Below are 72,089 nucleotides of genomic sequence, written 5' to 3' on the forward strand. Positions count from 1 at the left end.
CTACGATCTAATCGTGGAAGAGAATATTTGAGTTACGAGTTTGGCCTTCAGTTAAAACAATGTGAAATAGTTTCACTACTCATGCCACCTGGAACACCACACTGTAATGGTGTGTCCGAACGTCGTAACCGTACTTTATTAGATATGGTGCGATCCATGATGTTTCTTACCGATTTACCACTATCGTTTTTGGGGTCATGCATTGAAGATAACTGCATTCATGTTAAAAAGGGGCACCATCTAAGTCCGTTGAGAGGACACAATATGAACTGTGGTTTGGCAAGAAACCAAAGTTGTCGTTTCTTAAAGTTTGGGGTTGCGATGCTTATGTGAAAAAGTTTCATCCTGATAAGCTCAAACCCAAATCAGAGAAATGTGTCTTCATAGGATACCCAAAGGAGAAAGTTGGGTACACCTTCTATCACAGATCCGAAGGCAAGACATTCGTTGCTAAGAATGGATCCTTTCTAGAGAAGGAGTTTCTCTTGAAAGAAGTGAGTAGGAGGAAAGTAGAACTTGATAAGGTAATTGTACCTTCTCCCTTATTGGAAAGTAGTTCATCACAGAAATCTGTTCCTGTGACTAATACACCAATTAGTGAGGAAGCTAATGATGATGATCATATAACTTCAGATCAAGTTATTAACGAATCTCGTAGGTAAACCAGAGTGAGATCCGCACCAGAGTGGTACGGTAATCCTGTTCTGAAAGTCATGTTACTAGACCATGATGAACTTGTGAACTATGAGGAAGCGATGATGAGCCCAGATTCCGCGAAATGGTTTGAGGCCATGAAATCTGAGATAGGATCCATGTATGAGAACAAAGTATGGACTTTGGTTGACTTGCCCGATGATCGGGAAGCCATAGAAAATAAATGGATTTTCAAGAGGAAGACGGACGCTGGTAGTAGTGTTACTATCTACAAAGCTTGATGAGGACATCAATACCATTGTTACACCCACAGCCCCTACTGTTACATATACTGGACCAATTACTAGAGCTCGCGCACGCCAATTAAATTACCAGGTACTTTCGTTTCTTGGTAATGATTGTAATGTTCATGAGATTATGATGCTACCTAAATTGGATACATTTGTTTTGCTTACAAATGAAGGGCCTAGCTTGGAGAAGGATGAAAATTGGAGCAAGAACACGCATGGAGTTGATGGCATGCGCAAGGGGATCAAGAACGGAGTTACAAGTGATGATTTCAGGACTTTGAAGCCGCCATAAGGAGTGCATGAAGCCTTGGACGAAATATACAAGATACCACTTCATAATATTCGTCCATAGGCTATTCTAGGTGCTGCGTCACCTTATTAATGGGCCAGGCCCATGTAATTTCGAAATACTTAAGTATAGGCTATTTTTAGAGTCCGTATGTGTGGGGAAACAAGAGTTAGGGTTGGTTTCGGACCCCACCCTCAAGGGCCACGAAATTCCCCCCTCGTCCTCCATATATACAGCCCTTAGGGCGTCGTTTAGACTTTGGGATTTGTTTAGTTAAAAGTTAGCCATTGCAACTTCGTGTACTTCGTTTGTGTCCAACGACCAGACCAAGACCGCTTACGGATCCCCACCATTATCAATACTTCATATATATTCGCGATATTCAGATTGCTTTATCATATTCTTGCTCGTTCTTCGATTGCTTGCAGGAATAGACCTTCGTGGTCAGGTTGATCGTGCTCCAGCGTGGTCAATAACCCCTCGGAGTTGGTTTAGCGATTGCTAAGGCGCAACGCCGTGCACGTTTGTAGTCGGATCGTCAAAGTCGTCTCCACCAAATCGATAGTTATCATCTCATCGAAAGATCGGGACAGCCACCTCCTCTATCAAGTGGTATCAGATTTCCAGGTTGCTCGGTGAGATTTTTAAAGTTTTTCGTAGATTAGATCGAGTCTGTTCTTCATACCTACAGTCCACGAAAAAAAGCCACACAAAAAAAATTAGGGTTAGTTCATCATATCCGAACCAATCTGAGCCTTTGCATAATCTTTTTAGGGTTTTTGCTTTGTTGAATTTGCGGTTGCATCGTCGTGTCAAGTTGCTGGTCTTAGAGTCTAGTCTTTTAGAGTTTCGAGTTCTGGTCATAAGTTGTCACGCCGCCGCCGCACCATCATCATCGCCCATCTACCACTTTTGCTTATCCGCCACCGCTCTGAATCCATATCCATATACCACTACCAATCCGTATCCATATACCACCACCAATCTCTATCCATATACCACCACCGCTACCATATACCACCACCGCTGCCATATACCACAACCATATATCCACCACCAATCCGAGTTCTTCTCATATTAGGTTTGTTTTTGAGATCAATCTAAATTCCGAGTCGTGTTTCCTTGCCTGCGTAGGAAAAAAAAAGAGTCTGGAGACCCCCGGGCAGTTTTTAGGCCAAAATTTTCATGGGCAAATTTTTTTCCCTATCCTATTTTTAGGCTTTTCTGACTCTTTTGAGCCACGTGCCATCATAGTGATTTTTTGTCGCACTTTTTCGTCGTCGCTGCCCTGATTTCCGAAAAAAAAGTGAAAAAAAAATTTCGTGCCCATCCTATCAGTTTGACGAGGGAAGAGTTTTGAGACACTCGCCATTATAGTGATTTTTCGCACAAAAAAAAAGAGGAGCGCAAAAAAAAAGGAGCGCAAAAAAAAGAGCGAAAAAAAAAAGTTCCAGAGTGTGCTTTTCCCTTATTTACGTGCAGCGCCGTGATTTTGTTAGTGTTCTAGGCTCGCGTCTCTAGCACGGTCTAGCCTAGGACCAGCACAGTACCGTCGTTGAGCGTTTATTCTACTTTGCATCTCTGAATTGATTATTGCTGACCCTTTTTGCTACCATACTATAAGCCTTCCCAGCTCCACATACATCTACGTCGTGGTTTGACTCTCCCTGGCAATCGCTCTATCCAAGCTTTTGAGAGTTTTGACTACAACGGTTGCCGATCACCGCCTGCTGCTGGGTAAGAACGGTAAGAATTTGAGATTTGCTTGACGGATTTGTGACACCCGCCACCACCACCACTTGTTAGTAGTCTATAGGATCATATTCTTGTGTGTTTCTATTGCTGCTAACCATGCCAGGATCACAAGCCGACGAGACTGACTGGGAGAACTTGACGAACAAGGAGCTTCATGATACGTTTCAGCAAATGATGAATGGACAGGTGCAAGATGTGATAAACAGCTTTGAAGAGGCCATGGAGAAGATAGATGGCATGGAGAAGACGTTTGAAACAAAGCTCGATAACAAGTTTGCTGAATTGCTTTCGCGTTTTCCACCACCACCACCGGCTGCTCCTGCCGCACCTATGCAACAACAGCAACAACACCGACTACCTCCACGTCGGGAAACAGCCCTCCGCCGAGCAAGCCGTGTCCCTCTTCAGTCGGGCCAAACTGCTGGTGCTGCTGTTGATACTTCTGTGGCTCCTACTGCTGATGTGGAGGAGGATGCTTATGTGGGAGATTATGAGGATGAGGTTGATCCAAATCAGAACTACGTGCCACCAATAACACAGCAACCACCAGGTCGTCCACATGCAAATAATGGCAATGGTAGGGCTCACCCTCAGGTACGAGATCATGACCATCTCCCTAAACTAAAATTGAATATTCCACCATTTGAGGGTAGATATGTTCCTGATATATATCTTACTTGGGAGTTAGAAACTGAACAACGATTTACATGTTTACAATATCCCGAGGAGAGACGTGTTCCTGCTGCTGTTTGTGCTTTCACTAGTTTTGCATGTGTTTGGTGGTCTGAACATTGTAGATTATATCCTATTCCGGCTACTTGGGCTGCTTTGAAAACTGATATGCGTACTCGTTGGGTTCCACCATATTATCAACGTGAATTACTTCAAAAATTGCAGCATTTAAGACAGGGAAAAAATTCTGTAGAAGAATATTATCAGGAATTACAAACTGGCATGATTAGATGTGGTATTGTTGAGGAGAATGAAGCTATGCTTGCACGTTTTATGGGTGGATTAAATAGAGAGATTCAGACGATTCTAGAGTATAAGGAGTATACTAATATCACTCGTTTATTCCATCTTGCTTGTAAAGCTGAACGTGAAGTGCAGGATCGACAGGCATTGGCGCGGACTAACTTTTCTGCAGGTCGACCTTCATCATGGACACCACGTGCATCATCTACTTCCACACGTTCTGCTACACCGGCGCCTCCGTCGGCTACCACCTCCAACCGTGATACAATAAAGCAGGCACAATCACCACTATCTGCCAAGAGCACACCTTCTGGTCCTGCAAAGAGCTCTTCTTCATCCATGGCATCAATAGGGCAAACACATGATATTATTTGTCGACGTTGCAAGGGTGGAGGTCATTATGCGAGAGAATGCCCATCTAAGCGTGTGATGATTGTTACTGAGGATGGTGGGTATGAGTCCGCTAGTGACTATGATGAGGAGACTTTGGCTCTTATTACACGTGACGAACACGGTGGAGACGATTCTGATCATGAGACGCAATACATGGCTCCTGAAGATGCTGACAGGTATGAAAGTTTAGTTGCTCAACGTGTTTTGAGTGTGCAGGTTACACAAGCTGAGCAAAATCAGAGGCATAATTTGTTCCATACAAAGGGAGCTATGAAGGAACGTTCTGTTCGCGTGATCATAGATGGAGGGAGCTGCAATAACTTGGCTAGCATGGAGATGGTGGAGAAGCTATCTCTCACCACAAGACCACATCCACATCCTTACTACATCCAATGGTTCAACAACAGCGGCAAGGTTAAGGTAACACGTACTGTTCGTGTGCATTTTAGTATCTCTACATATGCTAATTATGTTGATTGTGATGTGGTACCTATGCAAGCATGTTCCTTATTACTTGGTAGACCATGGCAATTTGATAAAAATTCTGTACACCATGGTAGAAACAATCAGTATACTCTTGTTCATAACGATAAAAATATTACTTTGCTTCCTATGACTCCTGATTCCATTTTGAAAGATGATATTAATAGAGCTAATAAAGCAAAACAGGAGACAAATAAGAGTGAAAATCAGATTGTGGCAAAAGAATTTGAGCACCAAATGAAGCCTAATAATAAACCATCTACTGTTGTTTCTGAAATTAAATTGAAAAGTGCATGTTTACTTGCCACCAAATCTGATATTGATGAGCTAGATTTCAGCAAATCTGTTTGCTATGCTTTTGTGTGCAAAGAGGCATTACTTTCATTCGAGGACGTGCCTTCCTCTTTGCCCCCTGCTGTCACTAACATTTTGCAGGAGTTCGCTGACGTCTTTCCACAAGACGTGCCACCGGGATTACCACCTATTCGAGGGATTGAGCATCAAATTGACTTAATTCCCAGTGCTTCGCTACCCAACCGTGCACCATACCGTACCAATCCAGAGGAGACGAAGGAGATTATGCGTCAAGTACAAGAACTGCTCGACAAAGGTTATATACGCGAATCCCTTAGTCCTTGTGCTGTTCCTATCATTTTAGTGCCGAAAAAGGATGGTACATCACGTATGTGCGTTGATTGTAGAGGCATTAATAATATTACTATTCGTTATCGTCATCCTATTCCTAGGCTAGATGATATGCTTGATGAATTGAGTGGCTCTACAATATTCTCCAAAGTTGATTTGCATAGTGGATACCATCAAATTCGTATGAAATGGGGTGATGAATGGAAAACAGCATTTAAAACTAAGTTTGGATTATATGAGTGGTTAGTCATGCCTTTTGGGTTAACTAATGCACCTAGTACTTTCATGAGGTTAATGAACGAAGTTTTACGTGCTTTCATTGGACGATTTGTGGTAGTTTACTTTGATGACATATTGATTTATAGCAAATCTTTGGAGGAACATTTGGAACATTTACGTCCTGTTTTTATTGCTCTACGTGATGCACGTTTGTTTGGAAACCTTGGAAAGTGCACCTTTTGCACCGACCGAGTATCTTTTCTTGGCTATGTTGTTACCCCACAGGGAATTGAAGTTGATAAAGCCAAGATTGAAGCTATTGAGAGTTGGCCGCAGCCCAAAACGGTCACACAAGTGAGGAGTTTCCTTGGCCTCGCTGGTTTCTATAGGTATTTTGTGAGAGATTTCAGCACCATTGCTGCACCTCTCAACGAGCTTACAAACAAGGATGTGCCTTTTGTTTGGGGTACCGCACAGGAAGAAGCCTTCACGGTTTTGAAAGATAAGTTGACACATGCTCCTTTACTCCAACTTCCTAATTTCAATAAGACTTTTGAGCTTGAATGTGATGCTAGTGGAATTGGATTAGGAGGTGTGTTATTACAAGATGGAAAACCTGTTGCATACTTTTCTGAAAAATTGAGTGGGCCTAGTCTGAACTATTCTACTTATGATAAAGAATTATATGCTCTTGTTCGGACCTTAGAAACATGGCAACATTATTTATGGCCCAAGGAATTTGTTATACATTCTGATCATGAATCTTTGAAACACATTAGAAGTCAAGCAAAACTGAACCGTAGACATGCTAAATGGGTTGAATTCATCGAGACTTTCCCTTATGTCATTAAACACAAGAAGGGTAAAGAAAATGTTATTGCTGATGCCTTGTCTCGTCGTTATACTATGCTTTCACAACTTGACTTTAAATTATTTGGTTTGGAGACCATCAAAGATCAATATGTTCATGATGCTGAATTTAAAGATGTATTGCAGAATTGTAAGGAAGGGAGAACTTGGAACAAGTTCGTTCTTAACGATGGATTTGTGTTTCGTGCTAACAAGCTATGCATTCCAGCTAGCTCCGTTCGTCTTTTGTTGTTGCAGGAGGCGCATGGAGGAGGATTAATGGGACACTTTGGCGTCAAGAAGACGGAGGATATACTTGCTACACATTTCTTTTGGCCAAAGATGAGACGGGATGTTGAGCGTTTTGTTGCTCGCTGCACTACATGTCAAAGAGCTAAGTCACGACTCAATCCTCATGGTTTATATATGCCTTTGCCAGTACCTAGTGTTCCTTGGGAGGATATATCTATGGACTTTGTTTTAGGTTTACCTCGAACAAAGAAGGGGAGGGATAGCATATTTGTTATCGTGGATAGGTTCTCGAAAATGGCACACTTTATACCATGTCATAAAAGCGATGATGCTGTTAATGTTGCTGATTTGTTCTTTCGTGAAATTATTCGCTTACATGGTGTGCCAAATACTATTGTTTCAGATCGTGATACTAAATTTCTTAGCCACTTTTGGAGATGTTTATGGGCTAAGTTGGGGACTAAGCTGCTTTTTAGTACTACTTGTCACCCCCAAACTGATGGACAAACTGAAGTAGTCAATAGAACATTGTCTACTATGCTTAGGGCTGTTTTGAAGAATAACAAGAAAATGTGGGAAGAATGCTTGCCTCATATTGAATTTTCTTATAATCGCTCATTGCATTCTACTAGTAAGATGTGCCCTTTTGAAATTGTGTATGGTTTCCTACCTCGTGCACCTATTGATTTGTTGCCTCTTCCATCTTCAGAGAAGGTTAATTTTGATGCTAAAGAACGTTCTGAATTGATTTTAAAAATGCATGAGTTAAATAAGGAAAACATTGAGCGTATGAATGCTAAATATAAACTTGCTGGAGATAAGGGTAGAAAACATGTTGTGTTTGCGCCTGGAGATCTTGTTTGGTTACATTTGCGTAAAGATAGATTTCCTAATCTGCGCAAATCAAAGCTAATGCCACGTGCTGATGGTCCTTTTAAGGTGTTAGAGAAAATAAATGATAATGCATATAAACTTGAGCTACCTGTAGATTTTGGGGTTAGTCCCACTTTTAACATTGCAGATTTGAAGCCTTATTTGGGTGAGGAAGATGCGCTTCCATCGAGGACGACTTCATTTCAAGAAGGGGAGGATGATGAGGACATCAATACCATTGTTACACCCACAGCCCCTACTGTTACATATACTAGACCAATTACTAGAGTTCGCGCACGCCAATTAAATTACCAGGTACTTTCGTTTCTTGGTAATGATTCTAATGTTCATGAGATTATGATGCTGCCTAAATTGGATACATTTGTTTTGCTTACAAATGAAGGGCCTAGCTTGGAGAAGGATGAACATTGGAGCAAGAACACGCATGGAGTTGATGGCATGCGCAAGGGGATCAAGAACGGAGTTACAAGTGATGATTTCAGGACTTTGAAGCCGCCATAAGGAGTGCATGAAGCCTTGGACGAAATATACAAGATGCCACTTCATAATATTCGTCCATAGGCTATTCTAGGTGCTGCGTCACCTTATTAATGGGCCAGGCCCATGTAATTTCGAAATACTTAAGTATAGGCTATTTTTAGAGTCCGTATGTGTGGGGAAACAAGAGTTAGGGTTGGTTTCGGACCCCACCCTCAAGGGCCACGAAATTCCCCCCTCTTCCTCCATATATACAGCCCTTAGGGTGTCGTTTAGACTTTGGGATTTGTTTAGTTAAAAGTTAGCCATTGCAACTTCGTGTACTTCGTTTGTGTCCAACGACCAGACCAAGATCGTTTACGGATCCCCACCATTATCAATACTTCATATATATTCGCGATATTCAGATTGCTTTATCATATTCTTGCTCGTTCTTCGATTGCATGTAGGAATAGACCTTCGTGGTCAGGTCGATCGTGCTCCAGCGTGGTCAATAACCCCTCGGAGTTGGTTTAGCGATTGCTAAGGCGCAACGTCGTGCACGTTTGTAGTCGGATCGTCAAAGTCATCTCCACCAAATCGATAGTTATCATCTCATCGAAAGATCGGGACAGCCACCTCCTCTATCAAAGCTAGACTTGTCGAAAAAGGTTTTTGACAAAGTTCAAAGGTATTGACTACGATGAGATTTTCTCAATCGTATCAATGCTTAAAGTCTGTCCGAATCATGTTAGCAATTGCCACATTTTATGAAATCTGGCAAATGGATAACAAAACTGCAATCCTTAATGGATTTCTTAAAGAAGAGTTGTATATGATGCAACCAGAAGGTTTTGTCAATCCTAAAGGTGTTAACAAAATGTGCAAGCTCCAGCGATCCATCTATGGACTGGTGCAAGCATCTCGGAGTTGGAATATATGCTTTGATAAGTTGATCAAAGCATATAATTTTATACAGACTTGTGGTGAAGCCTGTATTTACAAGAAAGTGAGTGGGAGCACTACAACATTTCTGAAAAGTATATGTGAATGACATATTGTTGATCGGAAATAATGTAGAATTATTCTGCAAAGCATAAAGGAGTGTTTCAAAGGAGTTTTTCAAAGAAAGACCTCGGTGAAGCTGCTTACATATTGAGCATCAAGATCTATAGAGATAGATCAAGACGCTTGATAAGTTTTTTCAATGAGTACATACCTTGACAAGATTTTGAAGTAGTTCAAAATGGAACAGTCAAAGGAAAAGTTCTTGCCTGTGTTACAAGGTGTGAAATTGAGTAAGACTCAAAACCCGACCACAGCAGAAAATAGAAAGAGAATGAAAGTCATTCCCTATGCCTCAACCATAGGTTCTATAAAGTATGCCATGCTGTGTACCAGATCTATTGTATACCCTACCACTGAGTTTGGCAAGGGAGTACAATAGTGATCTAGGAGTAGATCAATGGACAATGGTCGAAATTATCCTTATTGGAATAAGGATGTGTTTCTCGATTACGGAGGTGATAAAAGGTTCGTCGTAAAAGGGTTACGTCGATACAAGTTTTGGCACTGATCCGGATGACTCTAAGTCTTCATCTGGATACATATTGAAAGTGGGAGCAATTAGCTAAAGTAGCTCCGCGCAGAGCATTGTAGACATAGAAATTTGCAAAATACTTACGGATCTGAATTTTGGCAGACCCGTTGACTAAGCTTCTCTCACAAGCAAAACATGATCACACCTTAGTACTCTTTGGGTGTTAATCACATAGAGATGTGAACTAGATTACTGACTCTAGTAAACCCTTTGAGTGTTGGTCACATGACGATGTGAACTATGGGTGTTAATCACATGGTGATGTGAACTATTGATGTTAAATCACATGGCGATGTGAACTAGATTATTGACTCTAGTGCAAGTGGGAGACTGAAGGAAATATGCCCTAGAGGCAATAATAAAGTTATTATTTATTTCCTTATCTCATGATAAATGTTTATTATTCATGCTAGAATTGTATTAACCGGAAACATAATACATGTGTGAATACATAAACAAACAGAGTGTCACTAGTATGCCTCTACTTGACTAGCTCGTTGATCAAAGATGGTTAAGTTTCCTAGCCATAGACATGAGTTGTCATTTGATTAACGGGATCACATCATTAGGAGAATGATGTGATTGACTTGACCCATTTCATTAGCTTAGCACTTGATCGTTTAGTATGTTGCTATTGCTTTCTTCATGACTTATACATGTTCCTATAACTATGAGATTATGCAACTCCCGTTTACCAGAGGAACACTTTGTGTGCTACCAAACGTCACAACATAACTGGGTGATTATAAAGGAGCTCTACAGGTGTCTCCGAAGGTACATGTTGGGTTGGCGTATTTCGAGATTAGGATTTGTCACTCCGATTGTCGGAGAGGTATCTCTGGGCCCTCTCAGTAATGCACATCACATAAGCCTTGCAAGCATTGCAACTAATGAGTTAGTTGTGAGATGATGTATTACGGAACGAGTAAAGAGACTTGCAGGTAAAGAGATTGAACTAGGTATTGAGATACCGACGATCGAATCTCGGGCAAGTAACATACCGATGACAAAGGGAACAACGTATGTTGTTATGCGGTCTGACCGATAAAGATCTTCGTAGAATATGTGGGAGCCAATATGAGCATCCAGGTTTCGCTATTGGTTATTGACTGGAGACGGGTCTCAGTCATGTCTACATTGTTCTCAAACCCGTAGGGTCCGCATGCTTAAGGTTTCGATGTACCGAAGGAGTTTGGAGTCCCGGATGAGATCGGGGACATGACGAGGAGTCTCGAAATGGTCGAGACGTAAAGATCGATATATTGGACGACTATATTCGGACATCGGAAAGGTTCCAATTGATTCGGGTATTTTCGGGGGTACCGGGGAGTTACGGGAATACGAGGAAGAAGTAATGGGCCACATGGGCCAAGTGGTGGAAGAGAGGAGGCAGGGCACGCGGCCCCCCTAGCCCAAACCGAATTGGACTAGGGGGCCGGCCCCCCTTTCCTCCTTTTCCTCCCTCTCCTTCCTTCTCCTTCTCCTTCCCTTCCTTCCCCTCTCCTATTTGGACTAGGAAAGAGGGGGGAATCCTATTTGGAGTAGGATTGCCCCCCTTGGGCGCGCCTCCTCCCCTTGGCCGCCTCTCCCCCCCTTGCTCCTTTATATACGGGGGCAGGGGGGCACCTCTGGACACACAAGTTGATCTTCATGATCGTTCTCTTAGCCGTGTGCGGTGCCCCCCTCCACCATAATCCTCGATAATATTGTAGCAGTGCTTAGGCGAAGCCCTGCGACGGTAGAACATCAAGATCGTCACCACGCCATCGTGCTGACAGAACTCTTCCCCGACACTTTGCTGGATCGGAGTCCGGGGATCGTCATCGAGCTGAACGTGTGCTAGAACTCGGAGGTGCCATAGTTTCGGTGCTTGATCGGTCGGGCCGTGAAGACGTACGACTACATCAACCGCGTTGTCATAACGCTTCCGCTGTCGGTCTACGAGGGTACGTAGACAGCACTCTCCCCTCTCGTTGCTATGCATCACCATGATCTTACGTGTGCGTAGGAAATTTTTTGAAATTACTACGTTCCCCAACACCGCCCGCCGAGGCCGAGCCGGCCACGCCTCCCCGGGCCCCCCTGGAGCCCCAAGCCATAGCAGCCGTCGCCCTGCGCCGACGCCACCGCTACTGCCGCCGCCGCCGCTGAGCCACCCCGTGTCGCCCTGCCGCACCCAGTCGTTGCCAGTGCCGCCGCCCCGCTTGCCGGAAGCTGCCGGAGCCGCGCTGGAGTTCGGATCTCGCCGTCCGGTTTATTTTCCGGTTTAGGTAAAACCATCGGTTTTTTTTAAACCCTAGTTCTGGTTTTTTTGAATGGTTCGCCGATTTTCTCGGATTAGTTACTTAGCAGACGTTCGTCTGTATGTTCGTTTTAACGAATGGTGTTCACTCATTAGCCACAGACAGCGAACGTTCGTTCGTTAGCCTGTTCGTTAGTTTTTTTCTTTTTCGGATTTTCCGCGATTATTTTCGATCGCGATTTCTCATCCGATTTTCGTTTAACTTTACCTTTTTCGCTCGTTTATCAGAATCAGGCGATTCAAGCGCCTAGATCTTCGTCTCTAAGCCCTCTTTCCGTTTAACCAACTTGAAGAAGATTTTGATACAGTAAAATTTGACTTTAGTCCAGATTAGTAATCATATCTTGTTTCTTTCGCAGTTTGAGTTTCATTGCTCCGTTCGATTTAATTCTTTTTGCAAACCAGAGTTCTTAAGTTGAACTTTCTGGTTAGATCTTCTTATTTGTGTTTTACCCGTGTTCGATTGCTTATGTATGCTATTGTTTGTTTGCGATAGAACACCCGGAGTGCGAAGCGTGCTACTACGAGTCTCTAGGTTTTGCGGATCATCAGCAAGGCAAGTAACACTTTGATCATACCCCTATATCACCCAATTTTTATGCATTAGTTTCAACCCTCAAACATTGCATGGTTAGGACTTGATAACATGTGGGATTGGGAAGTAGTTGATGAGGTAGAACCTATTGCCCTGTTATTATCAAACCCTTGGGAGTTACTTCTACGTATTGCTTATATTAACATGCTATGCTCGTAGACGTGGTTTGGGTGAGAGAATCCATGACAGATGTGAGATTGTTAATTAGTAGTTCAACTTAAGGTGGCAACTTTAACACACATCTGGGTGGATTGCTTGTCGGGCACCTGGAGAATCCAGTGTTGTCCTAGGATATCCCGGAGTACCCGTGTGATAATCCTAAGGTCCGCCACCCAGGCTCAAAGGGAACTGAGATATTTAATGCTAGAAACTTCCATGTGCAGCCACAAGCTATTATGGGCTCTAGCATAGTTGAGTAAGTTGCATGACCTCTTCCAGTGGTAGGCTAGCAGATGTGAGGGATGTAGGTTGGTACTGTCTACCCGAGGTTAGAGAAAATGCTTCTGAAAGACTGTGTCTCGGTCATCCATTTCTCAAACACCATGTAGTGCGATTGTAACGCCCTCGGTGCGGCTATATCTTCCACGTGTCGAAGCATGACTTAGAGGCATAACCGCATTGAAAGCAATGTCGCAAGTGAGGTAATCTTCACAACAACCCATGTAATACATTAAGGGAGAAGGATACATAGTTGGCTTACACTCGCCATGTCACACAAATAGCATAAATAACATTACAATCATCAAAATACACTCAAGGTCCGACTACGGAACCAAAATGAAGATAAACCCCAAATGCAACATAGTCCCCGATCGCCCCAACTAGGCACCACTACTGATCATCTGGGAAAAACACGTAGTATCGTCCTGAGTCCTCATCGAACTCCCACTTGAGCTTAGTCGAATCACCTGGAGCGGTATCGTCGGTCCCTGCATCTGGTTTTGGAAGTAATATGTGAGTCATGGGGACTCAGCAATCTCACACCCTCGCGATCAAGACTATTTAAGCTTAAAGGTAGGGTAAAAGTATGAGGTGGAGCTGCAGCAAGCAACTAGCATATATGGTGGCCAACATACGCAAATGCGAGCGAGAAGAGGAGGCAAAGGCACGGTCGATGAACTATGATCAAGAAGTGATCCTAGAACAACCTACGTCAAACATAACTCCAACACCGTGTTCACCCTGGACCCCGCCGAGAAGAGACCATCACGGTAACACACGTGGTTGATGCATTTTAATTAAGTTAAGTTTCAAGTTTTCTACAACTGGACATTAACAAATTCCCATCTGCCCATAACCGCGGACACGGCTTTCGAAAGTTCAAAACCCTGCATGGGTGTCCCAACTTAGCCCATCACAAGCTCTCACGGTCAACGAAGGATATTCCTTCTCCCAAGACAATCTGATCAGACTCGGAATCCCGGTTACAAGACATCTCGACAATGGTAAAACTAAACCAGCAAAGCCGCCCGAATGTGCCGACAAATCCCGATAGGAGCTGCACATATCTCGTTCTCGGGGCACACTCAGATGAGCCAGACGTCGGGTAGGCCAGCCCAGAGTTGCCCCTGGTAGCCCCGAACATCGCTCAATTGGACCAACACTTAGAGAAGCATTGGCCCCGGGGGGGGGGGGTTAAAATAAAGATGACCCTTGAGTCCGCGAAACCCAAGGGAAAAAGTCTAGGTGGCAAATGGTAAAACAATGTTGGGCCATGCTGGAAGAGTTTTATTCAAGGCGAACTGCCAAGGGGTTCCCATTATAACCCAACCGTGTAAGGAACGCAAAATCAAGAAACATAACACCGGTATGACGGAAACTAGGGCGGCAAGAGTGGAACAAAACACTAGGCATCAGGTCGAGCCTTCCACCCTTTACCAAGTATATAGGTGCATTAAAATAGACAAGATAATATAATGATATCCCAACAATAAACAAGTTCCAACAAGGACAAACTACAATCTTCACCTGCAACTAGCAACGCTCTAAGAGGGGCTGAGCAAAGCGGTAACATAGCCAAATGACGGTTTGCTAGGACAAGGTGGGTTAGAGGTTTGACATAGCAAGATGGGAGGCATGATAAGCAAGTGGTAGGTATCGTAGCATAGGCATAGCAATAGAGCGAGCATCTAGCAAGCAAAGATAGAAGTGATTTCGAGGGTATGGTCATCTTGCCTGCAAAGTTCTCCGAGTTGACTTGATCCTCGTAAGCGTACTCAACATGCTCCTCGATCACGTACTCATCTCCCGGCTCTACCCAAAGCAAGAACAACAAGGAAAAGGAACACAATCAACCACGCGCAATGCTCAAACAACATGATGCAAACAAGGTATGATATGCGGGATGCGATATGTGATGCATATGCATGATTTGGAAAGGAATGATTGAACCTGGCCTCAACATGGAAAACCAAGAGTTCCATTGGAAATAGGAGTTGATTTCGGTCGAAATCAATATAAAGATCACCGGAATCGGATGCACGGTTTGGAAATGACAAGCAAAACAAATATGGCACCGGTCTACGATTAACAGCACGAGACCATCTAAATGCATCAAGAACAACATGCTACAGCACTCCAACATGGAAACAAAATATATGGCAGGGATCCACTCAAGATGCTTGACAAAAGATGAACACAGAGCTATGGCTAATTCACTCAATAGCAGGTTCAAACAAGCATGGCAAAAGTGCAAAAGATATCAGGTTTCAGACTTGGTGAAATTAACATCAAGTCAGGAATTTAACATCAGGAAGCAATGTTCAGAGCAATGAAACAACATGCTATAGGAACATATCATGGCAAAGCAAGGCATGGCGTGAAGCTACTCAAAGCATACAACAAAAGTCCCTTACTGACCATAAGCCAAAAGGGATCAGAAAATACAATTGCAACAACGTGAACATAGCAATTATCGTTAACAGATTCAGACTTAGTGAAAAACTGGAACATGGCAAAACAGATATCAAGTAGGCATGTTTACGAGCTCGATGCACTCACTACGAGGCAAGACATGACAAACTAAGCATACAACCAGCAAGTAGACATGGCATAGAAGCTAGACATGGCAAGAACAACAACATAGCATGCACGGAACAACTACAACAAGCTCGGCAAAATTGCTAAACATGTTAACAATCTGCTAGGAACATTTTATAGCAAAATTAGAGCTTGATTGACTCAAGCTAGGGTGCTCCATAAATGCAAAGAAATACATGGATGGATAGAGCACCACAATATCTACAAAACATCCTTACTGATCATGCTCAAAAGATGCATGGATCACTAGGAATCAACATGAACATATGGCATAAAAATAAGGACAGGGCAGAGACTTAGAATGTTTCTAAGTCCCTGAAATCAGCAACATTAAGTAAGCTACTTTGCATGCTTGTGCTAGTCACCACAGAGATCACAAAAATACATGGCATACACCCCTGTAAAGATGGCATGGCATACTACAAAACACATGAAGAGCTCAGGATCATAGCATGCACACATTAAACATGGCAAAAATAACAAAAGAGCAAATGCTGATAACAGATCTGAAACTAACATCACATAGCCCTCTTCCAACTGCATTTCGGGCATCAAGATGAGCTCAAATGAAAATGATGCAATGAGATGAAATGGAGTACTCGTCGAGGCGAACATTTTGATATGCTACACGCACGAATCGGAGCAACAGTGATGAAGTTATGGCATGTCAAAGTATGAAGAAAGTATCTCGGAGAGGGGGAAGCCAACCCTAGTTAGGGTTTACTGTAGCAGCGGCGGATCCAGATCCGGATCACGTTCGGGCACTGTAGCAGCTTGCCGGAAATGGCCCCGTGGTGGCCAGAGCGATGAGGGCGCTCGTCCGAGGAGAGGGACTTGCCGGAGAGCTCGCCGGCCGGACTTGCGGGAGGAGCTGACGGCGCGGGGGAGACGAGGCTCGTCGCCGGCGCGGGGCGGCTACCGGAGAGGAGTGGAGGCGGCGGCTCCCAGCGCGGTCGCCAGCGAGGCAGGCTGCGGCGGCCGGAGCAAAAGGCGGCGGGGTTCGTCGCCGGCGCAGGAGGAAGCAGCGGCGCGCGGGCGAAGGGGGCGCGGCCCAGATCGACGGCGGGGAGGGCCGGCCTCGGGCCCGTGCGGGCCGCGGGCGCCGGGTGCCACGTGTCGGCTCCCGGTTGGCGGCGGCGGAGGAAGCGGACGTGTCCGGCCCAAATCGGACACGTCCGGCGGCGAGGGAGGCGGATTTCTAGGGTTTGGGAGGAGGGGATCCGGGATTTCGGAGGAGGGGCTTTATATAGAGGTAGAGGGAGCTAGGAGGCTCCAAATGAGGTGCGGTTTGCGGCCACACGATCGTGATCGAAGGGCCTAAGTGTTGGAACAAGTTTAGGTGGCTTTTGGGCCACTTTTGAGAGGTGTTGGGCTGCAACACACACGAGACCTTTTCGGTCCCTCGGTTAACCGTTGGAGTATCAAACGAAGTCCAAATGGTACGAAACTTGACAGGTGGTCTACCGGTAGTAAACCAAGGCCGCATGACAAGTCTTGGTCCAATCTGAAAACGTTTAACACCCGCACATGAAAAAGAGGTAGAAAGGGACACCGGAGGACATAGGAGCGCCGGAATGCAAAACGGACAACGGGGAAAATGCTCGGATGCATAAGACGAACACGTATGCAAATGCAATGCACATGATGACATGATATGAGATGCATGACAACGACAAAACAACACGGAGACAAAAACCCGACAACAAGGAAATAACATAACTTAGTCCCGGAAACGGCAAGAGTTGGAGTACAAATAAGGTAGGTTACATCCGGGGTGTTACAACACTCCACCACTACGAAAGGATCTCGTCGTGAGATCTAGGACTGGAAAAACTCCGGGTACTCAGAACGGAGGTGATCCTCGCATTCCCAGGTGGCTTCACGGTCAGAATGATGTGACCACTTGACTTTCAAGAATTTGATAGACTTGTTGCGAGTTTTGCGCTCAGTTTCTTCAAGAATAGCAACGGGGTGCTCACGATAAGATAGGTCTTCTTGGAGATCAATGTCTTCGAAGTTGACGGTGTGGTCAGGAGTCTGGAAGCACTTGCGGAGTTGAGAGACATGAAACACGTCGTGCACATTTGCAAAGTTGGATGGAAGCTCAAGTTGATAGGCGAGATCGCCTCTTTTGCTGATGATCTTGAAAGGACCCACGTATCTAGGGGCAAGCTTCCCTTTGATACCGAAGCGACGATTACCTTTCATTGGAGAGACGCAGAGGTAGACATGGTCTCCGATCTCGAAAGCCGAGTCATGATGCTTGCTATCATAGTAACTCTTCTGGCGCGATTGCGCGGCTTTGAGATTATCACGAATGACTTTGCACATTTCTTCTGCCTCTGTGATCAAGTCATTTCCGAGAAGTTGACGCTCACCAGCCTCTGACCAGTTAAGAGGAGTACGGCACTTCCTGCCATAGAGAATCTCGAACGGGACCTTGCCCGAACTCGCTTGGAAGTTGTTGTTGTAGGAGAACTCGGCACATGGAAGACAATCTTCCCACTTCATACCGAAAGAGATGACACAAGCCCTGAGCATATCTTCAAAAATCTGATTTACTCGCTCGACTTGGCCACTAGTTTGAGGATGAAAAGCTGTGCTGAAGCGAATGCTGGTGCCCATGGCCTTCTAAAAAGAATCCCAAAACTTGGAGGTGAAGATGCTGCCACGATCTGAAGATATCAATTGTAGAATGCCGTGCAGGGCGACAACCCGGGAGGTATATAGCTCTGCCAATTGAGCTGCTATGATAGATTCTTTGATAGGAATAAAATGAGCCACTTTAGTGAGTTTGTCGATGACAACAAAGATAGCATCATTGCCACGCTTGGACTTTGGAAATCCAGTCACGGAGTCCATCTCAATATGGTCAAACTTCCATTCTGAAATGGCAAGAGGTCGGAGGAGACCAGCTGGCCGTTGGTGTTCAGCTTTCACTCTTCTGCAGACATCACATTCATTCACGAACTGAGCAATCTCGCGCTTCATTCGAGTCCACCAATACAACTGCTTGAGGTCATGGTACATCTTTGTACTTCCAGGGTGGATAGAGAGGAGTGAATTGTGAGCCTCGTTCATAATGACTTTACGAAGGTCACCTTTAGGCACAACAATGCGATCCTCGAAGAATAGAGTATCCTTGTCATCGAGGCGATAGCACTTGTACTTGGGTTGACTCTTGGCAATCCCAATCTTCACCTTCTTCACCATAGCATCAAGAAGTTGAGCCTCGCGAATCTGATCTTCCAGAGTAGGAGAGACTTGGAGGTTGGCAAGGAAACCTTGAGGAACAACTTGAAGGTTGAGTTTGCGGAAAGCTTCACAAAGCTCGGGTTGGAAAGGCTTGAGAATCAGACTGCTGCAGTAAGCCTTCCTGCTCAATGCGTCAGCAATTACATTGGCCTTGCCTGGAGTATATTCGATACTCGGATTATACTCTTGAATCATTTCGACCCAACGAGTCTGCCTGAGGTTGAGGTTTGGCTGAGTGAAGATGTACTTGAGACTCTTACGATCGGTGAAGATGTCCACTTTTCTTCCCAATAAGAGATGTCTCCAAGTTAAAAGAGCATGGACAACTGCCGCCAACTCGAGGTCATGAGTGGGGTAGTTCTTTTCGTTGGGCTTCAACTGGCGAGAGGTATAGGACACAACTTTCTTCTCTTGCATCAACACTGCACCAAGACCTTGAAGGGAAGCATCACAGAAGACCTCAAACGGTTTGGATTCATCAGGAGGAGTCAGAACTGGAGCAGTGACTAACTTCTCTTTCAGGGTGTTGAAAGCGATGTCACATTCAGGAGACCAGACGTACTTCACATGCTTCTGCAGGAGGTTGGAAAGAGGCTTCGCGATCTTTGAGAAGTTCTCAATGAACCTTCGACAATAGCTTGCGAGCCCAAGGAAGCTATGGAGTTGCTTCACATTCTGAGGTGGTTCCCAATTCACAATTGCAGACACCTTCTCAGGATTAACAGCTATGCCCTTGGCAGAGATGATATGTCCAAGGTAGAGAACCTCATCGAGTCAAAACATGCACTTTGAAAACTTTGTATAGAACTGATGTTCTCTGAGTTTATCTAGCACCAAACGCAAGTGCTTGGCATGATCCTCCTTGTTCTTGGAAAAGACCAAAATGTCATCGAGGTAAACCAAGACGAAGTCATTTGTGTAGGCATTGAAGATGAAGTTCATCATGCGAGAGAATGTTGGCGGAGCATTGACGAGGCCGAAAGACATGACAGTGTATTCATATGAACCATAGCTTGTTCTGAATGCTGTCTTGGGGATATCTTGTTCACGAATGCGAATCTGATGATAGCCCATACGGAGATCAAGCATGGAGAATACTTGAGCACCTTTGAGTTGTTCAAACAGCTCGTTGATGTTGGGAAGTGGGTACTTGTTCTTTATGGTCTTCTTGTTCAATGGACGGTAGTCGACACAAAGTCAGTCCGTTCCATCCTTCTTCTTCACAAAAAGAACTCCACAACCCCATGGAGAAGAACTAGGTCGGATGAGACCCATACGCTCTTGAATATCGAGTTGCTTCCTCAGCTCCTTCAACTCTTCAGGTCCAAGCTTGTAAGGACGTTTGCAAACAGGTTCCGTGCCAAGTTCAAGATCGATGACGAATTCAACTGGCCGATGTGGAGGCATTCCTGGAAGCTCTTCTGGAAAGACGTCTTGATATTCGCAAACGACCGGAATCTGCGAGATGGCATCCAGCTCGCCCTTCTCATTGAGAGAAAATAGTCGAATGGTATCATCACGAGCAGCAAAGACGATAACATCCTCAGACGAATGTGTCAATTGAATCTGCTCGGCAGCACAATCAAGCTGAGCCTTGTGCTTAGAAAGCCAGTCCAGTCCGAGAATAAGATCAATATCCGAGTTACCAAGGACCATTGGAGAAGAAAGAAACTTATAGTCGCCCAACGTGATAGTAACATCCGGGATCATAGCGCTTGCATTCATGAATTTACCCGGAGAAACAACTGATAACTGTCTAGGCAAATCTTGTAAAGGCAACTCATACTTAGATACAAATGGTCTCGAGATGAAACAATGTGATGCACCAGTGTCAAAAAGAACTTTTGCAGCAATATTGTTAACAGGAAGGTTACCCATTATGACATCTGACGAGTCCTCTGCCTGAGTTGCGTTCATCAAGTTGACCTTAGCAGACTTGGGATAATGCTTGACCACTGCGGTGCTGGCAGACCTCACAGGAGGAGGAGGAAGACGCCTCTGATTGAAGCATTTGTTGGCATAGTGACCCTTCTGCTGACACTTGTTGCACGTGACCTCCGAGAGCGGACGGTGATACGGAGCACATTGATCTTGGAGCATGAGACGAAGTCTTGTTCTGAAAGCCTGGGTTGGGTGGGTGGGAAGATCCATTGCCACCTTTGCTCTTCTGCTGATAAGGCTGACGGAACGGAGGAGGAGGCAGCCAATACTTTTGCTGCTTATCCACTTGAGTTGAGGAAGAAGGAGTTGCATCTCTGACTCGCTTCTTGGAAGCATCGCACTTGAGTTGAGCAGTCTCTTATTTCAGTGCCATGTTGTAAAACTCATCGTACTTCTGAGGCTCGAAAAGCACGAGAGCAAGTTGGAGATCTTCTCTGAGGCCACCTCTAAACTAGTAAATCATGCTCTTCTCGTCAGGGACGTCCTGCTTAGCAAAACGAGCGAGCTTCTGGAACATGATGTTATACTGGTAAACAGACAAGCTGCCTTGCTTCAGGTTGCGGAATTCCTCACGATTGCTCTCCACAACACTCTGAGGAATGTGGTGAGCTTTGAAGTCTTGACGGAATTCATCCCAGGTAATCACACGAACTCCTCTGGAATCTTTGTATTGCTAAAACCATTCTGTAGCTTGGTCTTTGAGTTGGAACAAGGCAAACTTGACAAAGTCCTCAGGCCTGACGTTGCTGCACTCGAAATGCTTGCAGATATCCATGAGCCAATCATCAGCGTCTGTTGCCTCGACACAGTTGCTGAAGGTCTTTGGCTGGTTAGCGAGGAACTGGTTGAGTGTAGCAAACTGATTCTGATTGTTGCCATGGCCTTGATTCCCTTGGTTGCGCTCTTGCAAGAGCTGCATGATCAGCTGCGTGTTTGCATTGGTAGCGGCCATCACAGCTTGCCATGCCTCCGGAGGTGGAGGTGGTGGTGGCAGATCAGGATTCGGAGTCGTACGCGTTGGAGGAGCCATCCTGAAGAGGGTGACATCCGTTAACATCTTGACAGACAATTATTTAAGCTGAATCAAACGGATTGAAATTGCAACATATAGTCTTCACATCCGAACAAAATGAACGAATGCATTCCAATTGAAATGGTCACACTTCCATAAATTGAGAAGCCACTTAGATAGAGGTAGAAGAAATAAAGCAACAAGGTACACACATGAACAAATACTTGGTGAGGATTACCCAATCACAAACCAAATATCCGTGGAAGAATTACTAGAGCTACAAGAATTCCCACCTATGAAACTCCCGAACCTTTCCGGTTATGCAATCAGGTGTTGGGGATACAGGGGAAGCATAATATCTCACCCAAAGCTAGAAAATCCTACATCCAGCTGTATCCATCCTTCAACACATAACCAAGAAACCTTCGGAAATCATTTACCTCAACCTTCGAAAAGCATCCGTTATACAAGTTATGGCAATACTCCCAAACACCCGCCCCAGTACTGGGTGGCGTCGAGGTTATCTCACCAACAACTGCATAAAAGAGATTTTCGATGTCGGCGAAACTCAGGTATTCCAGAATTGCAATGATAAAATTGTGACGACAACACCTCGGAGCTCAACTCCTCGGGACACAGCCACAACCCCTAAATGTCAGGAGGCACCAAGAACAATGTTCTCGTCACAAAACCATCGGAACGACCAAGATATACGCGTGATCCTAAATTTTTTTTAGTGAAATTTGAGAAGAGAAGAGTCAAAACTCTACGTCAGGATGCCTCACCAGAGCGACGAAGGGACTGAGGAGTAAAAAGAAGTCCTACTCTCTGATATATATAATTCCTAAATGACTCAAAACATTTTTCTAGACTCAACAATGCGAGCGATTCGATCAAGCAGGGGGCTCCTAAGGTCGGGGAAGGCTCTGATTACCAACTTGTAACGCCCTCGATGCGGCTATATCTCCCACGTGTCGAAGCACGACTTAGAGGCATAACCACATTGAAAGCAATGTCGCAAGTGAGGTAATCTTCACAACAACCCATGTAATACATTAAGGGAGAAGGATACATAGTTGGCTTACACTCGCCATGTCACACAAATAGCATAAATAACATTACAATCATCCAAATACACTCAAGGTCCGACTATGGAACCAAAATGAAGATAAACCCCAAATGCAACATAGTCCCCGATCGCCCCAACTGGGCACCACTACTGATCATCTGGGAAAAACACGTAGTATCGTCCTGAGTCCTCATCGAACTCCCACTTGAGCTCAGTCGAATCACCTGGAGCGGTATCGTTGGTCCCTGCATCTGGTTTTGGAAGTAATCTGTGAGTCACGGGGACTCAGCAATTTCACACCCTCGCGATCAAGACTATTTAAGCTTAAAGGTAGGGTAAAAGTATGAGGTGGAGCTGCAGCAAGCGACTAGCATATATGGTGGCTAACATACGCAAATGAGAGCGAGAAGAGGAGGCAAAGGCACGGTCGATGAACTATGATCAAGAAGTGATCCTAGAACAACCTACGTCAAACATAACTCCAACACCATGTTCACTTCCCGGACCCCGCCGAGAAGAGACCATCACGGTAACACACGTGGTTGATGCATTTTAATTAAGTTAAGTTTCAAGTTTTCTACAACCGGGCATTAAAAAATTCTCATCTGCCCATAACCGCAGGCACGGCTTTCGAAAGTTCAAAACCCTGTAGGGGTGTCTCAACTTAGCCCGTCACAAGCTCTCACGGTCAATGAAGGATATTCCTTCTCCCAAGACAATCCGATCAGACTCGGAATCCCGGTTACAAGACATCTCGACAATGGTAAAACTAAACCAGGAAAGCCGCCTGAATGTGCCAACAAATCCCGATAGGAGCTGCACATATCTCGTTCTCAGGGCACACTCAGATGAGCCAGACGTCGGGCAGGCCAGCCCGGAGTTGCCCCTGGTAGCCCCGGACATCGCTTAGTTGGACCAACACTTAGAGAAGCACTGGCACGGGGGGGTTAAAATAAAGATGACCCTTGAGTCCGCGAAACCCAAGGGAAAAAGTCTAGGTGGCGAATGGTAAAACAATGTTGGGCCATGCTGGAAGAGTTTTATTCAAGGCGAACTGCCAAGGGGTTCCCATTATAACCCAACCGTGTAAGGAACGCAAAATCAAGGAACATAACACCGGTATGACGGAAACTAGGGCGGCAAGAGTGGAACAAAACACTAGGCATAAGGTCGAGCCTTCCACCCTTTACCAAGTATATAGGTGCATTAAAATAGACAAGATAATATAATGATATCCCAACAATAAAAAAGTTCCAACAAGGAACAAACTCCAATCTTCACCTGCAACTAGCAACGCTATAAGAGGGGCTAAGCAAAGCGGTAACATAGCCAAACAACGGTTTGCTAGCACAAGGTGGGTTAGAGGTTTTACATGGCAATACGGGAGGCATGATAAGAAAGTGGTAGGTATCATAGCATAGGCATAGCTATAGAGCGAGCATCTAGCAAGCAAAGATAGAAGTGATTTCGAGGGTATGGTCATCTTGCCTACAAAGTTCTCCTAGTTGACTTGATCCTCGTAAGCGTACTCAACGGGCTCCTTGATCACGTACTCATCTCCCGGCTCTACCCAAAGCAAGAACAACAAGCAAAAGGAACACAATCAACCACGTGCAATGCTCAAACAACATGATGCAAACATGGTATGATATGCGGGATGCGATATGTGATGCATATGCATGATTTGGAAAGGAATGATTGAACCTGGCCTCAACTTGGAAAACCAAGAGTTCCACTGGAAAGAGGAGTTGATTTCGGTCAAAATCGATATAAAGATCACCGGAATCGGATGCATGGTTTGGAAATGACAAGCAAAACAAATATGGCACCGGTCTGCGATTAACAGCACGAGACCATCTAAATGCATCAAGAACAACATGCTACAGCACTCCAACATGGCAACAAAATACATGGCAGGGATCCACTCAAGATGCTTGACAAAAGATGAACACAGAGCTACGGCTAATTCACTCAATAGCAGGTTCAAACAAGCATGGCAAAAGTGCAAAAGATACCAGGTTTCAGACTTGGTGAAATTAACATCAAGTCAGGAATTTAACATCAGGAAGCAATGTTTAGAGCAATGAAACAACATGCTACAGGAACATATCATGGAAAAGCTAGGCATGGAATGAAGCTACTCAAAGCATACAACAAAAGTCCCTTACTGACCATAAGCCAAAAGGGATCAGAAAATATAATTGCAACCACGTGAACATAGCAATTATCGTTAACAGATTCAGACTTAGTGAAAAACTGGAACATGGCAAAACAGATATCAAGTAGGCATGTTTATGAGCTCGATGCACTCACTATGAGGCAAGACATGACAAACTAAGCATACAACCAGCAAGTAGACATGGCATAGAAGCTAGACATGGCAAGAACAACGACATAGCATGCACGGAACAACTACAACAAGCTCGGCAAAATTGCTAAACATGTTAACAATCTGCTAGGAACATTTTATAGCAAAAGTAGAGCTCGATTGACTCAAGCTAGGGTGCTCCATAAATGCCAGGAAAGACATGGATGGATAGAGCACCACAATATCTACAAAACATCCTTACTGATCATGCTCAAAAGATGCACGGATCACTAGGAATCAACATGAACATATGGCATAAAAATAAGGACAGGGCAGAGACTTAGAATGTTTCTAAGTCCCTGAAATCAGCAACATTAAGTAAGCTACTTTGCATTCTTGTGCTAGTCACCACAGAGATCAAAAAAATACATGGCATACACCCCTGTAAAGATGGCATGGCATACTACAAAACACATGAAGAGCTCAGGATCATAGCATGCACACATTAATCATGGCAAAAATGACAAAAGAGCAAATGCTGATAACAGATCTGAAACTAACATCACATAGCCATCTTCCAACAGCATTTCGGGCATCAAGATGAGCTCAAATGAAAATGATGCATTGTGATGAAATGGAGTACTCGTCGAGACGAACATTTTGATATGCTACACGCACGAATCGGAGCAACAGTGATGAAGTTATGGCATGTCAAAGTATGCAAAAAGTATCTGGCAGAGGGGGAAGTCAACCCTAGTTAGGGTTTACTGTAGCAGCGGTGGATCCAGATCCCGATCGCGTTCGGGCACTGTAGCAGCTCGCCGGAAATGGCCCCGTGGTGGCCGGAGCAATGAGGGCGCTCGTTGGAGGAGAGGGACTTGCCGGAGAGCTCGCCGGCCCGACTTGCGGGAGGAGCTGGCGGCGCGGGGGAGACGGGGCTCGTCGCCGGTGCGGGGCGGCTACCGGAGAGGAGTGGAGGCGGCGGCTCCCGGCACGGTCGCCGGCTAGGCAGGCTGCGGCGGCCGGAGCAAAAGGCGGCGGGGTTCGTCCCCGGCGCAGGAGGAAGCAGTGGCGCGCGAGCGAAGGGGGCGCGGCCCAGATCGGCGGCGGGGAGGGCCGGCCTCAGGCCCGTGCGGGCCGCGGTGGCGGCGGGCGCCGGGTGCCACGTGTCGGCTCCCGGTTGGCGGCGGCGGAGGAAGCGGACGTGTCCGGCCCAAATCGGACACGTCTGGCGGCGAGGGAGGCGGATTTCAAGGGTTTGGGAGGAGGGGATCCGGGATTTCGGAGGATGGGCTTTATATAGAGGTAGAGGGAGCTAGGAGGCTCCAAATGAGGTGTGGTTTGCGGCCACGCGATCGTTATTGAACGGCCTAAGTGATGGAAGAGGTTTAGGTGGGTTTTGGGCCACTTTGGAGAGGTGTTGGGCTGCAACACACATGAGGCCTTTTCAGTCCCTCGGTTAACCGTTGGAGTATCAAACGAAGTCCAAATGGTACGAAACTTGACAGGCGGTCTACTGGTAGTAAACCAAGTCCGCATGACAAGTCCCGGTCCAATCCGAAAAGGTTTAACACCCGCACACGAAAAAGAGGTAGAAAGGGACATCGGAGGACATAGGAGCGCCGGAATGCAAAACGGACAACGGGGAAAATGCTCGGATGCATGAGATGAACACGTATGCAAATGCAATGCACATGATGACATGATATGAGATGCATGACAACGACAAAACAACACAGAGACAAAAACCCGACAACGAGGAAATAACATAACTTAGTGCCGGAAACGGCAAGATTTGGAGTACAAATAAGGTAGGTTACATCCGGGGTGTTACAGCGATAAATCCAACGGAGGAGATCGAATCTTGTGGGGAAAAGTGCGCAAACCTCTGCAGAGTGTACAAACTAATCATGGTTAGTCGTGTCCCCGGTTATGGACATCTTGAGTATCTAGTACTTGCATTATCATATGTATCTCATCACTCTAAATTAATATTGTTGGGTCGATAATTACTTTTAATTGGGATTGAGTTGGAGAAACCTTCTCAATGATGTTTCAACTACCATTATAGTTAAATAAAATCTATTCCTTTATCGTAGGGAAAAATTGGCTTTTCGCAAAACTTTAACCATAGAGCTTTTGCACTAGCCAAATATACATGTAGTGATATCATTAGTCAGTTCTTGCTCTACTGTGTTATTTTGCCAGCATATTCCATGTGCTGACCCGTTTTCGGGCTGCAACGTATTATGTTGCAAACTTTTCAGATGAGGAGTAAGGTTCGTTAGGTTGTTGCCATGCAGCTCAGCTATGCCGTTGGAGTTGATGGACTCACTTTATCTTCCAAGCCTTTCGCTGTTATCGTATTAGATGGCCTTATGCCATATTTACTGTAATAAGTTCTCTTTTGAGACATTCTATGTAATAAGTGTGTGATTGCTACTCTGTTATAAATCCTTCGAGTACTGTGTGTGTCAGCATTACCGATCCAGGGATGACACTGAAGCACAGAGACTTGACCGTTTGAGGTCAGGTCGCTACAAGATGGTATCAGAGCACATGCTGAGTGTAGGACACGACCACTAAGCTAAAGCCCTAGATCACTACTCTCTCCTCATTTCTGACTCCTCTCTGTTTTCTACTCTTTAGGATGGCGGACGCAAGGAACAAGTTTGCACAACTGGATAAAGAAGCACCTTTCGGACTACACTTGAAGGAAGTCACTAAGTACCTAAACATTGGAATACCAAGCTTCACCGGGACTTACAACACTACTTTACCAGAAGAGGAGCGATGTATGATTCAAGCTCAAGTTCCAGGAAGGACACTCGCGCCAGTCACTAAACCCATAGAGTTTTCCTTTGATGCACCAACCTGGAGTCTAGGAAAGAGTATGGCAGCTCACATCACCATGGTACGCATTGGAGAAGTTTACCATAAGGAGCTTAAGGATACTATCTACCAGATTTGTGGGAGCCGAGATGAGCAATGGGAGATGATCAGCGCCAGGAAGGATAGATCAATCGCAGCTTTCATCCAGGAGTTAAACCAGCACATTCGTTGCCAGGAGAACTAGATGTGCGCAGGCATGATAGATCTGAAGAAGGCGATGACAAGGATCACAGAACTGGAGGAAGAACTCAAGGCTACTCGCGAAGATTATGAGGAGGAAATCGTCATACTAGTGGAGAAGAATGATGATCTGTAAAGGAAGCTAGGAGTATTCATGGGAGACCCCGCGCCAGGAGGAGAAGACGATCAACCCAAAGAGATTCGTTCTGAGGACTACATCATCATCGACGACACCGACTCGGACCCCGACAATAGCGATGATGACTATGTTGATGAAGCTAGAGCGGACATCATGGAGTCTTCGACCGATCAATATTTCTAGTAGACCACCACATCAGTAGTAGTATTCCACCATGTATATAGTATAGCCCGATGTAACGCGCCAGATACAACTTTCCATATTTGTACTCCAACTCTTGCCATTTTCGGCTCTAAGTTATGAGATTCGTGGTTGGGTTCTTGTCTTTGTTTTGCATTTTTTCCATTCCATGCATTTCATATCATGTCATCATGTGCATCTCATTTTCATACGTGTTCGTCTCATTCATCTGACCATTTTCCCCGTTGTCCGTTTTGCATTCCGACACTCCTACGTCCTCCGAAGCCCCCTTTTGTCTCTTTTCGTGTGCGGGTGTTAAACATTCTCAAAATGGACCGAAATTTGCCAAGCGTCCTTGGTACACCACCGGTAGACCGCCTGTCAAGTTTCGTGCCATTTGGAGTTCGTTTGATACTCCAACGGTTAACCAGGGAACCGTAAAGGCCTCGTGTGTGTTGCAGCCCAACAACCCTCCAAGACAGCCCACAAACCCATCCAAACCCCCTCCATCCTCTCGGCCGTTCGATCACAATCACGTGGTCAAAAACCGCACCTCTTTTGGACACTCCTAACTCCCTCTACCTATAAATATGTGTTCCCCTCCGAAATTCACGGATGAAACCCTAGCCTTCCTCTTCCTCGCGCCGCCGAATTTGTCCGCCCGGCGACCGGACGTGTCCGCCCTCGCCCTCGCCCAATGAGACGCCGCCACGTGTTCCGCTCCACCACCCACCGCCGCTGGCCCGCGGGGCCCACGTCAGGCCTGCGGGGCCCATTTCACCGCCGATTGCACGAGCCCACTCCGCTGCCGAAGCCCTCGCGTGCCCCGCCGCCCATCGCCGCTCCCTGCCGCCGCTGTCCGACGGCGCCGGCGTCCGCCGCCTCGCCGGCGCCGCCCCGCGTCTCATCGCGCCTCCAAGCCATCGCAGGACTGCGCCGCCCCGTCGCCCTCTCGCGAGATCCGGCGACCACCGCCCGAATCCGGCCCGTCCCCGCCCAGATCCTGCGGCCCCGACCCCAGCTCCGCCTGCCCCGGCTGGCCCCCTTCTTCCCCGAGCGCCTCCGGAGACTACTCCGGCGGGATCCGCCACGTTGACTTCTTCCCCCCTCGAGGTTGATTTCTCCTAAGTCATGAAAATATTTGCATTTTGATGCTCCTTCATCATGCCATAACTCTGTCATCGTAGCTCCGTTTCTTGCGCATAATATATCGAAATGTTCATCAGGATGTGCTCTTCATTTTGTTCCATCTTGACATTCTTGTTTGAGTCCATCTTGATGCCCAAATCCTTGATGCAAGAGTGTTATAAAATGTTAGGTGTTGTTTCTTAGCAGAGTATGAGTGTTTTTCATTTTTGCTATATTTGTTGTGTGCTTCATATGGGCATGAGCTCTACATGTGTTTTTGTCTATGCCATGCCATCGTTACAGGGGTGTATGCCATGTATTTTTGTGATCATTGTGGTGACTAGCACAAGAATGCAAAGTAGCTCTCGTGATATTGCTGATTTCAGAGACTTAGAATTTCACTAAGTCTTTGCTTTGATGTTATTTTTATGCTATGTATTCATGTTGCTACAGTGAGATCCATGCTTCTTTTGAATATGTTCAGTAAGGATGATTTGGACATATGGTTATGCTCTATCCATCCATGCCCCTGTTTGCAATTATGGAGTGCCCTAGCATGTCCCAATCTTGCTTTACTTTTGCTATAAAATGTTCCTGGCAGATTGTTTACATGTTAATCAATTTTGCCAAGGGTGTTGTAGTTGATCCATGCATGCTATGAGCTTGTTCTTGCTTTAGTTAGCTTCTTGAACATGTCTTCTTCCTATTGCTATGCTTATCTTGTCATGCAATGCCTTGTGTTGAGTGCATCGAGCTCGCAAACGTGTCTTCATAACTCTGTTTATGCCATGCCCAGTTTTCTGCTAAGTCTGAATCTGTTAACGAAACTTGCTATGTTTACATGGGTGCCATCATATCTTCTGATCCTTTTTGGCTTATGGTCAGTAAGGGACTTTTGTTCTATGATTTGATTAGATTCATGCCATGCCTTGTATTGCTATGATCTGATCCTGTAGCATGTTGTTTGCTTGCTCTAAACATTGCTTCCTTATGTTAATTCCTGGCATGCTAGTCTTTTCACTAAGTCTGTGATGCTGTTATCTTTTGCACTTTTGCCATGCTTGTTTGATCCTGCTCTTGTGTGATTTAGCCGTAGCTCAGTGTTCATCTTTTGTCAAGCATCTTGAGTAGATCACTACCATGTGCTTTGTTGCTATGTTGGAGTGCAGTAGCTTAGTTTCTTGTTGCATTCTAGATAGCATCGTGTTGTTAATCGCAGAATTGTGCCATTCTTGTTTTGCTTGCCAATTGCAAACCGTGCATCCGATTCCGGTGATCTTTATATCGATTTCGAACAAAATCATCTCATATTTCCAGCGGCACACTTGGTTTGCCAAGTTGAGGCCTGGTTCAATCTTTTCCTTCCGGAGCTCGCATACGCATTGCATATCACATCCCGCATATCATGCCATGTTTAGCATCATGTTGCTTGCGCATTGCACCGTGGTTGATTGTTGTTTCCTTTGCTTGTGTTCTTGCTTTGGGTAGATCCGGGAGACGATTGCGTGGTCGAGGAACCCATTGAGTACGCTTACGAGGATCAAGCTTTCGTCAATTCGGAGAACTTTGCAGGCAAGATGACCGTACCCTCGAAATCACTTCTATCTTTGCTTGCTAGTTGCTCACTCTATTGCTATGCCGCGATACCTACCACCTGCTATATCATGCCTCCCATATTGCCAGGTCAAGCCTCTAACCCACCTTTCTTAGCAAACCGTTGTTTGGCTATGTTACCATTTTGCTTAGCCCCTCTTATAGCGTTGCTAGTTGCAGGTGAAGATGGAGTTTGTTCCTTGTTGGAACATGATTATTGTTGGGATATCATTATTATATCTTGTTTACATTAATGCATCTATATACTTGGTAAAGGGTGGAAGGCTCAGCCTTATGCCTGGTGTTTTGTTCCACTCTTGCCGCCCTAGTTTCCGTCATACCGGTGTTATGTTCCTTGATTTTGCGTTCCTTACGCGGTTGGGTGTTATGGGAACCCCTTGAGAGTTTGCCTTGAATAAAACTCCTCCAGCAAGGCCCAGCCTTGGTTTTACCATTTACCACCTAAGCCTTTTCCCTTGGGTTTCGCGAACTCAAGGGTCATCTTTATTTTAAACCCCGGGGCCAGTGCTCCTCTGAGTGTTGGTCCACACTAGAGCAGCGTGCAGGGTCGTCCCTTGGCAGCTTGGGTTACGTTGGCTCCTGTACGCTTAGCTTATCCGGTGTGCCCTGAGAACGAGATATGTGCAGCTCCTATCGGGATTTGTCGGCACATGGTCTTGCTGGTCTTGTTTTACCATTGTCGAAATATCTTGTAACCGGGATTCCGAGTCTGATCGGGTCTTCCTCGGAGAAGGAATATCCTTCGTTGACCATGAGAGCTTGTGATGGGATAAGTTGGGACACCCCTGTAGGGTTTTGAACTTTCAAAAGTCGTGCCTGCGGTAATGGGCAGATGGAAATTTGTTAATATCCAGTTGTAGAGAACTTGAAACTTAACTTAATTAAAATGAATCAACCGCGTGTGTAGCCATGATGGTCTCTTTTCGGCGGAGTCCGGGAAGTGCACACGGTTCTTGTGTTATGCTTGAACGTAAGTAGTTTCAGGACCACTTCTAGTTCAAGACCGTGCTTTGCTCCTCTTCTCGCTCGCATTTGCGTAAGTTAGCCACCATATATGTTAGTGCTTGCTGCAGATCCACCTCACTACTTTTTCCTACCCATAAGCTTAAATAGTCTTGATCTCGCGGGTGTGAGATTGATGAGTCCTCGTGGCTCACAGATACTTCCAAACAGTTGCAGGTGCCGATGATACCAGTGCAGGTGACGCAACCCAGCTCAGGTGGGAGATCGATGAAGTCCTTGTTCGTTGTGTTGTTTCGTTGTCGATCAATCGGTAGAGGAGCCCAGTTGGGGCAATCGGGGATCTAGCATTTGGGGTTGTCTTTCTTTATTTGGTTCCGTAGTCGGACCTTGTTTGTATTCTGCATGATGTATGTTTAACTTGTATTTGTTTGAAGTGGCGATTGTAAGCCAACTCTTTATCCCTTTCTTATTCAGTACATGGGATTGTGTGAAGATTACCCCACTTGCGACTAAACCACCATGTGGTTATGCCTCTAAGTCGTGCCTCGACACGTGGGAGATATAGCCGCATCGTGGGTGTTACACCCGAGCACTTTCGTAATGATAGTTAGATCGATTGTATGCCCTTGCTTGATTGATTGAGTGATATGATTGTGATTGTCTCATGTGCATATGGGTAGTGTTTTTCTCACTAGACCTCATTCTATTCTATTCTCTTCCCTCTAAACCCTCAGATGCATCCGAGACGTGACCCCGGATTTACCATCCCACCGGAGCTCACTCAGTTGATCCAACAGCAGAATACACTGATGCAGTTGTTAGTTCAGAACCAAGGCAACAACAACAACCCACCGCCACCACCACCAGTTGACAACTTAGCCCGCTTTCTGAGGTTGCAGCCGTCGGTGTTTTCTAGTAGCATCGAGCCGATAGTGGCAGATGATTGGCTCCGCAGGATTGGAAGGGAGTTAACCACTGCAGGATGTATAGATGCTGAGAAGGTGCGTTTTGCCGCACATCAGTTGGATGGACCAGCAGCCTCATGGTGGGAGAATTACACAGTCACCTACCCTATAGCCACTGTTACATGGGATCAGTTTCAGCAAGCATTCCGCACTGCCCATGTCTCAACGGGAGCTATGAGCATGAAGAAGCGTGAGTTTCGCAACTTGCACCAAGGGAATCGTACTGGGGGGCAGTACATGGATGAATTTAGTAAGTTGTCTTGTTATGCCCCTGACGATGTGGCCACAGATGCCGTGAAGCAGGAGAAGTTTATGGAAGGGCTGAACAATGAGATGAGCATGCAATTGATGGTGGCAACATTTAACAACTACCAGGAGTTGGTAGACAAGGCTCTTATGATTGAAGGGAAGCAACAGCAAATTGAGAGCCGCAAAAGGAAGTATGGACAAGGAAGGTACAACTCAGGAGCCCAGCAGAAGCCTCGTCTAACCCCGAACTCGGGAGGATTTCTTCATAACCATGGAAGCCATAACCACAACGGAGGAAGTTCTCATAACCACAATGGTTCCAAGAATGGGACTGGGAACGGAGTAAGCAACAATCAGAACCTCTCCAATCCAGCCACACCCGCCAAGAGAGACCTAAGTCACATTACTTGCTTCAAGTGTGGGAAGACTGGACACTATGCCACGGAGTGCCCTGAAGTGAAGAATGGAAATGGTAATGGGAGCGCTGGGAATAAGCCCAATCCATTCAACAAAGGATAAGTGAACCACGTTAACGCGAAGGAGGTTGAAGGGCAGCCACACGCAGTTATCGGTAAGTTTTGGTTAAGTCCTTTACCGCCCTTGTTCTTTTTGATACTAGTGCATCACATTCATACATATCAATGGGATTCGTGGATAAGTTTAAACTACCAACCCAAGCCCTTAGGATCCCTCTGTTAGTAAGTTTAAACTACCAAGAGAAGAGTATATGGCTAGCCGATGGTGTGACCAGATACCCTTAACCATTGGCAGCCATGTTTTCCCGTCAGACCTAATAATTTTGGGGTCACAAGGATTGGATGTGATATTAGGCATGGACTGGATGTCAAAGTATGGGGGAAGCATTGACTGTGCTAGTAAGTTGATTTATCTCACCACCCCGGAGGGAAAAAGGATCTAGTATGTATCTAGGCATGCGCCCAAGAGGAGCCAAGTAAATACCCTCATGGGAGTTGTTCAGGAGGAAGTGTCTGTAGTGAAGGATTACCCAGATGTTTTTCCAGAGGAGTTACCAGGCATGCCACCGCATCGAGACATCAAGTTTTTGATAGAGCTATTGCCAAGTACATGCCCAATATTAAAGAGACCCTACCGGATGCCCGCAAATGATCTGGAGGAGATTAAGAAACAGATCAAAGAGTTATTGGAGAAAGGTTACATCCGACGGAGTTCATCACCATGGGGAGCCCCAGTGCTTTTGGTTGAGAAGAAGGATAAGTCTCTAAGGATGGTTGTTGATTATCATGCATTGAATGAGGTGATGATCAAGAACAAATACCCACTGCCGATGATCAATGATTTGTTTGACCAGTTGCAAGGAGCTAAGGTGTTTTCGAAGATCGATCTGCGATCAGGATATCACCAGCTGAAGATTCGGGAGAAGGATATACCTAAAACCGCATTTACCACAAGGTACGGGCTATATGAGTATACGGTCATGTTATTTGGACTGACTAACGCCCCTGCCTATTTCATGAGCATGATGAACAAGGTGTTCATGGAATATTTGGATAAGTTTGTTGTGGTGTTCATTGATGATATAATGGTATAATCGAAGAATGAATAGGAGCACAAGGAGCATTTGTGTTTAGTTCTCGAGAAACTCAGGGAACATCAGTTGTATGCCAAGTTCAGCAAATGTGAGTTTTGGTTGAAAGAAGTTGGATTCCTTGGACATGTTATATCAGGAGAAGGTATAGCAGTAGACCTCACCAAGGTTCAGTCAGTCACTGAATGGTTGGCACCCACTTCAGTTAGCGAGATCCGTAGTTTTCTTGGACTCGCAGGATACTATCGGATATTCATTGAGAATTTTTCCAAGATTGCGAAGCCAATGACAGAGCTATTGAAGAAGGATACCAAATTTAAATGGATGAAAGAATGTGAAGCGAGTTTTCAGGAGTTAAAGAAACGTCTGACTACAGCCCTAGTACTGATTCTGCCGGATATACGCAAGGATTTCCAAGTGTATTGCGACGCCTCTCGCTTAGGACTTGGAGGAGTACTGATGCAGGACGGAAGAGTTGTTTCGTATGCCTCGCGACAACTGAAACCGCATGAGTTAAATTATGACACGCATGATTTGGAGTTGGCTGCCGTAGTGCATCCGTTGAAGACTTGGAGACATTACCTTATTGGAAACCATTGCGATGTGTACACTGACCATAAGAGTTTGAAGTACATTTTCACACAGAAGGAGCTGAACCTTAGGCAGAGGAGATGGTTGGAGCTTATAAAGGATTATGACATGAAGCTTCACTATCATCCAAGGAAGGCCAACGTCGTAGCAGACGCTTTGAGCCGGAAGAGTTATGCCAACACACTCATAAGCGCAGGATTGCCAAAGGAGTTAGCAGAGGATCTCAGGGAACTTCGATTGGAGATTGTCCCTAGAGGTTTTGTTGCAACAATGGAAGTTCAGTCTACATTGTTAGGAAAGATTCGAGAAGCTCAGAAGGATGATGAAGAGATCGCTGAGATAAAAGAGAGAATGAGCAAAGGAAAGGCCAAAGGTTTTCGTGAGGATGAACACGACACCTTGTGGTTTGAGGACCGTGATTATGTGCCCAATAACACAGAGATCAGGAAGTTAATACTTCAGGAGGCTCATGACTCACCATACTCGATACACCCCGGAAACACCAAGATGTATGTGGATTTAAAGGAGCATTTCTGGTGGACTGGTACGAAGAAGGATATTGCCGAGTATGTAGCCGTATGTGATGTATGTCAGAGAGTGAAGGCAGAACATCAAAAGCCAGCCGGATTGTTACAGCCTATGCCGATACCCGAATGAAAGTGGGATAAGTTTGGCATGGATTTCATCACCGGATTACCCTGGACCAAATTAGGATATGATTCTATATGGGCAGTAGTTGATCGCTTGACCAAAGTAGCTCACTTTATCCCAGTGAAAACCACCTATACAAGTGCCAAGTTGGCCAAGATATACATGACCAGGATCATATGTTTGCATGGAGTTCCAAGGACCATTGTATCATATAGAGGAACCCAGTTTACCTCAAAGTTTTGGAATCAGTTGCATGAAACTTTGGGAACCATACTGGAGTTCAGTACAACTTTTCACCCGCAAACAGATGGACAGACCGAGAGAGTCAACCAAATTCTGGAGGATATGTTGAGAGCTTGTGCACTAGAATATGGATCTAGTGGGGATGACAACTTGCCCTACGCAGAGTTCTCATACAACAACAGTTACCAGGCCAGTTTGAAGATCGCACCTTTCGAAGCCTTGTACGGAAGGAGGTGCAGGACACCGTTGTTGTGGGATGAAGTTGGAGATCATCAGTTGTTTGGACCAGATTTGATTAAGGAATCAGAAGAGAAGGTTAAATTGATTAGAGATAGACTGAAGGTAGCTCAGTCCTGACAGAAGAGTTATGCAGATTCAAAACGCAAGGAAGTAGTCTATGAAATCGGAGACAGAGTGTATCTTCGAGTATCACCACTCCAAGGAGTTAAGCGCTTTGGAGTTAATGGAAAGTTAGCGCCACATTTTGTGGGACCATACAGAGTTTTGGAATGTATGGGAGAAGTTGCTTATAAGTTGGAATTACCCAAAGGATTGTCAGGAGTTCACGATGTGTTCCACGTTTCTCAGTTGAAGAAGTGCCACGCAGAGATGGATGACATTCCTCTGAGAGATACAGTACCACTGGAAGCGATTCAGCTGGACAATGATTTGACTTATGAGTAGAAACCAGTCAAGATTCTTGAGTTTTCCAGTCGGATTACCCACAACAAGGTTATTAAGTTTTGCAAAGTTCAGTTGAGCCACCATACCGAGGACGAAGCCACTTGGGAACGAGAGGATGATCTTCGCAAAGACCACCCACACCTATTTTCTAGCCAACCCGAATCTCGAGGGCGAGATTCATCTTAAGGGGGGTAGGTTTGTAACATCCCAAAATTTCAATTTGGAATGTTATACATTAGGTCATCATTGCATATCATATTTTATTGCATTCTGGCTTGATACTCGAAATCCTAAGCAACTCAAGGACCCTCGGAGAGAGAGTTGAGGATTTCACTGTTTTAATATTTGAATTTTATCAAATATTGAAATGAGGATTTTGGTTTTAATTATTTTTCCCTCCGAAACTATTTCTTGTTAAAATATACGAGAGGAGATAATATGACTTCTCCAAAAGAAATGAAATATTGGAGGAAAAAATTAAAAATCAAATATTTGCTTTTATTCGGATTTATTGCAATTTTATTTGCATTAGAAAAATTGCACGTTTTCAAAATTGCATTTTAGGGCCAAGAAAATGTTCATCTTGTTCTAACTATTTTATTTAGACGCCAAAAAATTCTTTTGGCATTTTTAGATTTTTATTTATTTTTCTAGGATTTATTTTCATCGGAACGTTATTTTAAAAAAAAGAGAAGCCCGCCGGACCAAACTGGGCCGAGGCCCAGTTGGCCCAGCCGCCGCCGTCTCCCTCGCGGAGACCGCGACCAGCACGCCGCCGCCCGCCGAGGCCGAGCCGGCCACGCCTCCCCGGGCCCCCCTGGAGCCCCAAGCCGCAGCCGCCGCCACCCTGCGCTGACGTTGCCGCTGCTGCCGCCGCTGAGCCACCCCGCGCCACCCCATGCCACCCCGCCGCACCCCGCCGTTGCCCGCGCCGCCGCCCCGCTCACCGGAAGCCGCCAGAGCCGCGCCGGAGTTCGAATCTCGCCGTCCGTTTTTTTCCTTTTGGGTAAAACCGTCGGTTTTTTAAAAAAATACCCTAGTTCTGGGTTTTTTTGAACGGTTCGCCGGTTTTCTCGGATTAGTTACTTAGCGGACATTCGTCCGTACGTTCGTTTTAATGAACGGTGTTCACTAGTTAGCCACAGACAGCGAACGTTTGTTCGTAAGCCTGTTCGTCAGTTTTTTTCTTTTTCGGATTTTCCGCGATTATTTTCGATCGCGATTTCTGATCCGATTTTCGTTTAAGTTTACCTTTTCGCTCGTTTATCGGAATCAGGCAATTCAAGCGCCTAGATCTTTGTCTCGAAGCCCTCTTTCCGTTTAACCAACTTGAACAAGATTTTGATATAGTAAAATTTGACTTTAGTCCAAATTAGTAATCGGATCTTGTTTCTTTCGCAGTTTGAGTTTTGTTGCTCCGTTCGATTTGATTCTTTTTGCAAACCGGAGTTCTTAAGTTGAACTTTCTGGTTAGATCTTCTTATTCGTGTTTTACCCATGCGTCTTTGCTTGATTGCTTATGTATGCTATTGTTTGTTTGCAATAGAACACCCGGAGTGCGAAGAGTGCTACTACGAGTCTCTAGGTTTTGCGGATCATCAGCAAGGCAAGTAACACTTTGATCATACCCCTTTATCACCCAGTTTTTATGCATTAGTTTCAACCCTCAAACATTGCATGGTTAGGACTTGATAACATGTGGGATTGGGAAGTAGCTGATGAGGTAGAACCTATTGCCCTGTTATTATCAAACCCTTGGGAGTTACTTCTACGTATTGCTTATATTGCCATGCTATGCTCGTAGACGTGGTTTGGGTGAGTGAATCCATGACAGATGTGAGATTTTTAATTAATGGTTCAAAGGGAACTGAGATATTTAATGCTAGAAACTTTCGTGTGCAGCCACAAGCTATTATGAGCTCTAGCATAGTTGAGTAAGTTGCATGACCTCTTCGAGTGGTAGGCTAGCAGATGTAGAGGGATGTAGGTTGGTACTGTCTACCGGGGGTTAGAGAAAATGCTTCTGAAAGACTGTGTCTCGGTCATCCATTTCTCAAACACCATGTAGTGCGAGAAATCCAATGGAGGAGATCGAGTCTTGTGGGGAAAAGTGCGCAAACCTCTGCAGAGTGTACAAACTAATCATGGTTAGTCGTGTCCCCGGTTATGGACATCTTGAGTATCTAGTACTTGGATTATCATATGTATCTCATCACTCTAAATTAATATTGTTGGGCTGATAATTACTTTTAATTGGGATTGAGTTGGAGGAACCTTCTCAATGATGTTTCAACTACCATGATAGTTAAATAAAATCTATTCCTTTGTCGTAGGGAAAAATTGGCTTTTCGCAAAACTTTAACCATAGAGCTTTTCCACCAGCCAAATATGCATGTAGTGATAGCATTAGTCAGTTCTTCCTCTACTGTGTTATTTTGCCAGCATATTCCATGTGCTGACCCGTTTTCGGGCTGCAATGTATTATGTTGCAAACTTTTCAGACAAGGAGTAAGGTTCGTTAGGTCGTTGTCGTGCAGCTCAGCTATGCCGTTGGAGTTGATGGACTCACTTTATCTTCCAAGCCTTGCGCTGTTATTGTATTAGATGGCCTTATGCCATATTTACTGTAATAAGTTCTCTTTTGAGACATTCTATGTAATAAGTGTGTGATTGCTACTCTATTATAAATCCTTCGAGTACTGTGTGTGTCAGCATTACCGATCCAGTGATGACACTGAAGCATAGAGACTTGACCGTTTGAGGTCGGGTCGCTACATAAGTACGGCGAAATGACAACTAAAATGTTTGCTAACATAACATGCATTGTTCAATTACAGTATATCATCTCCAGTTTCGTGGTTCATTGGTGCGTGGTTCTGTTGTGCTGTCGTTGGTATAACCTGTTGATAGAGGCAAAGGTGTCCCGATGTTTCGATGAGATGGTGGCTATCGTTTTCTGTGGGAGTCGACCTTGACGATCCGACTACGAATGTGCGAGACGTCACGCCTTAGCAATCGCTAAACCAACTTCCGAGGGTTATTGACCACGCCGGAGCACGATCAACCTGACCACGAGGGTCTGTTTCCTGCGAGCAAACGAAGAACAAGCAAGAAACTGAGATTGCAATCTGGATATTGCGAATATAAGATGAAAGCTTTATTGATCAAGGTGGGGTTCTGTGACGTCTTGGTCTGGTCGTTGGACACAAACGAAGTACGCGAAGTTGCAGCTATGGCGAACTTTTAATCTAAACAAAACCCAAAGCCTAAACGATGCCCTAAGGGCTGTATATATGGAGGAGAGAGGGGGAATTTCGTGGCCCTTGGTGGAGGGGTCCGAAACCAACCCTAACTCTTGTTTCCCCACACATACGGACTCTAAAAACAGCCTATACTTAAGTACCTCGAAAATACATGGGCCTGGCCCAATAATAAGGTGATGCAGCACCTAAAATAGCCTCTCGACGAAATTTATGAAGTGGCATCTTGTATATTTCGTCCCATGCTTCATGCACTCATTATGGTGGCTTCAGAGTCCTGGAATCATCACTTGTAACTCCGTTCTTGTTCCCCTTGCGCATGCCATCATCTCCATGCTTGAACTTGCTCCAAGGTTCATCTTTCTTGTCCAAGCTAGGCCCTTCATTTGTAAGCAAAACAAATGTATCCAATTTAGGCAGCATCATATTCTCATGAACATTAGAATCGTTACCAAGAAACGAAAGTACCTGATAATTCAATTGGCATGCGCGAGCTCTAGTAATCGGTCCAGTGTGTATAGCAGCAGGGGCTGTGGGTGTAACAATGGTATTGATGTCCTCATCATCCTCCCCTTCTTGAAATGAAGTCGTCCTCGATGAAAGTTCATCATCCTCACCCAAATAAGGCTTCAAATCTGCAATGTTAAAAGTGGGACTAACCCCAAAATCTGCAGGCAGCTCAAGTTTATATGCATTATCATTTATTTTCTCTAACACCTTAAAAGGACCATCAGCACGTGGCATTAGCTTTGATTTGTGCAAATTAGGAAATCTATCCTTACGCAAATGTAACCAAACAAGATCTCCAGGTGCAAACTCAACATGTTTTCTACCCTTATCTCCAGCAAGTTTATATTTAGCATTCATACGCTCAATGTTTTCCTTAGTTAACTCATGCATTTTTAAAATCAATTCAGCACGTTCTTTAGCATCAAAATTAACCTTCTCCGAAGATGGAAGAGGCAACAAATCAATAGGTGCACGAGGTAGGAAACCATACACAATTTCAAAAGGGTACATCTTAGTAGTAGAATGCAATGAACAATTATAAGCAAATTCAATATGAGGCAAGCATTCTTCCCACATTTTCTTGTTATTCTTCAAAACAGCCCTAAGCATAGTAGACAATGTTCTATTGACTACTTCAGTTTGTCCATCAGTTTGGGGGTGACAAGTAGTACTAGAAAGCAGCTTAGTCCCCAACTTAGCCCATAAACATCTCCAAAAGTGGCTAAGAAATTTAGTATCACGATCTGAAACAATAGTATTTGGCACACTATGCAAGCGAATAATTTCACGAAAGAACAAATCAGCAACATTAACAGCATCATCGCTTTTATGACATGGTATAAAGTGTGCCATTTTCAAGAACCTATCCACGACAACAAATATGCTATCCCTCCCCTTCTTTGTTCGAGGTAAACCTAAAACAAAGTCCATAGATATATCCTCCCAAGGAACACTAGGTACTGGCAAAGGCATATATAAACCATGAGGATTGAGTTTGTGACTTAGCTTTTTGACATGTAGTGCAGCGAGCAACAAAACGCTCAACATCCCGTCTCATCTTTGGCCAAAAGAAATGTGTAGCAAGTATATCCTCCGTCTTCTTGACGCCAAAGTGTCCCATTAATCCTCCTCCATGTGCCTCCTGCAACAACAAAAGACGAACAGAGCTAGCTGGAATGCATAGCTTGTTAGCACGAAACACAAATCCATCATTGAGAACGAACTTGTTCCAAGTTCTCCCTTCCTTACAATTCTACAATACATCTTTAAATTCAGCATCATGAACATATTGATCTTTGATGGTCTCCAAACCAAATATTTTAAAGTCAAGTTGTGAAAGCATAGTATAACGACGAGACAATGCATCAGCAATAACATTTTCTTTACCCTTCTTGTGTTTAATGACATAAGGGAAAGTCTCAATGAATTCAACCCATTTAGCATGTCTACGGTTCAGTTTTGCTTGACTTTTAACGTGTTTCAAAGATTCATGATCAGAATGTATAACAAATTCCTTGGGCCATAAATAATGTTGCCATGTTTCTAAGGTCCGAACAAGAGCATATAATTCTTTATCATAAGTAGAATAGTTCAGACTAGGCCCACTCAATTTTTCAGAAAAGTATGCAATAGGTTTGCCATCTTGTAATAACACACCTCCTAATCCAATTCCAGTAGCATCACATTCAAGCTCAAAAGTCTTATTGAAATTGGGAAGTTGGAGTGAAGGAGCATGTGTCAACTTATCTTTCAATACCGTGAAGGCTTCTTCCTGTGCGGTACCCCAAACAAAAGGCACATCCTTCTTTGTAAGCTCGTTGAGAGGTGCAGCAATGGTGCTGAAATCTCTCACAAAACGCCTATAGAAACCAGCGAGGCCAAGGAAACTCCTCACTTGTGTGACCATTTTGGGCTGCGGCCAACTCTCAATAGCTTCAATCTTGGCTTTATCAACTTCAATTCCCTGTGGAGTAACAACATAGCCAAGAAAAGATACTCGGTCGGTGCAAAAGGTGCACTTTCCAAGGTTACCAAACAAACGTGCATCACGTAGAGCAATAAAAACAGCACGTAAATGTTCCAAATGTTCCTCCAAAGATTTGCTATAAATCAATATGTCATCAAAGTAAACTACCACAAATCGTCCAATGAAAGCACGTAAAACTTCGTTCATTAACCTCATGAAAGTACTAGGTGCATTAGTTAACCCAAAAGGCATGACTAACCACTCATATAATCCAAACTTAGTTTTAAATGTTGTTTTCCATTCATCTCCCAATTTCATACGAATTTGATGGTATCCACTATGCAAATCAACTTTGGAGAATATTGTAGAGCCACTCAATTCATCAAGCATATCATCTAGCCTAGGAATAGGATGACGATAACAAATAGTAATATTATTAATGCCTCTACAATCAATGCACATACGCGACGTACCATCCTTTTTTGGCACTAAAATGATAGGAACAACACAAGGACTAAGGGATTCGCGTATATAACCTTTGTCGAGCATTTCTTGTACTTGACGCATAATCTCCTTCGTCTCCTCTGGATTGGTACGGTATGGTGCATGGTTGGGTAATGATGCACCGGGAATTAAGTCAATTTGATGCTCAATCCCTCGAATAGGTCGTAATCCCGGTGGCATGTCTTGTGGAAAGACGTCATCGAACTCCTGCAAAATGTTAGTGACAGCAGGAGGCAAAGAGGAAGGCACGTCCTCGAATGAAAATAATGCCTCTTTGCACACAAAAGCATAGCAAACAGATTTGCTAAAATCTAGATCATCAATATCAGATTTGGTGGCAAGTAAACATGCACTTTTCAATTTAATTTCAAAAGCAACACTAGATTGTTTATTATTATTAGGCTGCATTTGTTGATCAAATTCTTTTGCCACAATCTGATTTTCACTCTTATTTTTTTTCCTGTTTTGCTTTATTAGCTCTATTAATATCATCTTTCAAAATGGAATCAGGAGTCATAGGAAGCAAAGTAATATTTTTATCCTTATGAACAAGAGTATACTGATTGTTTCTACCATGGTCTACAGAATTTTTATCAAATTGCCATGGTCTACCAAGTAATAAGGAACATGCTTGCATAGGTACCACATCACAATCAACATAATCAGCATATGTAGAGATACTAAAATGCACACAAATAGTACGTGTTACCTTAACCTTGCCGCTGTTGTTGAACCATTGGATGTAGTAAGGATGTGGATGTGGTCTTGTGGTGAGAGATAGCTTCTCCACCATCTCCATACTAGCCAAGTTATTGCAGCTCCCTCCATCTATGATGACGCGAACAGAACGTTCCTTCACAACTCCCTTTGTATGGAACAAATAATGCCTCTGATTTTGCTCAGCTTGTGTAACCTGCACACTCAAAACACGTTGAGCAACTAAACATTCATACCTGTCAGCATCTTCAGCAGCCATGTATTGCGTCTCATGATCAGAATCATCTCCACCGTGTTCTTCACGTGTAATAAGAGCCAAAGTCTCCTCATCATAGTCACTAGCGGACTCATACCCACCATCCTCAGTAGCAATCATCACACGCTGAGATTGGCATTCTCTCGCAAAATGTCCTCTTCCCTTACAACGACGACAAATAATATCACTTGTGTACCCTGTTGATGCCATGGAAGAAGAAGAGCTCTGCGCAGGTCCAGCAGGTGTGCTCTTGGCAGATAGTGGTGGTTGTGCCTACTTTCTTGTATCACGGCTGGAGGTGGCACCTGATGGAGGTGCTGGTGGAGTGGAAGTAGAGGATGCACGTGGTGTCCATGATGAAGATCGACCTGCAGAAAAGTTAGTTCGTGCCAATGCCTGTCGATCCTGCACTTCACGTTCAGCTTTACAAGCAAGATGGAATAAACGAGTGATATTATTATACTCCTTATACTCTAGGATGGTCTGAATCTCTCTATTTAATCCACCCATAAAGCGTGCAAGCATAGCTTTATTCTCCTCAACAATACCACATCTAATCATGCCAGTTTGTAATTCTTGATAATATTCTTCTGCGGGTAGCACGGAATCTCAGGAGTCCTACTCTCTCACGACTCGGAGTATGGCGTGATCTGGAACTCGAAAACAAAGCAACAAATACCGGACTCGGACTAGGATTGGTGGCGGAGATGAATCTGGTGGAACTCGGACTGTGGTGGTATATCTGGACTCGGATTGGTGGTGGTATGGCAGCGGCGATGTATATGGTGGGGTGGTGGTATATGGTAATGATGATGACGATGGTGCGGCGGCGGCATGACAACCTGTGAACAGAACTCGAAACTCTAAAGGACTAGACGCTAAGACCAGCAACTTGACACGACGATGCAACCGCAAATTCAACAAAGCAAATACAGAAAAGATTATGCAAAGGCTCAGATTGGTTCTGATAGGATGAACTAACCCTAATTTTTTTGGCTTTTTCGTGGACTGTAGGTATGAAGAACAGACTCGATCTAATCTACGAAAAACTATAAAATCTCACCGAGCAACCTGAAAATCTGATACCACTTGATAGAGGCAAAGGTGTCTCGATGTTTCGATGAGATGGTGGCTATCGTTTTCTGTGGGAGTCGACCTTGACGATCGGACTACGAACGTGCGAGACGTCGCGCCTTAGCAATCGCTAAACCAACTTCCGAGGGTTATTGACCACGCCGGAGCACGATCAACCTGACCACGAGGGTCTGTTTCCTGTGAGCAAATGAAGAACAAGCAAGAAACTGAGATTGCAATCTGGATATTGCGAATATAAGATGAAAGCTTTATTGATCAAGGTGGGGTTCTGTGACGTCTTGGTCTGGTCGTTGGACACAAACGAAGTACGCGAAGTTGCAGCTATGGCAAACTTTTAATCTAAACAAAACCCAAAGCCTAAACGATGCCCTAAGGGCTGTATATATGGAGGAGAGAGGGGGAATTTCGTGGCCCTTGGTGGAGGGGTCCGAAACCAACCCTAACTCTTGTTTCCCCACACACACGGACTCTAAAAACAGCCTATACTTAAGTACTTCGAAAATACATGGGCCTGGCCCAATAATAAGGTGACGCAGCACCTAAAATAGCCTCTCGACGAAATTTATGAAGTGGCATCTTGTATATTTCGTCCCATGCTTCATGCACTCATTATGGTGGCTTCAGAGTCCTGGAATCATCACTTGTAACTCCGTTCTTGTTCCCCTTGCGCATGCCATCATCTCCATGCTTGAACTTGCTCCAAGGTTCATCTTTATTGTCCAAGCTAGGCCCTTCATTTGTAAGCAAAACAAATGTATCCAATATAGGCAGCATCATATTCTCATGAACATTAGAATCGTTACCAAGAAACGAAAGTACCTGATAATTCAATTGGCGTGTGCGAGCTCTAGTAATCGGTCCAGTGTGTATAGCAGCAGGGGCTGTGGGTGTAACAATGGTATTGATGTCCTCATCACCTGTTTTCCAGGATCGCAAAACCTAGAGCTGATGATTATTTCAAATCCATCAATGTCAAGGCAGCATACCAGACCAACGAGCATTTTCTTTTGGAAAATCAAGCAACACAAATATTTTTCTTGGAAGACACATTTGAACGTAGCGATGACAAGAGAGTATTGCAAAGGTTTGAGCAGAGGAATTCGTTTAATGAAGTTTCACAACAAGATGATGCTTACACTGCTCTTGATGTACAAGATTCCACAGATGTTCCTAATATCTTTGAGAACCATCACATCAATGACGCTGGCGAAAAGATTGCCTGTCGGTCTATGGACATATAAGAGTTGATCAATAAGAAGCCAATGTTCAAGGATATTGAGGATGAAGAAGAAGGTGACTATGGGGAATTACGATTTAGATTGATACACATGGCGAAGATGTTGACGCTGCTGCTATGGATGATAATTAGATTGCTTTTGTCGTATTTGCCTGTCAAAAGATGTTTTTTATCTACTATGTGAAATTGTGTTTTCTATGACAACTGAAACCTATTGAACTTGTTGTTTAGTATTTTGCTGCGAGAACATCACTTATTATGTATGTTGATTTGTGTTTGGTGATTGTATGACAACTAAAACATGATGACATTGTTGTTTAGTTGTACTCATATTTGGCTGTGAAACTTGAATTTGATGACATAGTTTGCTGTTGGACTGCAATTTGCTCGACGTCTTCGAATGGGAACAAAGCTGACCCAACAGGGCCTTTGCTAATTTATTTATTAATTGGCAAAAGGGCCTCTGCTATTTATTTATTTATGAGCAAAAGGGGATACCCACCGATTTTCGTTAATAGAAAGCATTAGATGTTCACAACACTACGCCCAGCCTGCTAATCAGGTTTCATTCATTAGTCTTTTCAGCAAAGTGCTCATGTCATAGCCACTGAATACATCACGAGTGCTACATACACTACAAATAAAGAGACAATCATCCTACAGAGCACATTGATTTTTCCCATTATCTTCACAAGTTCTTTCATCTCCTCATTGCTGTCAAGGCCGTTCAGCAGCTGTTGCTTGGCCATGATCAAAGGAACTACATCTTTAACCTTCTGCTCTACATCTTCCTCTTCTGCCGTTCTTTTAGTTACTTGTCCAACACCCCAACATTTTGGTATTGGGATTCCTCGGCTAACCAAATAATCAGCATAGTTGCACTCCCCCACATCAACAACTTCCTAGAAATACAAATCACACAAATCTTCCCTTTTCTGAACAAATCAAATTGGAATATCATCAACCAAACTATTAAAAAATCAGCAACTTAAAGCAGCAGAACAACACTTAAACATATTATTACCCCATGATTCGGGCATTTGTAGAAGACTCGGCCAGGGTTGAGGATTGTGGTTGAGATGCGACGGATGACTTTGCGTGATTTGCAGCAATGGCACCACACCAACGGCAGCGGGTTGCAATGAGCAACCGGCTACAGTGCATGTGCTGGCGGGGGTGTGATGAGACCCACAGGCGATGGTACGGGTGACGACTTGGTCCATATTTGGTTATTGCCTGCTGAAGAGCAGGTGGATGAGCAGCTAATGGACATGGTTGCTGCTGCCAGAGCTTCTGATGCTAGGCAGAGTAAGTAGAGAAGAGGAGAAGCGAACGTTGGATATGTCAGTTTCATTACTTACAGAGTAGCATAGCACCATATATAGTCATAGTCTAGGTTTGGATTCGAACCAGCTATAGGAGCACATCTCTATTATTTCTAAAACTCAGCAACGTCTCTTTACTGGTACACTAGCTTGTTCTATACGCCTTCTCAAGTCTTTGATCTTCTTTCATTTTTTGCGAGGAAGGAAGGAGGACAAAATTGAGAGTTCCTAGGACTCGAACGCAAGACCTCTCGGTTGGAAACCAAGGGTGCTGCTCACTTTGGTGGTGAGCATTACATGGGAGGAGACGTCAGGCAAATGCATTTTCCCCGCAGTTTTAGTTGCCACGCAAGATCGAACGGCCGCAGTTTCGGGAATGTTATCAGGCAAACGAGCCCAGTTTTTCTTTTCTTCCTATATATAATAAAGTATGCTACTTCGTGTCGGCTTAGTCATCAAATGGTTGTGCCAACCCTGACCGTTGGATTGACATTCAACATCTGTCGTGTTTCTTCAGTCTCTTCTTCCTCTAGCCACCAAAGCCAAACCAGCGTCGGCGGGACCGCCTGCTCCCGCCTCCTACGGCTGGTTGTGCTGCTGCGCACACATCATGGCCACATCGCACCCTAAAACTCTATGCATCTTCCCCGGCTCCTATTCATTCCCGTACGAGACCTCACCATCGTCCTCCGCCTTGGTTTGCTTGCCGCGGCGCCGCCCTTCGGTGTTGTCAACAGGGTCAACAACCGAGAGGAATAAGGAGATGATTGTACATGGTGAGGATGACAGTAGGGACCCAGCAGCGCGTGCAGTTTTTTTTGGGACGGAGAACGGTATCAGCTGGGTTGTGCGGGAGCTGTGGCCCGTCTAGCCCAGACTTTTATTTCATATGTTTACCACACAACCAGCCCAGTTTTTTTTCTTTCTAAAAATGGCTAGCCTAGCTATTTTGTTTTTTGTAGAATAACCAATGTAGGCCTACTTGCTTTTCTACACCCTGCTGGGCTGGATATCTTTCAAGACGAGGAGGAATGCATTCGGGCTTGCCCAAAAAATGGGCTATAAGTAATAAGAAATGGGCTATAAGTAATAATAAATGCGCTGCAAAATGTAAAAAAAATACAGCAAAAAGGCAATTAGTTCCAAAATACTTTTTCTTTTGGATTTTGATATTTTAAATTTCATTGCTGTTGTGCGTGCAAAATTTCATTGGATTTAAATTAAGGTATGTTTAATTTTTAAATTAATTTTAATCTGGCTAGAATTTCGGGTTGTATGCTGTTTGGGACAGATTTGGAGGCTGGCTTGTGGGTCTACTAGGTTGACGTGTACGAAAGGCTTTGTCAACTTAGTCCACAAATGATTCTAGCAGCAGTGACCATTGGATGTTAATCCAACGGTCGTGCTGCTTCTTCAATATCTGATCTCCTTGCTCCAGCCGCCCAAACTAGTGCCAGTAGGATTGCCTGTTCCCGCCTACCGTGGCCGGCTGTGTTGCCGCACAGGCCACACCGCCCCACCCTACTCCATCACTGGTCAGGCCATTCCTCTACTCACCCACACCTCTTGTTATTTTTTGGCGACGGCAGCCGAACCAGTAAACCCTCGTACTCCCACCATGTGGGAAACTAGTGCCGAGTCTTCCCCCGCTCCGTGTCATTCCCTTCTGATATGTCTCCATCGTATCTACTTTTCCAAACACTTTTTCCCTTGTTTTGGACTCTAACTTGCATGGTTTGAATGGAACTAACCCAGACTAACGTTGTTTTCAGCAGAATTGCCATGGTGGCATTTTTGTGCAGAAATAAAAGTTATCGGAATGACCTGGAAATCAACGGAGATTATTTCTGGAATAAATAAAAAATATTGGCGAAAAAATCTATGTCAGGGGGCCCACACCATGTCCATGATGGTGGGGGCGCGCCCTACCCCCTAGGCACGCCCCCTGCCTCGTGGGCCCCCTGACGCTCCACCGACCTCAACCTAGACTCCATATATTCACTTTTGGAGAGAAAAAAATTAGAGAGAAGAATTCATCGCGTGATAAGGAGCCGCCACCAAGCCCTAAACTCTCTCGGGAGGGCTTATTTGGAGTCCGTTCGGGGCTCCGGAGAGGGGAATCCGTCGCCATCGTCATCATCAACCTTCCTCCATCACCAATTTCATGATGCTCACTGCCGTGCATGAGTAATTCCATCGTAGGCTTGCTGGACGGTGATGGGTTGGATGAGATTTATCATGTAATCGAGTTAGTTTTGTTAGGGTTTGATCCCTAGTATCCACTATGTTCTGAGATTGATGTTGCTATGACTTTGCTATGCTTAATGCTTGTCACTAGGGCCCGAGTGCCGTGATTTCAGATCTGAACCAATTATGTTTTCGTCAATATATGAGAGCTCTTGATCCGATCTTGCAAGTCTATAGTCACCTATTATGTGTTATGATCCGTTAACCCCGAAGTGACAATAATCGGGATACTTACCGGTGATGACCGTAGTTTGAGGAGTTCATGTATTCACTATGTGTTAATGCTTTGGTCCGGTACTCTATTAAAAGGAGGCCTTAATATCCCTTAGTTTCCAATAGGACCCCGCTGCCACGGGAGGGTAGGACAAAAGATGTCATGCAAGTTATTTTCCATAAGCACGTATGACTATATTCAGAATACATGCCTACATTACATTGATGAACTGGAGCTAGTTCTGTGTCACCCTATGTTATGACTGTTACATGATCGATCGCATCCGGCATAATTCTCCATCACCGATCCAATGCCTACGAGCTTTTCCTATATTTTTCTTCGCTTATTTACTTTTCCGTTGTTATTGTTACAATCACTACAAAACCCAAAAATATTACTTTTGCTACCATTACCACTACTATCATATTACTTTGCTACTAAACACTTTGCTGCAAATATTAAGTTTCCGGGTGTGGTTAAATTGACAACTCAGCTGCTAATACTTGAGAATATTCTTTGGCCCCCCTTGTGTCGAATCAATAAATTTGGGTTGAATACTCTACCCTCGAAAACTGTTGCGATCCCCTATACTTGTGGGTTATCATGACTATTTTCTAGCACTGTTGCCGGGGAGCATAGCTCTGTTCTTTGAATCACTTGGGATTTATAGCTGCTTATCATTATGAAGAATTTGAAAGATCCAAGAACTAAGATTTATCCCTCAACAATAAGGGGAGGTAAGGAACTGCCATCTAGCTCTGCACTTGATTCACCTTCTGTTTTGAGTAAGCTTGCGACACCTAAACCTGCTTCTGCTATTAATTCTGATATGTCGCGTGTTATTGATGATGCCACTTCTGCTATGCATGATACTTATGATGAAACTACTTCTATGCTTGATACTACTGTACCACTTGGTGAATTTCTTGATGAACAACTTGCTAGGGCTAGAGAGAATGAAATTATTGAAACTGATAATATTGATGAAAGTGATGATGAAGATTCTCCCCCTAGATATGAATTGCATGTTGTTCCTGAGGGTTATGTTATGGATGAAGAAACTGCTAGAGACTTTCTTGCCTGCAACGATAGAAGTGATCTTAAGAAACTATTATCTAAGCTTAAAGAAAAATCTTTGAATGCTAGAATGAAATATGATCCTGCTTATGCTACTTCACCTATCTTTATTACTGATAAGGATTATGATTTCTCTGTTGATCCTGAGATAATTACTTTGGTTGAATCTGATCCTTTTTATGGCTATGAATCTGAAACTGTTGTGGCACATCTTACTAAATTAGATGATATAGCTACCCTGTTCACTAATGATGAGAGAACTCGCTACTATTATATCCTTAAATTATTTCCGTTCTCATTAAAGGGTGATGCTAAGATATGGTTTAATTCTCTTGATCATGGTTGTGTGCGTAGTCCCCAGGATATGATTTACTACTTCTCTGCTAAATATTTCCTCGCTCATAAGAAACAAGCTGGTTTAAGGGAATATATAATTTTGTGCAAATTGAAGAGGAGAGTCTCCCACAAGCTTGGGGAGGCTTCTCCAATTACTTAATGCTTCGCCTGATCATCCTCTCAAGAAAAATGAAATACATGATATCTTTTGTAATGGACTAACCGATGCTTCCAGAGATTACCTGGATAGTTGTGCTGGTTGTGTTTTCAGGGAAAGAACTGTTGATCAAGCTGAAATTCTATTGAATAATATGTTGACTAATGAAAATAATTGGACACTTCCTGAACCAACTCCTAAGCCAACTCCGAAGAAAAGGGGTATTCTCTTTCTCAGTCTTGAAGATATGCAAGAGGCAAAGAAATCTATGAAAGAAAAAGGTATAAAAGCTGAAGATGTTAAGAATTTACCTCCTGTTGAAGAAATACACGGTCTTGATAACCCGACACAGGTAGTAAAGGTAAATTCTCTATATAGATTTGATGAAGGTGATATTCCTCGTAATAAGTCTGCTAGCCAATGCTTAGATGAGTTTGATAATTTTATTGTTAAACAAGAAAACTTCAATGCTTATGTTGGTAGACAATTGAACCATAATGCTTATATGATTGAACACTTGAGTGATTATATGGCTAGTGTGAAAGGTGAACTTAAAATTATTAGTAAACATGCTTCTATGGTTACCACTCAAGTAGAACAAGTACTTAAATCTCAGAATGATTTGCTCAATGAATTGAATAGTAAGAATAATGACTTTGTTGTTAGAGTTGCAACTAGAGGAGGTAAAGTGACTCAGGAACCTTTGTATCCTGAGGGCCACCCTAAGAGAATTGAGCAAGATTCTCATAGAGCTAATGTAGATGCACCTAGTCCTTCTAAGAGGAAGAAAAAAGAAAAATGATAGGACTTTGCATGCTTCCAGTTAACCTGTTGTTGACACACCAGAGAATCTCAATGATATTTATATTTTTGATGCTGAAACACAATCTGGTAATGAACATGAACCTAGTGATAATGTTAATGATGATGTTCATGTTGATGCACAACCTAGCAATAATAATGATGTAGAGATTGAATCTGTTGTTGATCTTGATAACCCACAATCAAAGAATCAACATTATGATAAGAGAGACTTTGTTGCTAGGAAGCACGGTAAAGAAAGAGAACCACGGGTTCAGAAACCCATGTCTTTTCTGTAATGCCCCGAGACCGTTGTGCCAGGTGTCTTCCAGTTATTCGATGTCGTTGCCATGTCTTTTGCTTGTGTGTCGCATCTTGTCATGTCATCATGTGTATTGCATCATCATGTTTTCGAAACTTGCATCCGTCCCGGTCTCCTCGTCCTCTCCGTTGTCCGTTCTGAGCCCAACCACACTTGCACACGCCCGCGACATGTCTGAAATATTATTTTATAAGTGGCCGGAAAATTTTCTCGAAATGGATTGAAAGTTGGCATGCGGTGTTGTTTTGTTGTCAGTAGACCGCCTGCCAAGTTTCATCGCATTCGCAGTCCGTTTGACGCCCCAACGGATAAATATAGCGGCAATAGTAGCCAGTCTATCGTTGGACGTTTTCGGTCTCCGGAAACAGTCGACGGGCCTCCCTCTCTTCTCTTCTCTCAGCTCGAGACCGTCTACACAGCCCACTACCTACCGCCAGGTCCAACCTAACCTCTCTCGTCAGCCCGCGACCCTCCTCGCGCGCGCGTCCGAAAATTGTCCCGGACCCGACCCGAGCAGTCGTCACCGTCGTGTCCGGATCATCCCCAAACATGTACAAAACGTCTCCGTTTTCACATTTGGGCTCCCTAGCCTATTTTTCCCGACCATCCGATTACGATCGGAGGGATGGATTAGCCCCTACCCAAAAATCCTTTTGCTATATATATATGTCAGACCAACCCTAAAAATCCTCCCCCTTGTCCCATCGCGCCGCCGCCACCCACTCCAAATCCCCCTCGGAATCGCCACCGCATCCTCCTCGTTTTTCTCAGCCACCCAACCAGATCCACTCCCCTGCCTTCTCGATCCAACCCCACCGAGCTCCTTTGCTCGATTCCCCTGTTCCCTTCCTTCTCCTCCCTCTGTTGCCACCAGCAGGACCAGCCCTGTGCCGCCAAGCCCCTCCCATGGTCGCCTCCGCCCGAGAGCCACCAGCAGAGACCTCCCGCGAGCCTGCAGGCCGACCCCGTCGCTCCTCCTCTTCCCTTTATTTTCCTCCATCCTCTCACATCTCTCTCTCTCTCTCGGAACCAGAGTCTCAGGCCACCATGGGCAGCCCCAGGAGCTCCCTTGCGCCGCCGGATCCGAGGCCCCTCGCCTGGACCTGCCCGTTCTAGGCGCTCGCGTCGCCGTCAGCCAACCGTCGCTGGAGTTCCTTGTCGGCTCGCGCACCGACCTGCAAGTCCCTCGCCTCGCCGTCCTGCGCCTGGAGCCGCGCCCCTCTGTCGTCTCTTCCTAGAGCCACCGCAGCAGGCGGACCTCCGCATCCGGCCACGCCGCCGGCAAGCCCTGCCTCCTCCACCTCAACTCCGGCCGGATCGGTTCGGTTCCCCGCCGCCCCGCCAAGTACAGGGAGCCGCCTCTGCTTCGATTCGGCAGGGAACAGGACCCCGATGACCTCCACCGCCCAGATCCGTCGCGTCCACAGCCGGTCTCCTCTCCAGCTTCGCGCCAAGTCCCATCTCGCTGGAGTCTTCTCCTCGCCGCTGCGTTCATCAAGTCCCTGTCGTCGCCGCTGCTTTGTCTCTATCGAGCAGAAAACGAACAGCGAACGCGCCTCCTACCTGCGTTGACCCGCTCCTGTTTCTGGCTCGGTTCGTCTGGAACACCAGCGTGAGGCCCAGCACCGCGGCCCACCAGCAAGCAGGCCAGCGCCCCTTCCAGCCTCCCTCTCCTAGCCAACCGGCCCCAGGGCCCAAAGTGAGCAGCGCCCAACCCCCCTCTCATGTGCCTGTTGGGCCAGAAAATTCGGCCCACGTGTGTTTTTTTCTAGCGTCTATGTTTTGTCTATTGTTCCAGAGCTTGCAGATTTACAGAAAAAACCCCTAGCTTCATACATATAATTACTCACAAATTGTGCATCGGATTAAAAAGATCTATATATGTAAAATGCTTAAAATTGTGTCTAGTTTCATAATATGCTACTTTCATCCATGTTTAAAATGTTTAAAATGTTGTTTGGTTAAATTTGCTCCTATCTCATGTTAAAATGCTTTATTTCATAACTAATTAACCGTAGCTCTGAACTTAATAAACTTTATATGTAAATGGGGTATAAAAATGCCTAGTTTAACATGGTGGCCTCACTTTTCATGTTTAACAACTCTAAAATATGGTTTAGGGCAGAACAGTACCAAACCTTAAAATATGCATATGGGGATTTACCGGAATTGTTGTTCATTGCTTCCAGCCTCATTTAAACCTGACTAGATAGGTAGTTTTATTTTGCTTCACCCTCATGCCATGTTTAACAACATTTAATATTGTTGGGTACATAAACAAGATCGAACTAAATAAGTCACGTGGTGTTTCATCAATATGCAACGGAGTTGCATATTGAGCTCCACTTAATTTGTAGTGTTGTTTGTTGCACTTTGCCATGCCATGCTTCATTAAACCGAACATGCATCATACTTGATTGTGCATCATGCCATGTTTATGTGGTGGTTGTTTACTATGTTGCTTGTTTCTTTTCGGTGTTGCTTCTTCGGGTTAGTTCCGGTAATGTTACGCTTGTGAGGATCCGTTCGACTATGTCCGTTTGTCTTCTTCATGGACTCGTTCTTCTTCCTTGCGGGATTTCAGGCAAGATGACCATACCCTCGAAATCACTTCTATCTTTGCTTGCTAGTTGCTCGCTCTTTTGCTATGCCTATGCTGCGATACCTACCACTTGCTTATCATGCCTCCCATATTGTTGAGCCAAGCCTCTAACCCACCTTGTCCTAGCAAACCGTTGTTTGGCTATGTTACCGCTTGCTCAGCCCCTCTTATAGCGTTGCTAGTTGCAGGTGAAGATTGGAGTTTGTTCCTTGTTGGAACATGGATATTTGTTTGGATATCACAATATCTCTTATTTAATTAATGCATCTATATACTTGGTAAAGGGTGGAAGGCTCGGCCTTATGCCTGGTGTTTTGTTCCACTCTTGCCGCCCTAGTTTCCGTCATATCGGTGTTATGTTCCCGGATTTTGCGTTCCTTACGCGGTTGGGTTATAATGGGAACCCCTTAACAGTTCACCTTGAATAAAACTCCTCCAGCAATGCCCAACATTGGTTTTACCATTCACCACCTAGCCTCTTTTTCCCTTGGGTTCCACGGACTCAAGGGTCATCTTTATTTAACCCCCCCCCCCCCGGGCCAGTGCTCCTCTGAGTGTTGGTCCACCTTGTCAGCTGCCGGTGGCCACCAGGGGCAACTCTGGGCTGGCCTACCGGAAGTTTGGACAATCTGAGTGTGCCCTGAGAACGAGATATGTGCAGCTCCTATCGGGATTTGTCGGCACATTCGGGCGGTGTTGCTAGACACATTGTCGAGGATGTCTTGTAACCTGGATGCCGAGTCTGATCGGATTGTCTTGGGAGAAGGAATATCCTTCGTTGAACGTGAGAGCTTGTGATGGGCTAAGTTGGGACACCCCTGCAGGGATTTGAACTTTCGAAAGCCGTGCCCGCGGTTATGGGCAGATGGGAATTTGTTAATGTCCGGTTATAGAAAACCTGAAGTTGACCTTAATTAAAATACATCTACCGCGTGTGTTACCGTGATGGTCTCTTCTCGGCGGGGTCCGGGAAGTGGACACGGTGTTGGAGTAATGCTTGACGTAGGTTGTTCTAGGATCACTTCTTCATCATAGTTATTCGACTGTGCTTTTGCCTTCTCTTCTCACTCTCATTTGCGTATGTTAGCCACCAAATATGCTAGTCGCTTGCTGCAGCTCCACCTCATACCTTTTACCCTACCTATAAGCTTAAATAGTCTTGATCGCGAGGGTGTGAGATTGCTGAGTCCCCGTGACTCACAGATACTTCCAAACCCAGCTTGCAGGTGCCATTGAACCGTGCAGATGACGCAACCAAGCTCAAGGAGGATCTCTATGAAGAACGTGTTCTTTATGTTGTTCCATTTTCCAATTGATTAGTAGTGGAGCCCAGTTGGGATGATCGGGGATCTGTGTAGCAATTGGGGTAGTCTTCTTTTATTTTGGTTCCGTAGTCGGACCTTGATTGTATCTGATTGTTGTAATGCTTTATTCATGTAATTGTGTGAAGTGGCGATTGTAAGCCAACTATGTATCTCTTTCCCTTATGTATTACATGGGTTGTGTGAAGATTACCTCACTTGCGACATTCCTTTCAATTTGGTTATGCCTCTAAGTCGTGATTCGACACGTGGGAGATATAGCCGCATCGAGGGCGTTACATTTTCCCCCTAAACCATCCAAGAAAAAGGATGATGAGGATCGGTTCCCGATTTCAGGCAAGATGACTGTGACGCCCCCGATTTGACCGTACACTAATCATGCACGCAAATGTGTACGACCAAGATCAGGAACTCACGGGAAGATATCACAACACAACTCTAGACACAAATTAAAATAATACAAGCTTTATATTACAAGCCAGGGGCCTCGAAGGCTCGAATACAAATGCTCGAAGGCACAAGAGTCAGCGGAAGCAACAATATCTGAGTACAGACATAAGTTAAACAAGGTGCCATAAGATGGCTAGCACAAACTGGGATACAGATCTAAAGAGGCGCATGCCTCCTGCCAGGGATCCTCCTAAACTACTCCTGGTCATCGTCAGCGATCTGCACGTAGTAGTAGGCACCTCCCGAGTAGTAGTAGTCGTCGTCGACGGTGGCGTCTAGCTCCTGGGCTCCAACGTCAGGTCATAGCAATCGAGTATAGGAAGGGCGAAAAGGGGGAGAAAAGCAACCGTGAGTACTCATCCAAAGTACTTGCAAGCAAAGAGCTACACTACATATGTATGCATTGGTGTCAAATGGAAAAGGGGTATCATATGTGGACTAAACTGCAGAATGCCGGAATAAGAGGGGGATAGCTAGTCCATTCGAAGACTACGCTTCTGGTAACCTCCATCTTGCAGCAGGAGAAGAGAGTAGATGGTAAGTTCACCAAGTAACATCGCATAGCATAATCCTAACCGATGATCCTCTCCTCGTCGCCCTGTGAGAGAGCGGTCATCGGTTGTATCTGGCACTTGGAAGGGTGTGTTTTATTAAGTATCCGGTTCTAGTTGTCATAAGGTCAAGGTACAACTCTGGGTCGTCCTTTTACCGAGGGACACGGCTATTCGAATAGATCAACTTCCCTGCAGGGGTGCACCACATAACCCAACATGCTCGATCCCATTTGGCCGGACACACTTCTCTGGGTCATGCCCGGCCTCGGAAGATCAACACGTCGCAGCCCTACCTAGGCACAACAGAGAGGTCAGCATGCCGGTCTAAATCCTATGGCGCAGGGGTCTGGGCCCATCGCCCATTGCACACCTGCATGTTGCGTAGGCGGTAGGTGAGCAGACCTAGCAACCTCCATTACAAAGGAAGTTGCGTTACGCGGTCCAACCCGGCGCGCGCCGCTCAGTCGCTGAGGTCACGAAGGCTTCGGCTGATACCACAACGTCGAGTGCCCATAACTGTCGCCGCGTAGATGGTTAGTGCGTATAGGCCAGTGGCCAGACTCAGATCAAATACCAAGATCTCGTTAGACGTGTTAAGTATCCGCGAACGCCGACCAGGGCCAGACCCACCTCTCTCCTAGGTGGTCTCAACCTGCCCTGTCGCTCCGCCACAAAGTAACAGTCGGGGGCCGTCAGGAACTCAGGCCCACCACTACCTGGGTGGAACCACCTGCCCCTTCAGCCCCATCTCGGAACAGTATCACAGGTAATGTAACAGTGTAAAGTATATAGTATATGCCCGTGATCACCTCCCGAAGTGATCACGGCCCAGTAGTATAGCATGGCAGACGGACAAGAGTGTAGGGCCACTGATGGAACACTAGCATCCTATACTAAGTAGTTGGATAGCAGGTAATGGTAACAATAGTAGTAGGAAGGACAGGATATGCAGCAGTATAGGATTAACTGTAAGCAGTAACATGCTACACTACTCTAATGCAAACAGTATAGAGGAGAGTAGGCGATATCTGGTGATCAAGGGGGGGGGGCTTGCCTGATTGCTCTGGCAAGGAGGAGTCGTCAACACCGTAGTCGTACTGGGTAGCAACGGCGTCGGTCTCGGTGTCTAGCGAGAGAAGAGGGGGAAGAAACAATAAATACAATGCAAACAAATGAATGACGATGCATGACAAGACAAGGCGTGATGCTAGGCGTGCCCTAACGCGATAGGAGGTGATACCGACGAAGGGGGGAAACATCCGGAAAAGTATCCCCGGTGTTTCACGTTTCGGATAGATGAGCCAGAGGGGGGAAGTTGCATGTTCGCTATGTTAGGGCTGTGTGGCGGACGAACGGGCTGCGTATCCAGATTCGTCTCGTCGTTTTGAGCAACTTTCATGTAGAAAGTATTTTCATCTGAGCTACGGTTTATTTTATATGAATTTCTAAAGTTTATTCAATTTCTTGGAATTAATTCATATTTCAAATTTAAACAATAAAGTACTTTTGTCACCTAGTGCTATTGTGGTCACAGTGTATGACAGTGGGGCTGGGTTGACCCACTCAACAATTGACTAGTCAACAGATGAATAGTGTAGGGGGCCACATGCCATTGACTTAGACTTTTTTTTAAATGTTTTTTTACTAATAGTGGGTCCACATGTCATTCTCACATGTGTCAATAAATCATCTAGCTAATTTAATGGGGGGTCCCACTTGCCATAGACTACAAGCTAACCTAACACTAATTACCCCTAATTAATACTCTAATTAGACCCTAACTAATTTGGGTCGGCCATATGCAGTGGCACAAGCCGGCCATGGTGTGGTTGTGCACCACGCACAAGCACACAGGCGCATGCCCATGGCCATGGCTACCACTAGCGGCAAACGCCAGCACCGGGCATCAACGAAGACGGCAGCAGCGCAACTAGCAACAGGTGCATCAAGCAGCAAACAACCGCAGTAGCAGCAGTGGGGTGCGACAGGGCCGAGCAGCGACAGGCGCGGGCATCAGCGACAGTAGATAGCGGCGGTGACGGCCATAGCTAAGAAGCAGTAGAGTAGCGGCACAGGAGGCAGCTATCAGCGGCGTGAGGAGTAGTAGTAAGCAAGCAGCAGCATCGGCCCAGGAGCACCAGCAGGTAGGCGGCAGCAGCAATGCACGCATGTACGTACGCGTACACGCAAACTCGGATGTACTCGGGGACGGCGAACGGCGAACGGATCGAGGCAGAGGAAGGGGGATCCGGAGGAGTTGCTCACCGTGAGTCCATTGGCGCGCTCGGGGAGGGTCGGGGTGGACCGGAGAGGCGGTGGTGATGGCGAGACGGTGACGGCCGGACGAAGAAGAAGAAGACCGCGTCGGCTATGCAGCTCCCCACCTCATTCCAATGCCCTGAACGGACACGGTAGAGCGCTGTGAACCTCCAGGATGTTCTCCCGTAGGCCGGAGAGGCCGGGGGATGCGTCAACAACGGCGAGGCAGCGGTGACCGCATGAGCTTGCGAGCTCGAAATCGAACGAAATAGGAGGGGGCCGGTGGGGGATCCAGGGGGATGGATGAGGGCGGCCTAGGGTTTCGCCAGGGCATGTTTATAGGACCAGAGGGGCGACGTGGAGGCCATCCATTGCCTGGGCGCCATGGATGTGTGCCACGCCGCTGTTCTGTGAACAGAGGAAAGGGGAGACCCCAAGTGGGCTGGGCCAGTGACGTTGGGCCTTAGTGCATAGGGTTTATTTAGCCTTTTTCTTTTTATCCTTTTTATTAGTTAGTTAGCTACTACTCACAATTAGTTTGTGCATCAAACGATTTTTGTTGAATGTAAATCCTAGCTCACCAATGAAAGGCAACATTGTGGTGTTGCACGAAAGTTTCAGTTTTTCTTAAAATCGCTTAACTATCCTTTCAAAATTGAAAGGAAAAAATAATTGCTGGTAGTCCACTGTTTTGGTTGCTAGGGTCAATTTGGAAACTCAAATAATGTTGGTTTTATTTTTTATAATTGCTTTAGGATTATTTGCAATATTATGAACTATTCTTTTTTTGTTAACCAAAGAAGTAATTAATTGACTTCCATTTTAATTTGAATTTGAAGTTGGATTATTACTTAATCATTTTCTTAGGGTTTAATGATGATGACTTACCATGACTAATTGGCATAACCATGCTTTAGTAATCTGGGGATGTCACAATGACCATACCCTCGAAATCACCTCTATCTTTGTTTGCTAGTTGCTCGCTCTTTTGCTATGCCTATGCTGCGATACCTACCACTTGCTTATCATGCCTCCCATATTGTTGAGCCAAGCCTCTAACCCACCTTGTCCTAGCAAACCGTTGTTTGGCTATGTTACCGCTTGCTCAGCCCCTCTTATAGCGTTGCTAGTTGCAGGTGAAGATTGGAGTTTGTTCCTTGTTGGAACATGGATATTTGTTTGGATATCACAATATCTCTTATTTAATTAATGCATCTATATACTTGGTAAAGGGTGGAAGGCTCGGCCTTGTGCCTGGTGTTTTGTTCCACTCTTGCCGCCCTAGTTTCCGTCATATCGGTGTTATGTTCCCGGATTTTGCGTTCCTTACGCGGTTGGGTTATAATGGGAACCCCTTAACAGTTCACCTTGAATAAAACTCCTCCAGCAATGCCCAACATTGGTTTTACCATTCACCACCTAGCCTCTTTTTCCCTTGGGTTCCGCGGACTCAAGGGTCATCTTTATTTAACCCCCCCCGGGCCAGTGCTCCTCTGAGTGTTGGTCCACCTTGTCAGCTGCCGGTGGCCACCAGGGGCAACTCTGGGCTGGCCTACCGGAAGTTTGGATAATCTGAGTGTGCCCTGAGAACGAGATATGTGCAGCTCCTATCGGGATTTGTCGGCACATTCGGGTGGTGTTGCTGGACTTGTTTTACCATTGTCGAGGATGTCTTGTAACCTGGATGCCGAGTCTGATCGGATTGTCTTGGGAGAAGGAATATCCTTCGTTGACCGTGAGAGCTTGTGATGGGCTAAGTTGGGACACCCCTCCAGGGATTTGAACTTTTGAAAGCCGTGCCCGCGGTTATGGGCAGATGGGAATTTGTTAATGTCCGGTTGTAGAAAACCTGAAGTTGACCTTAATTAAAATACATCTACCGCGTGTGTTACCGTGATGGTTTCTTCTTGGCGGGGTCCGGGAAGTGAACACGGTGTTGGATAATGCTTGACGTAGGTTGTTCTAGGATCACTTCTTGATCATAGTTGTTCGACCGTGCTTTTGCCTTCACTTCTCGCTCTCATTTGTGTATGTTAGCCACCAAATATGCTAGTCACTTGCTGCAGCTCCACCTCATACCTTTTACCCTACCTATAAGCTTAAATAGTCTTGATCGCTGCTGAGTCCCCGTGACTCACAGATACTTCCAAACCCAGCTTGCAGGTGCCGTTGAACCGTGCAGATGACGCAGCCAAGCTCAAGGAGGAGCTCTATGAAGAACGTGTTCTTCATGTTGTTCTATTTTCCAATTGATCAGTAGTGGAGCCCAGTTGGGAGGATCAGGGATCTGTGTAGCAATTGGGGTAGTCTTCTTTTATTTTGGTTCCGTAGTCGGACCTTGATTGTATCTGATTGTTGTAATGCTTTATTCATGTAATTGTGTGAAGTGGCGATTGTAAGCCAACTATGTATCTCTTTCCCTTATGTATTACATGGGTTGTGTGAAGATTACCTCACTTGCGACATTGCTTTCAATGCGGTTATACCTCTAAGTCGTGATTCGACACGTGGGAGATATAGCCGCATCGAGGGCGTTACATTTTCCCCCTAAACCATCCAAGAAAAAGGATGATGAGGATTTTGAGCACTTTGCTGAAATGATTAGACCTATCCTTTTGCGTCTGCGTTTGACTGATATTCTTAAAATGAATCCTTATGCTAAGTATTTGAAAGAAATTGTTACTAATAAGAGAAAGATACCGGAAGCTGAAATTTCCACCATGCTTGCTAATTATACTTTTAAGGGTGGAATAGCAAAGAAACTAGGAGATCCAGGAGTACCAACTATACCATGCTCCATTAAAAGAAACTATGTTAAAACTGCTTTATGTGATCTTGGAGCCGGTGTTAGTGTTATGTCTCTCTCTTTATATCGTAGACTTGATTTGAATAAATTGACACCTACTGAAATATCATTGTAACTGGCTAATAAATCAACTGCTATACCTGTCGGTAATTGTGAGGATGTGCCTGTTGTGGTTGCAAATGTTACTATTTTAATGGACTTTGTTATTCTTGATATTCCCGAGGACGGTAGTATGTCTATTATTCTTGGAAGACCCTTTTTGAATACTGCAGGGGCTGTTATTGATTGCAACAAAGGCAATGTCACTTTTCATGTTAATGGTAATGAGCATACGGTACACTTTCCGAGGAAACAACCTCAAGTCGACAGCATCAATTCTATTGGAAAATTTTCAACAATCACTATTGGAGGTTTTGAATTTCCTCTTCCTACTGTCAAGAAGAAATATGATATTCTTATTGTTGGGGACATGCATATCCTCGTTGAGGTAACCTAGTGTTATTTGAAATTTCTCCGGTTTCGTGTTATTGGGAATGAGTTTGTTAACAAGACTTGATCAACCTTGTTAGTGGATTCCTTTTGATGAGCATGAGATGGATGAAGTTAGAAAACACAACTCTCTATACCCTCTTTTACTTTCTGTTATTTATATTAAATAAAGCAAAAATAGTATTTTTGTCTGTCTTCTGAATTATCCATGCAATAAAAAATACCCCGAAAAAAAAGTTCTCCAAATGCCCTGAAAATTAAATTGATTTTTTCTAGAATATTTGAGAATATCTGGCACAGAGAACTCATCAGGAGGAGCAAGCACCTGGCCACGAGGGTCCAGGGCGCGCCTACCCCCTGGGCGCGCCCCCTGCCTCATGGGCCCATGGTGGCTCCCCTCCACTTATCCCAGCTACCACACATTCCTTCTTCCTCCAAAACACATCACTAACCAGCTCAAGCACGAGTTCAAGCTCATCTTGCTGCCATTTTCGATCTCCTTGCTCAAAGCTCCATTCACAAAACTGCTTTGGGGGATTGTTCTTTGGTATGTGACTCCTCCAATGGTCCAATTAGTCTTTGTTCTAGTGCTTTATTCATTGCATATTTTTGCTGCTTAGGTGACCATGTTATTGATCTTCCATGTCGAATTTATATGGTCAAAAGTAGTTTTAATGCATGATATTGCCTCTAGGCACTTGTAGGAGTAGTTGCTATCAATTTTGTTGAGTTTGGTTCACTTTTATTTTGAATTACTAAAAATTTCGGAAATTTTTCAGAGGAAGAAATATGTTTAGGAAAATGTACCAAGGTGGTTCTTCAAGGAAGCAAGGACCCAGACTCGCAATACGCGATGCGGACGATGAACCACCGAGGGACACTCAAGTGCGGCCTTGTGAATGGTCGTCAGAGGACTTCATGGTTCGAGCAGGAATCAAGGAAGAATTTGAAGCATATGTGTGTAATGCCAATCTTGAGAGCTTCGAGGCAGATAAGTGCCGTCAATACTATCACCTAACTGATTCCTTTGTGAGAAGGTTCAAATTTTCATCTTCACGTAATTCTCACACTGTCCTGTTTGACCTTTATGATAAATCTTATACCATGGACTTAGAAGATTTTAATACTGCTTGTAAACTCCCACAATGGGGTAGTGCTAGTGAACCTAGCAAATCTGAGCTTAGAAATTTTCTAGCTAGTATTACCGTAGGGGAATCTAGAGATATAACACAAGCCACCATAGGGAGCATTCATTTTCCTGCTGTACATTATTTTTCTCTCTTCATAGGAAGGTGCATAAACGGTAGAGATGAAGCATGTCACATGTGTGTACCTGATCTTAGCGTTCTTAGGAGCGCTGTTTTAGGAGATAGACAATATAACTTGGGGGCTATTGTGGCACGTAGGTTGCATAATAACCGTATTCATGGAGATTTCTTTGGTGGAATTTATGCAACTCGTATAGCTAACTTTCTTGAGATACCCATACGTGGATATGATATTGAGTTGCCTCCTGCTTATTTAGATTATGATGCTATGGTTCGTCATCAGTTTGTTGAGAGGAATGATCAGTTCCTCCAGTACCGACTAATCTTTGACAGACGACGAACCTATCACGTCACTCTCCCTGCTCCTACTTTCTTTGACTTTCACGCAAAGGGGAGATATGTTATAACCAGGGAGGAGGCGACCGAGTACGAGAGGAGGGCGGAGACAGGTCGCCTCCAAGCTGCAGCTCATCAGGCAATTGCCGCTGCATCTCAGTACGACCCCAGCTATAACTTTGGATATCCGCCAGGCCAGCCGTGGCCATAGACCAACTTAGGCCAAAAGCCTAAGCTTGGGGGAGTACGTATTTCTCACCGACATTATATTCATGTTCACACACTCATGCTAGTTGTCGGTGCTCATACATTTTCATTGAATATCCATGCTAGTTTATTTCCCTTTTTATGCTTTCTTCTTGTGTGTTTGATAAACCTTAAGAAAAAACAAAAAAATTGTTGTAGCTTTTAGTTAGTTTACTTTCCATGCCTGTAGTAACTAAAAAGAAAACCCAAAAAGATTTCTCGTTCTTCTTTTGCTTGTTGGGAGCTTTCCCGTGTAAATAATTTTGTTTCTTTTCTTTCCCTTGGGGGTCGAGAGGAGAAGACCATGATTAAAATGTTGAGTGGCTCTCATATGCATTATTGTTGATCTAACAAGAGCCCATATTACCTTGTCTTCTCTCTTGAATTGAATGCTTGTAGATTCCAGCTTAGTCCAATGCACGTGCACTACTATTATTATCCACACTATTCGGTCGTGAAAGTGAAAGGCGGTAATGATGATTATATGATGAACTTATTGAGATGAGAAAAGCTGGTATGAACTCGACCTCTCTTGTTTTTGTAAATATGATTAGTCCATCGTTCCTGATTCAGCCTATTATGAAAGAAACATATTTGCAATGATAATTAGAGATTATAGTTGCTTATGCCATGCTTAATTATCTAGGAGTTTATAATAGTTTACCTTGCGTGCCAACATGCTATTAAAATGGTTGTGATGTGGTATGATAGGGTGGTATCCTCTTTTCAATTATTCGAGTGGCTTGACTTGGCACATGTTCACACATGTAGTTGAAACAAAATCAACATAGCCTCTACGATATTTATGTTCATGGTGCATTATATCCTACTCATGCTTGCATTCGGTGTCGATTAATTTTAATGCATGTTCATGACTGTGACGCCCCCAATTCAATCGTACACTAATCATACACACAAACATGTACGATCAAGATCAGGGACTCACGGGAAGATATCACAACACAACTCTACAAATAAAAATAAGTCATACAAGCATCATATTACAAGCCAGGGGCCTCGGGGGCTCGAATACAAGAGCTCGGTCATAGATGAGTCAGTGGAAGCAACAATATCTGAGTACAGACATAAGTTAAACAAGTTTGCCTTAAGAAGGCTAGCACAAACTGGGATACATATCGAAAGAGGCGCAGACCTCCTGCCTGGGATCCTCCTAAACTACTCCTGGTCGTCGTTAGCGGCCTGCACGTAGTAGTAGTAGGCACCTCCCGAGTAGTAGCAGTCATCATCGACAGTGGCGTCTGGCTCCTGGGCTCCATCGTCTGGTCGCAACAATCGGGTATAGAAAGGGCGAAAAGGGGGAGCAAAGCAACCGTGAGTACTCATCCAAAGTACTCGCAAGCAAGGAGCTACACTACATATGCATGCATTGGTATCAAATGGAAAGGGGTAGCATATGTGGACTGAATTGCAGAATGCCGGAATAAGAGGGGGATAGCTAGTCCTATCGAAGACTACGCTTCTGGCCACCTCCATCTTGCAGGAGAAGAAGAGAGTAGATGGTAAGTTAACCAAGTATCATCGCATAGCATAATCCTACCCGGTGATCCTCCCCTTGTCGTCCTGTGAGAGAGAGATCACCGGTTGTATCTGGCACTTGGAAGGGTGTGTTTTATTAAGTATCCGGTTCTAGTTGTCATAAGGTCAAGGTACAACTCCTGGTTGTCCTTTTACCGAGGGACACGGCTATTCAAATAGATCAACTTCCCTGCAGGGGTGCACCACATTTCCCAACACACTCGATCCCCTTTGTTCGGACACACTTTCCTGGGTCATTCCCGGCCTCGGAAGATCAACACGTCGCAGCCCTACCTAGGCACAACAGAGAGGTTAGCATGCCGGTCTAAATCCTATGGCGCAGGGGTCTGGGCCCATCGCCCATTGCACACCGGCACGTTGCGTACGCGGCCGGCGAGCAGACCTAGCCTCCCTTATACAAGAGCAGGCGTTCCAGTCCAACCCAGCGCGCGCCGCTCAGTCGCTGACGTCACGAAGGCTTTGGCTGATACCACGACGTCGAGTGCCCATAACTGTTCCCGCGTAGTTGGTTAGTGCGTATAGGCCAGTGGCCAGACTCAGATCAAATACCTAGATCTCGTTAAGCGTGTTAATTGAATTAACCGCGGACGCCGCCCAGGGCCAAGCCCACCTCTCCCCTAGGTGGTCTCAACCTACCCTGTCGCTCCGCCACAAAGATTCACTCAGCGGGCCGTCGGGACAAACGTCCTTTCAGACCCAATCCGTGAATCACTCGCGGGTACTCTACGAGCCCACCTGACTTTAGTCACCACATGTATCTATACCTACTATTAAAGGGAATAGGTATTCTTGGTTTGGTTCAGTCCAACTATTAAAGGGAATAGATATTCTTGGTTTAGTTCAGTCCTTTTCATTTCGATGGGCCTTTTATGGGCTTCATAGAGTCTGCGAGAAATAATTAGGTCAAAATAAATTAACATTGTGGGAATTTAAACAGGACCTCCTGTCTGGATCTCCGATGCAACAACCTATGCGTCATTCACATTTACTAAATCCCAACTCGCTCTAAATATATGAGTGACAGTCCTCGTGTTTAAGCGAATGAGCTAATTAAAGAAAGAATTGTGGACTTCAATAAAATATTTAAATGGATGTGGTTAATTAAAAAAGGACTATGGGTAAACTAATTAAAATAAAGATTGTGGTCTTAATAAATAGAATTTTCAAATAGATGAGGCTAATTAAAGGAAGGACTTGAGGTAAAAAGGTAGGATAGTTAAAAAGAAGGCTATGTATGCTTCAATGTGTTGGGGATATTAAATTAGAGAAGGAAGGATTTGATTCCCGACTAAAACGGGTGAGGACGTCATGGTAACTAAAGGAAGGATTATACTTAGATGGAATCAGTGGGAGATTATGCCCAACAAAGAAAATATGAACACGAGTAAATTGCATCGTATTTTTTATGTTCATTTTGTAGAAGGAGCGTTGAAGCATTTTTTTTCATAGTGAATCCGGTGTTGTGGGACATTATACTTGCACAAAACATCATTTTTTCCCGTTGCAACGCACGGGCATATGTGCTAGTCATGTATAAAGTATATAGTATATACCCGTGATCACCTCCCGAGTGATCACGGCCCGATAGTATAGCATGGCAGACGGACAAGAATGTAGGGCCACTGATGATAAACTAGCAGCCCATACTAAGCATTTAGGATTGCAGGTAAAGTATCAATAGTAGTAGCAAGGACAGGCTATGCATCAGAATAGGATTACGAAGCAGTAACATGCTACACTACTCTAATGCAAGCAGTAGAGATAAGAATAGGCGATATCTGGTGATCAAGAGGGGGGCTTGCCTGGTTGCTCTGGCAAGTAGGGGTCATCAACAACATAGTCGGACGGGGCACCAGCAGTGGCGTCAGTCCCGTAGTCTACCGGAGAGAAGAGGGGGAAGAAACAATGAATACAATGCAAACGGATGCATAACGATGCATGACATGACAAGTAGCGGTGCTAGGGGTGCCCTAACGCGGTATGAGGTGATACCGGTGAAGGGGGGAAACATCCGGGAAAATATCCCCGATGTTTCGCGTTTTCGGACAAATGAATCGGAGGGGGAAAGTTGCGTGTTCGCTATGCTAGGGATGCATGGCACACGAAGGGGCTGCGCATCCGGATTCGTCTCGTCGTTCTGAGCAACTTTCATGTACAAAGTTTTTCCATCCGAGCTACGGTTTATTTTATATTGATTTTAAAAGAATTAAATCATTTTTAGGATTTATTTAATTATTTTAAATCAACATTATCCAGAATAGTGTTTGCTGACGTCAGCCTGACGTCAGCAGTCAACACGGGGTTGACTGGGTCAAACTGACGTGTGGGTCCCACATGTCATTGACTGTTTAGTCTAATTAGGGTTTAACTAATCTAATTACTGTTTAGTTAATTAACACTAGTTAATTAGGTTAATTAAACATTAATTAATTAACTTAATTGATTTAATTAATTAATTAATTCTTTATTTTTTTATCTTTTTTTAAGAAAACGTTCTGGGGGCGGGGCCCCTTTGTCATAGGCCCCTGGGGCTCTAGCGGGCACGGGCATGCGTTAACAGGCGTAGAGCGTAGGCGCCCAGCCCGTTTGGGCGCTACAGGTGTTGCGGACGGCGCAGAGAGCAAAACACGGCGAGGGCCGGGAGAACTCGCGGTGGCCGGCGGCGAGGCCAGCAGCGGTGGCGCCGCAGCAACCGCAAGCAAGGGAGCGGTCAAGCGCGTGCCGTGGAGCAGCAGCACGCGAGCTGCAACTACGGCAGAAGGCGGTGGTGCGCGCCAGTAGGTGCGGGAGCGAGGAGGAGGGTCGTGGGCGCGCGGTGAGGTGAGTGAGGGAGACGGGCGAGGCCAAGGCGCGAGCAGGGCGCGGGACGAGCAGCACAGGGCGCGGTGAGCGCGAGCGAGTAGTGGCTCGCGGCGAGTGCGGGCATTCGGGCGATGGCGGGCGGCAGCGAGGTCACGAATGGGCGCACGTGCACAGCTGCAGGGGCGAGCGGTGTCGGCAGAAGCAGAGGCAGCAGCGCAGCTCCAGCCTGCGGGAGCGGGGTGAAGCAGGGAGGTGGAGGGAGGAGCCACACGGCAGGGAGCGGGCCAGGCGGCCTGTGCGGCGGCGTGCGTGCAGCGTCGAAGCTTACGAGCGGGGCAGTGGCTCGTGCAACGGCACGGTCGGGCACGGCGGACGGCGTCTGACAGGGGGAGAGGAGGACCGGGGTCCTCACCGGGGCTGTAGGGGTTTGGGCAGTGGGCTCGGGGACAACGGGGACGAGGCGACGAGCTTGGGGGCAGTTCTGTGATGGAGAGGACGGCAGCGGTGGTGGCGTATGACGACGACGAGGCGGCCCCCTCCCGATCCAGAACGGGATCGGACAGAGGGGGGCGAGGGAGAGGGGGTCAGCGAGGAGGAGGTCGAGGACGGCATGTCCAGCGGGGAGGCGGCGCCAGCGATCGGCGTTGGGGGCGCGCGGCGGCGTTGGGTGCTGGCCGATCCAGATCGAGTCGTGGGGGGGGAGAGAGGAGTGAGAGGAGAATGGGGATTGGGCTAGGGTTTGGTGCCCCCAGGGGGCTTATAGGCCAGGGGAAGGAGTGGGCCGGCCTGGCAGGCCACTGGCTGGGCTGAGGCCCAGTTGGCCTGGGGGGGTTTCTTTTTATTTCTGTTTTATTTTCCCTTTTGTCTTTTCTGTTTGCTTTTATTCCTTTAATACCTTATACTTTAACAAAAATAAAACCCACACCTAAAATAGAGTTACAATTTCAACTATAGTCTCAAAAAGTTTTACCCCTGAACAAAATAGTTTAATATTTTATAAAATTCAAAAGACGTTTATTTAATTGTTTTAGCTACGGCTTTATTCATTTTAGATTACTTAAACATTTTATAAAAGTGTGGTTACTCGACCACAATTACATATGCATTATTTGGCACCACCTGAACATTTTAGTTTTATTATTTGAAAACCTTTAACGTTTGACTTGATTTCAAATTTTGAATTCGAATGGGATTTGAACGAGAGTGAGTTTAGTAACAATAACAGTGGTGACGTGGCATCATTAGTAGAGGGTTACTGTAGCTTAATTATCTGGGCGTCACAATTCTCCTCCACTAGAAGAAATCTCGTCCCGAGATTTTAAGAGGTGAAGGGGAAAAGGGGTTTGTTTACGAAATTCTAACGAGTCTTCTCGGTCTTGGTTGCTCTTCTCGAAGAGGTCGATCCATTACTTTGATGTCTTCATTTCTCTGCTTCAGGTGTTCATGATGTAGTACGCATCCTTTCTTCAGGGTCTTCATCGTACTTACGGAAAGGATAAGGGGTAGCTTCGAAAGGATGGACCTCTACAAGGTTGCTTATCTGGTTGATAATATCGGGGAAGGTGGCGGAAAGTAACTCTCGAATTGAAACTTAAGAAGTTATCGAGAGCAAAGTAAGAAGGTGCAAAATAGAAGTTTCAAGCACATAGGCAATTATTCGACGCCTGTAACAGGGCCTAAAAAGGGGTTTAGAGCAACGGGAATAAGTGTTGGGTCTGGTACCAGAAAAGATCATCTCTAAGAAGGTGACCCGGTCAAACATGAGGAATAACTATGTCAAACAAGGGTCTACATGAGAGTCAGGTTTCGATCCTGGGACCTGTGGGTTATGGGCCCACCATGTGGGTTAAAAGTGGAAAGGGCGCTGACATCTTGCACGATCATGTAAGTAAGGCATGTCAGAGGATAGCCTGTCAGTTATGTCGGCAACAACGTCAATACCAAGGCGAGGGACGAAGAGAACCATCTTCATGCTCGTTAAACGAGGCGGACCAATAGGCAAAGTTCTCGTCCATCGGTGGTTACCGGAATGTCATCAACAATAGTAACAGGG

Source organism: Triticum urartu, chromosome 3A, assembly GCF_056163025.1.
Source record: "Triticum urartu cultivar PI428250 chromosome 3A, HENAU_Tu73, whole genome shotgun sequence".
In the NCBI taxonomy this organism is placed as follows: domain Eukaryota; kingdom Viridiplantae; phylum Streptophyta; class Magnoliopsida; order Poales; family Poaceae; genus Triticum; species Triticum urartu.